The sequence below is a fragment of the Nyctibius grandis genome, chromosome 7 (genome assembly GCF_013368605.1).
Source record: "Nyctibius grandis isolate bNycGra1 chromosome 7, bNycGra1.pri, whole genome shotgun sequence".
NCBI lineage: Eukaryota > Metazoa > Chordata > Aves > Nyctibiiformes > Nyctibiidae > Nyctibius > Nyctibius grandis.
In genome coordinates this window covers 42,179,332-42,250,853 of record NC_090664.1, presented here as the reverse complement: position 1 = coordinate 42,250,853, position 71,522 = coordinate 42,179,332, and the positions used below count along the sequence as shown (strand labels likewise).

The 71,522-nt window shown below is 43.8% G+C and overlaps 2 protein-coding genes and 1 long non-coding RNA gene across 3 annotated transcripts; 2 read left to right on the top strand and 1 right to left on the bottom strand.

Annotated features, from left to right (window-relative positions):
- Positions 1-14,267: 14,267 nt before the first annotated feature.
- MTPAP (mitochondrial poly(A) polymerase) lies at positions 14,268-33,827 on the bottom strand. Its single transcript, XM_068404457.1, is given in 10 exon segments — positions 14,268-15,522; positions 15,525-15,837; positions 17,595-17,668; positions 17,772-17,864; positions 19,722-19,948; positions 21,919-22,130; positions 29,232-29,456; positions 29,762-29,995; positions 30,531-30,703; positions 33,653-33,827. Coding segments are annotated over 10 exon segments (1,773 nt in total). The 3' UTR covers positions 14,268-15,475.
- A 43-nt stretch (positions 33,828-33,870) lies between these two features.
- Positions 33,871-35,867, top strand: LOC137665458 (uncharacterized). Its single transcript, XR_011048513.1, has 3 exons — positions 33,871-34,484; positions 34,686-34,795; positions 35,192-35,867. It is a non-coding gene; the product is annotated as an uncharacterized lncRNA (long non-coding RNA).
- A 470-nt stretch (positions 35,868-36,337) lies between these two features.
- MAP3K8 (mitogen-activated protein kinase kinase kinase 8) lies at positions 36,338-56,224 on the top strand. Its single transcript, XM_068404458.1, has 9 exons — positions 36,338-36,402; positions 39,469-39,593; positions 40,505-40,865; positions 43,641-43,805; positions 45,332-45,593; positions 48,302-48,408; positions 52,356-52,508; positions 53,140-53,386; positions 54,901-56,224. The coding sequence occupies exons 2-9, from the start codon at positions 39,550-39,552 to the stop codon at positions 55,032-55,034; spliced, it is 1,473 nt and encodes a 490-aa protein (XP_068260559.1). The 5' UTR covers positions 36,338-36,402; positions 39,469-39,549; the 3' UTR covers positions 55,035-56,224.
- The last annotated feature ends 15,298 nt before the right edge of the window (positions 56,225-71,522 follow it).

Genomic DNA, 71,522 nt, shown 5'->3' with positions numbered 1-71,522 from the left:
CCAATGTCCTTGCGAGGCCACTCTCTGTAATCTTTGGAAGGTCACGGCAATCAGGAGAGATTCCTGAAGACCAGAAGAAACCAGATGTTCCTCCTTCTTCAGAAAGGGCAAGAAAAAGATTTGGGGAACTTTGACAAAGAAGGCAAATGGTGTCCTGGGCTGCATTAGACAAAGTATTGCCAGGAGGTCGAGGGAGGTGATCATTCCCCTCTGCTCAGTGCTGGTGAGGCCACACCTGAAGTGCTGTGCCCAGTTCTGGGCTCCTTGGTACAAGAGAGACATGGATATACCGGAGAGAGTCCAAGGAAGGGTCATGAAGTTGATGAAGGGACTGGAGTATCTCTTACAGAAGGGGAAGCTGAGAAGCTGTGACTGTTCAGCCTGGAGAAGAGAAGGCTCAGGGAGGATCTCACCATTATGTATAAACACCTGATGGGAGGGTTTAGGGGAGATGGAGCCAAGCTCTTTTCAGTGGTGCCCAGTGACAGGACAAGAGGCAATGGGCACAAGCTGAAATGCAAGAAATTTTATTTAAACACAAAAAAACCCCTGCTATACTCTGAGGGTGGTCAAACACTGGAGCAGGTTGCCCAGAGAAGTGGTGGAGGCTCCGTCCTTGGAGACATTCAACATCAATTGGACACAGTCCTGAGCAACCTGCTCTAGCTGACCCTGCTTTGAGCAGGAGGTCGGAGTGGATGATCTCCAGAGGTGCCTGCCAACCTCATCCAGCCTTATCAGTCTGTGATTTCAATGTTACCCAGATTCAAATTGTTATGATTTTTATCTCTTCATTAAATCGTTGATAGAAAGACTTCTTTAGTGAATGACAAATGAGCTTTTTCTTGTTAAGAAGCATTTGATGTACCGGACTTTATCAGCTCTCAGCCCAAATAGAAAAGTCTATAGATCTTCACAGGGATTAAGAATGAAGCTACTACATGTACCTAACAGGGCTTGAAAGAATTACCCTGGAATAATGAGAATTATGTAGGAAAATGACACAGAACAAACAATATCATTATTCATGGTTACAAGAGTATGAACAAATCTTCTGGAAAGACTCTTTATCAAATTCGGTTTTAGAGAAATCTGTGGAGGGATGGGAAAGGTTTCCCAGCTTGCTTGGGACTTCAGCAATGCCCTTTCTAATCAATGGCCTCATGCTCCAGCCTTGGGACAGAAGGCCGGGCAGGTTGGTTCAGAGCTTGCAAGCAGTGCTTCGGTGCCTGTGACGCGTGCTCCTCCAGAAGCAGCTATTCCGTGTTTAAAATATGTATTTTTTGCACAGCAGCTCACAGCCTCAGACTGCGAGAAAGAAGCTGAGCCAAGGGAGGGAGGGCCGGCCGATGGCGCAATGTCTGTGGCAGGCAGAACAGATGCATTATTTCATCCTGAAAGAAATCACCTCCTTATAGGAGCTGCCTCTGTTATACCTCCCACCACTATTGGTGGCATTTGCCTTTCTGGAAAGTGAGCCCAGGGCACAGAAGTAATTTATCTTCTCTTTTTAGAGATGTTTTTGCTGACAGAGCCAGGCACCTTCTTTGCTTTTCGAAGTTTTCCAAGCACTGTGGTGGAACATTTCTAAACACACTCCAGTAAAGCCTGTCACGCAGCCATTGCTCGTCTAGGAGCGCAAACCCTGTTGGGGAGATGTGCTTGGCTTCGTCAGCCGCCTGCACCTCAGCTGGAGCACTGCTGTGTGGCCCGTCAGTGGGACAGCCTGCACCCCCCAGCGCCACGTGGAACTTCACGGAGCTGTGATGGGGAGGCTCGGCTGTGTTCAGCTAAGCAATAAATGTTTTTTGACAGGGAACAGCAGTGCGAAGTTTAGTCTTCTGTGCTGTGCTGGAGTCATCCAAAATTATGATCTACAGCATCTCCCCACCCACTGAGTTGCTACTCCTGGGAGCAGACCACCCAATCAGTCTTTCTCAACATATCGCAGGCTACTGCGAGGCCAAGTCCATGTTGTCGTCCCTACGTGCTACAGGATGGAGAGCTTTCCAACCCATTACCTTTGCCATCACCAAGGACTGGTTATGGTTAAACTCCATGCAGATAAAAGGGGTATTTTCCATTAATGCTGAGGATAAACTCAAAATCAAGAGAGGAAGTGCTGTTTTGCTGTCTTCTGACTGTCAGGATCTGCCTTTCTCCCACCTGTTGAACGTGCAGAAGAGGGACAACATATGCCCAGAACATGGACTTAATACCAAAAAGGTGTGAGTAATGCAGCAATCCAGCAATGAATAAGCTGGCAGGTGAGAGAGAAAGCAGACAGAGAGCAGGTATTATCTCAATAAAGAACCCACCCAGAGTTTTTCCCAGCACAAGGGAGAGAGGTTCAGAGGTAGGTGTGAGGCGGCCAGAGGAGGGGGGTACGGCACACAGACCACACCATGACTTGTGTGCTTTTACCATCATGAAAAGCATGAAGCAAAAGGCAGAGAAGCACCGGGGATCGCAGGGCAGTGCCTGCCCTGTGGTGCTGCCAGGCACCCAATTTCCAGGGAGGCCCCTTCTGCAGAGCCGCTCAGAGCGGGATGCTGTGGCCCCAACGGCAGAGGAAGCCAGGGCTGCACCCCACCACTCGGCACATCCCACCTCCCGGCCGTATGCATGCCGTGGCGCGGAGTTGCTCTCACCTGCTGACAGCGACCGTCCGCCTGCCTTTGCTCACTGGTTTTGAAATACAAATGAAATCTCTTCAAGCTGTGTAAATGCCTTAAAATGAAGAAAATAGAATTAGCACACTTTTCACGCCGCCTGCGTAGGAAGGGACTTCTCCCTCCAGTGTCACACCAAGAGAAAACACGCTCTGCGTTACACCCCTAACAGGGCTCAGCGGCACAGAAACAGTCTTATGGACTTTGCAGAGGAGACGGGCAAAGGAGGGAATCAGGCACTTTCCACGTTAACAGATTTATTCACTCCGTTGGGCCAGAATTTCCATTTCCAGGGAGAAATGGAGCACTTCAGCCCAGGCTTTCAGAATTGGAGCTAAACCTAGGAGCGTCACAGCAGTCAGAGTTTCCTCCCTCCCTCCCTCCCTCATTGGAAAGTTTGGAGTGATTTTTCTCTGCAAACAGACAGCAGAGCAGCCATCTCCCCCATCCCCAGGGACTTTGGATGATTTGGGGAATGCTGCTGCCCAGAGGGTCCCCCAGAAAGAGACAGTGGGGGGGAGGATGCTGAGAAGGTCTCTGTGAGACCCGGCACGTACCCTAAAACTTCCTGATAGAGTACAAGACATTTCAAAATTCCCCAAACAGAGCTGCAGCTTATTCAAGCATTGAAGCATAATTGCTCCCAGCTCCGAAGTCATGTTGGATGAGGACGGAGCTTTCCACCTTACCTCTTCTACAGCTAGAAAAGCGAAAGCAGAAAGGTCCACCCGATTGCACAAGAAGGGCTCACTTAAACAGGGGGATTTCCCAAGGAGGAGTGCAGCTGGCTGAGCCCAACGCTACGAGAAGCTCTCTGCGTCACGGGACACTGTGTGGGCACGAGGCATGGTACAGTGATGGTGGGGGCGGCTGCCTTGGGAATAAAGCCCGCGTCAGTCTTTTTCTGATTAAAACATAAAGAGAACGTAACTTATTAGAAACTTCTGATATTTACTGCTGGCAGGCTGCAAGAGCTCATAAAAGCAAAAAAACACCAAGCTTGTAGCTTCTTGTGCTCAATAAACAGAGGAGCAGTGGGACTGCGGGCTTTGGGGTCGCTTTTATGGACCCTCTTCCAGGGGTGATGGCCGCAGGGACATGCAAATGCATGTGCCCACACAAGAGGGCAATGCAGGAGCAGGAACAAGGGGAGGGCAGCTCCCCTGGTGGCACCTGCAGCTGAAAGGGTGTGCAAAACCCAGCTAATGGGTGTGCAAAACTCGGCTAAAGGGTGTGCAAAACGCAGCTAATGGGTGTGCAAAACTCAGCTAAAGGGTGTGCAAAACTCGGCTAATGGGTGTGCAAAACGCAGCTAACGGGTGTGCAAAGCTGCTGCCTTGGAGCAACTGCAGCAAGAACTCACTCAGGAAAGTGCTGCACAAGTTTCTTTCCCAAGACACGTGAAAATCTAACTTTCCATGGTTTTCTTGTCTCAGTCTGTGCTGAGCCACCAGAGCACACAGGTATTTTGCTGTTGACAAGTTTTCACGAGAGGTCAAAGCGGTGTAGCCACAGTCACTCCTTTGTATCACTAGAATTGCATGGGGGTTAGACTACTGAAGAATTCAACCAAAATATTTTTACTGTTAATGATTTAGGGTGAATTCCCCTACTCTCTTTCCATTGATTATGCCAAAAGAAGTGAGATTGAATTTGCCCTTTTTCAGCAAAGTAAATACACTAAAAAAAGGCTTTCAGTCGACTTACAGGACTATTGTCACAGTTGATCCACATTAATAGTTTAACAGCCTTGAGCTTGCTCTTGATTCAACATCTGACCTTGCTGGGGAGGAAAGCACTACACTCCCCCTGAGCTGTAACAGAGTGTTTTTGCAAATCCCAATGCATTTTCCTTGTTATAAACAGGAGCTTGTTTCTGACAATGGTACCAGTAGGATATGCTGTCACATCCCAATAAGAAGCTTTCACACAAATGTGTATAAAATGCCCTAGAACTGTGAGGGAGGAACAAGAAAACTTTCATGAATAACTAAGAAATCCAATCTTGAACTTGGGGCAGGGTTTTTAGCATCTTGTCAGCTGCATCCTTAGTGCCAATGGAGAAAATCGAGGGGGACCTCAGTTCTCTTAATTTTTATAGGAATCAGACCAAACCCAACACTTATAGGAAGTAGCTTTATTTAAATTAGTGCATTAAATAAATGCATATAAAAATAGCTTCATGCAATAGTAATTATTACAACATCCAAATCTAAATACAATCTTTAAGTCTGACAGTCAAAGTATGTGTGGTGAAGTCTTATCAGAAGATGTGTTTTCATTCTATCATGCTACTCGTTATTCTGGTTTTACAGATATATAAATGGGAAGATTAGAGTGTATCTCATGATCTATTCTCCTTTTTTTTTTTCCGCTTCTTTCAGCAACAAACAGTAGTGGCAAACAAGGTTATAAAATCTTGTTTAATTAAAAACATCACCGTTATTCGAACATTTGAAACAGTCGGCTCTGCTTTTATCACAGCATCAATTGAGCTATTTGTTGGATCAGTTGGATCAAGTTTCCAGATGACTTCCCATTCTTCCAGATATACACTGGCTCATTTACAGAAAGAAAGACCAGACTGGAAGGGACCACTGGCTCACCAGACCTACTGGCCCTTCACCACAGCATGATGCTTCAACAGAAGACACGCTCCATTTCTTCTTCACAGCATAAACTGCTGTATAATTGATTTTTCAGTGATATATCCCAAAGTAGGGATATTCTTTAGGAAGATATGTCAACAAACGGCTCACTAACAGTGAATGTGTAATGGCAGTAAGAAATAAGTGTGGGGTTTTTTTAATTTCCTAATCGTGCTATGATCCCATATTGTTTGTAACTTTCTTAGCTAAATCTAATAATATGAATGTTTATAGGAAATTGATTTCAGGACTATAACGATGATTTATTTAATGAAGAAAATACATTTGATGAAACTTAACATGGGTTGTAAATTAGACTTGTTTCAAAAAGAAATGGATTTCCTTTATGCAGTTATGCAAATTAAAAAAAACCAACACAGAGCAACAATGTCATATTACTTAGGAGACCAGTAACAGAAAAATCAGCTGAAAACTTTCTGTGAATAGATTACAGATAAATCATGTGTTGATGTTTGTTTAATATATAATTGATTTTTCAGTGATTTTTTCAAAGATGCTGAAAAGATTTGGGATTCAACATTGGAGCCCTTTGAAAATTCAAGTTGCGTTTACATACAGATGCTTCTCTGTGTCAGAACATGGTGTTCTGCTCTGTGTTTGCATGCATTTCACATAAGCGCGCAGTAGCAGAAACCAAAATCCCCTTCCTTTATTATTCTTTATGCCTTTATTCATGATCAAGAACAATCAAGATCCTCAGCTAGTGACTTCTGTTGAAAGCCATTAAGCTACAGATATAGACACAAACACTAGGTAGGGCTTCAGCCCTGCTGGAAGAGAAATCTGACCTTTAGGCAGGCAGACAGAATTTCCCTGGCTTTTTTTAAATTAAGCCTCACCAGCAATAAAAAAAAATAGATGAAATCAAATTCTCATGGTGAGGCTCAAATAAAACTATCAATCAGAGTTACCACCCACTTCCCTTCTGAATTTTGTTGCAACTTAAAATCTTTGATCGCACATATCGTTATTTCAAATTTATTATCACCTGACTTGGTATCTTTCCTGTGTGAGACAGATTTTCATAAGATAATTAACTGAACCCTGGAGAAAAGAATTGCTATAAATGGTTAGGATTGATAGAGGGAGGAGAACAGTCTTACAAAAGTCCACATTGTGCTAACAAACATGCCAAGAAAAAGTATGATCATTAGACAACATCATGTCCAGCCATCAGGATTTATTTCCTTCTTTCTAGAGGGAAAAAAAAGGGTACATGATCTGATCTTGGAACACTGCCTCCAACCACTTCAAAAATCTGTTCAGCTCTCATGGCACAGAGAGAGTATTTTTTTTCTTTGAATGAGTGTGATGCAGAACCTAAAGAAGTGTGGGTTTGGCTGTGATGTTTGCCATAATATATATTCGACTGATGCAGTAGGCCATTGCACCTTTCTCCCACCGGTACGAGAAGCAGCTGACAGTCAGTTTCAAGGAGGTTCATCATTTGGGAAAGAGTTATTCTCCCCAAAATAGGAAGGCACAATATGTGCCTCAGCTTCTCCCAGCTACAGAGCAGTATTAGCTGTAGTGCTGTTGTAGACAATGGTAGCGGAGGACCAGGGGGACAAACCTGGAAACTAGAGCTTGAGGTGCTTGCACGGGCACATGCAGAGACACACCATGCTCCAAAGAGTGTATTATACCATCCAAACCCACCAAACAAAAGCAGTCCCTGGTCCCTCCCTTGGAGCACTCAGATAGGGAAAGAGAATAAAGCTTGGTTCTTCATCTTCAACAACCAGGGGCTTTGCTGGAAGGAAGAGACATAAGGGGAGAGCTGGTAGACTCCCACAAGAAGACATGTCATCATGATGTGCAATGGGGTGTCCAATAAAATGTTGTAATATGTTACACAAAATTATGTCCCCAAGAATTTAATCTCCTGCCAATTTGCAAAGCCCATGTTGACTGAAGAGGCAAAACCCAAACTGACAGGTGAAGAAGTTTCTAAAGCACTATTATAGATGTTAAAAGGCACAAGGCTGCAAGAAATGTCCTGAGCTAACCAAGTTACCTGCCAATTTCCCCTGACTCTTAAGTACATGAAATATCTACATGAACATAAACTGCTGTCGGGAACTCATGCTGGAACATGAGTATTTCTAAGGGCCTTCTCCTTGACACAGATCCAGGCTTTAATCGCAGAGCTCGGGTAAAGAGTAAACGAGCTGTTTAATCTGAAAAATTAAACCACCTCATATACAGTCAATGTCCAGCTATGCCAGCAAGTATTTGACAGCAAGCTGTTTATAGCCTACCTCTGCCAGGGGAACAATTTAAGTAGTATCAGAACAGGGTTTTTCCTGTCATGCTTCCCATTCCCAGACTTTTTTGTAAAGTCTGCAAACAGAGATGCCAATATACCCCATTCTGACCTACATAGCGAACAATTGGACTTGTGTTCCTGCTGCGCTATCACCAAAATGAATCATTGTCGCGTCTCCTCAACGGCCTGGCAAGATGGAGAGTTTTCTGCTGGGAAGCATCAGTTGAATCCTGCACCTACTCTCTCGTGACACCAACTGCATATTTTGTGTTTATCGCAGAAAAGAAAAACACCCACCAGAAAAAGGCTCAGCTTTAAATTTTGCTCTTTGCCAGGACAAACATGGGAGCAAGTGAAGCACAATTCTGAAAGCTCTAGATTATTAAACTCCAGGGGGACAAAAAAATCATTTCATCAATCTTTTTTGAAAAATAGAATAAAGATGCTAGATAAAAATGTCCGTCCCCCCCAACAACATAAATTGCACAAATCTGAGGAACAGAAATGGCCACGCTATAACATCATTGCCCACTCTTTCTGTATCTGAGAAGAATTTTAGGGTTGTATCCTGCTGTTATTGGAGTCAGGAGGAAAAAAAACTTGCCAGGAATGGGGCATGGGGATGACAAACCGTTCTTTGCCTTCTCAGGCTTCAGAAGTCCCTGGGTCGACTTGGCAATGAAAGGTCCCCACTGAATCAGACAGATTAACTTCAGGGGAAGGCATCCCTACTGGGAGCGAGCAGCTGGCAGTAGTTAATATTTATAGTCTTCTGCTGCAATGGTGGATGGGGTCTAAAAAAGTGTGGGAGATCTGGACGAGGAGTCTTTGAATCAAGTCCGCATTAACCTATGTGATCTGAAGCTTCTCTCTTACCAGCATTTGGAGCATAAAATCCTATCACTTATGCCTAACTGCCACACACTTGTAACCCTATACATGTGGGATAAAATTAAATCAAGACAAACTGAGACGCCCGTATTTCCTCTTTATCATTTATAAGGATACAGGGCAAGTTTTTTGCCAGGGCAGGGTTCAGGAACTTTAGGTATCCTGCCAGAAAAAAAATTCTTCTCTCCCCATTAAGAGATATCTTTCAGAGTTTGTCAGACATCCAAAATATTCTTTCTGTTCTCTTCTTTAGAAACCATGTTTTGTAAGTGAGAGAGACTTACTCTTCACAGACCACCATTTACTTAAACAAATTATTAATCACAAAGTGATGCTGGAATGCAAGAAATGCTGTATCTCCAACCATGACTCAACAGCAGTTGCTTTGACCTTTGTTTTGTTTGGAAAATCCCCAAAGTTAAAAATCTCTGTTGGGTGAACTAAAGCTGGCTGACAATCAGGTTGGCTTTCTCGGGGTTTTGTTTTCTTTAGACATAAAGTGCTTTCCCTGGTCACTGAGGGGTTCAGAGATCAACACTTTGAAACCAATGCTTTATGAAATGCATCCTCGTTTCAGTACGCAACAAACCCCTGCCCACATCTGAGGAAGGAAAATGCCAGATATTCTATTCTTTATCTCATCAAAGATTTCAACAGCACAATGGAACAGCAACTTACTGAACAAATACAGAGGAGATCTTTTACATTATTATTTATCTCCTAAAAGAAATATAAAGTTAATTGCTGCAAAGCATTTCAAAGATTGACAATATTGTCTACAGTAAAAAGGGGAATTAAAATCATACAGGCTAAGTGGGAGAAGCGTGGAAGTCTGTTGCTATCTGTAAGCATTTGCATTTTTAGGATAACTGAAAATTATAATATTCCACATTCCTAAGCCAACTGCAATGCAAACCCTCTTAAACGTGGATTTTAGTGCAGAACTGTAATAGCTAAGCTCTTTAGTGTCTCAACAACATAGATCACAGTCATTTCAAATGAGATATTACTTTGCAAGATCAGGTATCAAGCAATTATAGCAAACCCACTTTTGATAGATGTCCAAAGATAATTTTCAAAAGGAAGAAGTATGAATCACCTCAAGATCCACAGAACAATTCTCTATATTGTATTTTTGGAGTCATAAAATCTCTGAATCTCATTTCACGATGGAGTCAGTAATGCTTCTTTTTTATTTACTGCAGTGGCTAAATACTCACCCTCCCGTGTATTGGATATTGTAATTTCCATCCAGTGTGCTCCCCAGATCCTATCCTTTTATAAAAGTAGTGCACCACTGGGAGGACTACAGAAAATTAAGAGAGGAAAATTGGTTCAAAGAGACAAGGCAGTGTTCCTTCTGATTGCTGGATTGTTACATGTATTACTTTCCACTATATAATTATTTTTGATAATTAATCTAATAGTAATTACCATTTATCTAATTACTTGAAATATGAAGCCTTTATGTAGTCTCCTAGCTCTTTCTCTCATCCTGAAAATCCCTAGCCATAGCTGCTAGAGAAGGACTTCAGAAAACCACTTAAAATGTAAATATTCAGAAAGAATTTAAATAATACTGCTTTTCAACCTAACATTCCAATTTCTAACATATGTACCTTTTCGCTGAAGGAAAGCAGAGTTTTGCCTGTGTCCAACATGAGAAAAAGCAACACAGAGTTACGGGAATTGTTCCATTCTGTGGAGTCAGCAACATCAATGAGAGGCTATGCCTTAGTAATTTGTGGGGCTTTTACCTCCCCCGTCGGGCTGTGAGGAGAATACCTAGAAGACATATTCTGGGAGTTGTTCCATGCAAGATTCCTGTGCAGGGCTGCACTGTTTACATTGACTACAAATCTGTATGCACAAGAGAGCTCCGCATGGGAAGAAAAACCTCTCTCTGAAGTCTTTCTGTGAAACAAATTGAACAGTTTTCCTCATAACAAAAGGGGAAAACAGAAATATTTTTGAAGGGCAAAGACTGTCTCAAAAAATTTGCAGGAAACTTCTGCTTCCTAATGCTAGACTGTGTTAAACAAGTCTCTTAAATGAACAGACTTCCTAAAAATACATGCTCATACAGGTAAGGCCCATCAAGTCCAGCTGATTGATCCCTCTATGACCCATGGAAAAGGCAGTATGGAGACTCAATCTACACAAGAAATTAAGCAGTCGAAGAAAGTTACATTGCAGTGTGAGAGCCATGTTTTAAAAACTACCCGTTTCTTGAACACAGCTGCATTCACTATTGCTCCACAAAATACTATGGGCCAAATGAAATACTGTTTTTTACAGATCAGATCAGATGAGATATGATGAAAAGACAATGGGGAGGGAGAAAAGAATCAGGAAGGTCCTGGAAAAGCAAGCAAAACTACCCTCTACTTAAAGTATGAGAAACAGGTCTGCAAAAGCAGTGGATCAAGACTTTCAACTGAGAGGATTTATGGAGGAAGAGATTTTATCTCCAGGCACAGGTTAGCCCCGTATAAATCCTAACCCTTGCTTTAAACAAAATGACCCCAAATTATCCATGATGTTTAGAAGAATTTTGTAGTAGAAGAGAACCTGGATGGTAATTTTGCGATAAGCAAGATGAAGCATGTGGAAGAGAGAGCCTTCCAGTGAACAGGATGATTTCACTTTGAAAAACTTCCTAGTTGTTGATTCATCAGATCTCCAAAGCAGCCCAGGCTGGAAACCTAAACTTGCTTCAGCTGAACTTGGCACAGACCTTTAACTAGTCTGTTGGCAAAATTATTTAAATAAAGGTTCTTTGTCTATCTATCTTTCCTTTTTCCAAAGGTACAAAATTGTGTCAAGTAAAAACATAGCCCTTATCTCCCAAAGAGTATAAATGAAATAGAAATAAATTTGCAAGAACGAAGACATGCTGTTGTAAGAATGTGTTTCCTCAATGACCATGGACTCAGCATGAGCACAGACTACATCTATGTTGCAGTTGAGAGCCTGACTGCTCTGGACTCAGAACAGAGCATCAGCAATGTGCCATATCCAAGCTGACAAGCTTTGCTGGGCAGCGAAGTCCTCTTCCACACCTGCACAAGTGTCTCTGCATGATATTATGTTATGTGACCTCAAGAACAATAAAAAAGGATGAACAGATACCCACCTAAAATGTACAGATACAAATGTGTGGTAGCCTGGGGAACAAGCAGGAGGAACTAGAGCTCCTTGTGCTGTTCCTACAGCACTGTTGGAATAACAGACATGGTGGGAGCACTGTGATGGATGGATACAAGTTCCTCAGCAAAGACACAGAAGGAAAAAGCGAAGACTGGGGGAGCTCTTTACATGAAGGAGCAGCTTGAACATTTGTGATGGATAGTAGTCTGATGGAGAGCGTGGGTCAGGACCAGAAAAGAAGCCAGTAAGTGACAAGGATGTGGCAGTATATTACAGACCAGCCCATCAGAGTGATGAAGACAGTCAAGCACTGGAACAGGTTGTCCAGACAGGTTGTGCAGCCTTCATCCTTGGAGATTTTCAAGACCTGACTACATAAAGCCTTGAGGAACCTGGTCTAATCTTACTTGAGCAGAAGGCTTGACTAGGTCCAAAGGTCTCTCCTAACCTGAATTATACTGTGATCCAAAGTCTGAAGGACAGAATCCCAGGCAGGAACTGTAGTTTTGAAATTGAGACAGAGGAATAGAGCATCTGCTACCAGCCAAGAAGCCTCAATTTTGTGACTGTGTCTTAGCCATGAGTGTCATGCACAGATGCTCATCCAGCAGCTAACTGGAGACCATGGCCACAGATTCCCAGGAAACTACAGAGCAATGATGAAGCAGTTGCAAAACTCATTCCTGCAACTCTTGTGAGCATCAAACATCTAGAAAAACAAAAAAAAAAATCCCTGGCAACACATGCTAACTTGAAGTTAAATGTCCCAAAGAGCACTTTCCCAGGGCAAGGAATTTCTAAATGTTTTCAGTTTCCCTAACCAGTTAAGAGACACAGAATGTGAGACTGCACTAAAAAGTATTCCCAGCGAGAGGAAGGGGCAGAGGGGCAAAAATGTGTTTAATTCACTGATGTTCCTTACATGTGACCTCCCCAACAGTCCCACCCCACAATATAGCGTATCAGTGCCAAGTTTGAGAAGTAACTAAAACTTACTGCCTCACTCTTACTGAGACATTGTTTACATGGTTTTGGACCATAAGAACAAACTCTCAAATCCAGACTGTCACCATAGTCCTTTCTTGACAAAAATCCAGCCCTTGTTTTTACTGACAGAACCATATTGATGGTTTCTAACCATCTTCAACGGGATAAGGCTGCTGCCCTCAGGAAATTATAATCAGACCACCTCTCTCGATTTACTAAATACACCCCCTCAAACCTTGGTCCTCCTCTTCTCTGCCTGGTTCTCTTCCCACAGGTGGCTTCAGTTACACCAGTGTCATGCAGTTCTTCTCCCAGACAAAGTTCATGCTCTAGGGAAGCTTATGGTCAGCTCTCCGCCCCAGCCAGCAGTCTCCTCTATGAAAGTTGCCAGTCGGGCTTATCTATATCATCAACAATAGCTGCTCCTCAAGTCTCTAGGCTTCGCTCAGCAGCTGGCCTCCAGCTCCCTGGACCTGCAGACATCTGAAACAATCACCTGTGCATTTCCATTGCTATGACACTGCTTTTGGCTTCTTTTCTTTTCAGAAATTGGCCTGCAGCCATGACAAGGGCTCAGAACTATTCCCAAAAGGGACAGGCAGTCTAAACAGAAAAGTGATACTGAAAGGCGCTGCATGTACAGTAACCATGTTCTGCCCTGCCTTTTAAGGAATACTAAGCAGTTTGAATGTCTATACACATTTACAAATAAAGCACATGCTTCAGTGTGGCTCAACTGTATAACCAAATTACAAAGTTTATTGGCATTTGACTGCAAGTGTTCTGTGTCAAAATTCTTATAAAATCTTTCCTACCTATGTCAGAGTGAACCACTGTCAGTATAAAGCAAGTAGGTATACACTGCCACAGTTCTGCTGTATGTTTCTGCCCCTAATAAGCCATTTTCTTATTGCACTGCAGTATTACCCACTTTGCTTAGCTGGAAAAAAGAAAACTCACAAGTACTCAAGTACTGCCCCCCTAATCTTCAAAAAGCTTCAAAGTCTACTGCTGGGGAAACAGCAGAAAATGTACCTTTAGGTTCCATAAAGATTAAAGTAGCAACAGACTCCTTACAGCATCAGTGCCCAGCTTGCTATCAAAGGCTTTGGGCTAGCACCAATAACAAGTTACAATAAACTTCATACCAGCCTCTAAAAAGAAGTTCACAAGCTAGCACCAGGATTTAGGTAGACAACTAAGTTTGAAATTCAAGGCTCAATCTTGAAAAAGTTAATATGAGAATTAATGCCTGTGACCCAGATAGTGACTATGTGAGTCATTATTCAAGAAAACATTCATGAATCAGAAATAGACACATATAAATATTATTTTAAACTCCAAATAAACTAATATGGACTTGATATGTAAGAGGGTCTTCCTGCCATTCAAGGTCTAACCCTTTGGTCTGACAACTGCTGGAAAGTACTTTTCCTCACCCAGTTTTTACAAGTACTTTCGCAACATGCGTTACTGGCCACAGTATTTCCAACAAATAAAAGAATCTAAAAATACTGAAAATGAAACAGTAATCATAAACATCAATGTTGCATCTGTATGATAATCTCTGAGTTACCGTAATTTCTTGTACAGAATTTCTGTTAAGAATAAAGACAACAGTCTGTAGAGTTGTTACCACCATTGCCATTTAGTTTTAATGCACAAGTGGCTCTCAAACTGAACAGGTAGAATACTCACAAATGTACCTGGAAAATCTATCTGACATTTGCCTCCCTTCATTTCCCTTTATGACTGACTTCCTTCCCTCTTCCCTCCTCTCCTTCTTCCTCTGAAAACACTCTTGTGGCAGATGGACAGAGAACTCAATGCTTTAAGTCAACAAGAAGCATTGACTCTCGCTGGCCCAACTGATCTGGAAGGGGGATAGTCACCATTCTGCTGAATATTGGAAAAACAGGGCAAGAATGGGAACAGAACTCCAGTGTGACACATGATTCCTTATGGAACTCTGCAAGGAAAAGATCCCTCTGCAAGGGATAGCGAGAGGAAGGCTTTGGTGTCACCTAGTAGGCAGCAACTTTGAGGAGAGTTATGAGACAAGACGGGCATGCAAAAGCCACTGCCTGAACCTGAAATACAGGTTTAAAGTGAAGTTGAAGGCAAAATGAGAAACATGAATGTATATACAACTGTGGGTGGGAACCAGTCCTATGGGTACAGAAAACAAGAGAGTTGACTGAAGAAATCTGAGATCGGGTGGCGAACAGAACAGCAAAACCACTTTTCCAACACAGAACAGTTGCACTACCCTTGGAGAGCAATGCTTTATGAAACTGCAAACCTTACTATCTAATTCCATTCTCTTTATTTTGTCTCAGCACTATCTACATGAATGGAAAACAATTGCAAAGACAGATACACGCACTTTGGTTTTACTGGCTTCCAGAACATGACCGGAATGGAAGCAATGGTTCTAATACATTCATCTTCTTTCAAACTGTGGTTTCACTGAAAGGTGGCTGTTTCTTGAGCTTTTACTTAGCGTATTATTTGTATGTTAGCCAACAGAAATCCCAAAGGCTTTTTCCCATGCTGCTCCTGTCAGTCTTTTTCTTTTTATTTGAAGAGCGCCCAACTGAAGGCTACTTCCAAAATGTATCTGTAAAACTTGCATTTGAATGCTCTTCATTCATAAAACAGATGGAAAAGTGAAGAGTAAGGAGGAGAAAAATGTGCAGAAAGAAAGCAGACCTGTACAAAAAGCATCACAACGGAAAACAGAGGTCATTTGACTCTCCATTTCACCATAATAGAAATATTAAAAGTAACGTTCTTCGGACTGTGTGTCACATTCAATTCCTAAAACAGAATATCAGCTACTGTGTTTCTGTGCTAAAAGTCACTTTCCCACTGCTTTTTGTAGACTGTTTGCATTATTTAACTTTAAAGAGTCCAAGAGGCTTCTGATTGTTTCACTTCCCATACCTTTCACCCTATTCTTCATCTTGTTGGGATTACTTTTTCCAAATGGTATCAGTAGGGCTGCCAGTCCCCAAGGCTCTTTATTGATCGTTCGCTGAGTTTTATCTTCCTTCTGTAAAATCCAGGCACTTTCTCTGGCCATAGCTACAAATTTCTCCAGCTGTGGCTGATTAACATTCTTGCTGATATTAAGGTCTTGTTCAAAGGGATTCCAGATATAAAGAGGAGACGACTCAGGTTTATTTACTTCCTTTCCCTGCAGAGAGTGTAAAGAAAAAGCCAAAGTTGCATATATGCATTATAGGCTGAGCAAATAACAAATCACTTGAGTTATTACATTAGCATTAAAAGTATTTTGACCTAGTAGAGACCTTTTTGCAAACAAAAGTCATTATTAATCAAGTTAATTTCCTGTCAACCTGACTGTATGACTCCTGTTCTCTGAATCCTCGTAGTGGTGGTTTTCCTTGACACATTCAGCTTAGATTTCCTTCAAGGCAAATAACACACAACTACAGCTTAGCCTGTCTTTTCGGCATTTCTCCCATTTGCTTTTCCACAAACCTCAGACCTCACTCATTGCAACCTCCTACTCCTATCTCCATTTGTGTATGGGCAGCATGAGTGTGTCATATTAACCTGCATAGCCCAGTTGATAAACTACTATAAACACTTAAGCTGTTCAAACCATTCCTCTCACAGTGCTCATTAAGAGCTAGTATGACAAGATTACTGCCTTGGCTGAAATTCCTCCCAGTTCAGTCTGTCTTTTAAGTACAGAGCTATTCAGGCCATGGTCCACTTTTGGGCGCTTGGTATAGTACAATGCAAGTTACTGACAACTATGTAGTTTGCTATTTAAATGCACTTCCATCTCAGTGCTTATCAGTGGTACTTAGTTGACCTGCTCTGTATTACAGAACCTCTTCAAGCCTTCCAGTGCAAGCTCTAGCAGGAATCTACCAGCTACTGCTAAGTCCAGGAAGTGCCCATGTACATGCTACATACTCTTGCCTCAGGGCCAAGAGGACTGACTAGTTAAACAGAAAAGCATCAGCAGCACAGACGTTTGCCCTGACTAGCTCAGGCTCCAACATGTGTATGTTTTTGCTTGCATTTTTTAAGGCTTAATGGCAAACAAAAGTTCTCCAGTTTAATGAATCAGTTTCTAGGATCAACTTGCAGCAGCAAAAAGAGCTCTTATGCCAGTAATCCAAAGTGCCCAAGTAGGAAACAGAACACAGAGTGTCCACACAGCAACATGGCACTGAAACTGCCCATCCTGTAAGCAGCCCAGCAGGAACAGGTGCAAGTTAAGGTAGTTACATTCATGTATATTTCTATTACACTTGCATGCACACACACACACATTATCAACAAATAGCATGACTTAAACATATACAGTAAACCAAAGTGATAGTTCAGACCTCCTGGCAAGCACAAAAGGATCGTGTTATCCATCATGCTTACTGAGTCGTAAGCACGCTTACTGTAGGCTGATGCAAACTGCAGTAGGAAACTCAAGTACCAAAAGCAAGTTTTAGAACCCAGTTGTAAGTTTTAAGGCAGACACTGTTTGGGTCTGGACTCACAACTTTAAATGCAAAGCCTCTTGGCGTACAGGGTTTGTCACAGACTTTTGCTGTGACATACATCATGGCATTTTAAAAGTTTTCCTCTCACAGAAGCAAAATAGTTTCTGCTTTTTAGAACTGCCACTTTTATTACAGGGTCGTCAAGAAAAATCATACAGGCTTAGCATCACAGTTTGTGCTCTCCAACATCTCCAAGTAATGACACTGTAACGTTCTTAATGATGCTGTAAGTGATTAGGCTCCGAGAAGAAAACTCTCTTGCTTCACAGAAAGGACTCAGTTTCTGGATACAACCAATTTAAATGTACTTTGTATATACAATTAAAAATGACAGAAATTGTTGCTTAGCATATGCAGTTTGTCAAACGGCAGACAGAGAAATTCAATTGATAATCATGAGAGGTTAGAATTCCTTTACCTTTCGAAGATTTATGGAATTCTTTCTGAAATCAAAGTTTCCAAAATATTCAAAAAAGTCACCCAACAATACATCTAAGGGAAAGAAAAACAATAGCCATCAGTAACATTAAGGAAAAGTTTATTTTCAATATGCTCATAAAAATAAAAAAGAAAAAGTTGATGAAGATTTACCTACCAAGTGTTTCTGTATTTTTTGTAAGTTTAATCTTGCTTAAATCACTAACAAATGAGCAATCACATCCTCCAATTACATGCTTGTCTTTTTCATCTGAAACACAAATTGCAGGCATATTTTGAAGTGATAAACAATAAAATGCCATTGTATTTAATAAAATTCAGTTAACAGACAGAATCACAGAATCACAGAATGTTAGGGATTGGAAGGGACCTCGAAAGATCATCTAGTCCAATCCCCCTGCCGGAGCACGATTGCCTAGACCATATCACACAGGAACACATCCAGGCGGGTTTTGAATGTCTCCAGAGAAGGAGACTCCACAACCTCTCTGGGCAGCCTGTTCCAGTGTTCGGTCACCCTCACCGTAAAGAAGTTTTTCCTCATATTTATGTGGAACCTCCTGTGTTCCAGCTTGCACCCATTGCCCCTTGTCCTGTCAAGGGATGTCACTGAGAAGAGCCTGGCTCCATCCTCATGACACTTGCCCTTTACATATTTATAAACATTAATGAGGTCACCCCTCAGTCTCCTCTTCTCTAAGCTAAAGAGACCCAGCTCCCTCAGCCTCTCCTCATAAGGGAGATCTTCCACTCCCTTAATCATCTTTGTGGCTCTGCGCTGGACTCTCTCTAGCAGTTCCCTGTCCTTTTTGAACTGAGGGGCCCAGAACTGGACACAATATTCCAGATGCGGCCTCACCAGGGCAGAGTAGAGGGGGAGGAGAACCTCTCTTGACCTGCTAACCACACCCCTTCTAATACACCCCAAGATGCCATTGGCCTTCTTGGCCACAAGGGCACACTGCTGGCTCATGGTCATCCTGCTGTCCACATGCCTGAATTCAATGAATGCAATCATATTAAGTAAATCAAGAGTTTACAAGTGAACTTTCAGGTTAAGATTCAACTTAAGTGGTTAAAGATTTAAAAGAAAAAAGTCTATGGACAGGCAAAGGAAAAGCAGCATGAGTAAATGGCTTATTTTCAAACGACTACAGGAATAAGGTGTAGGATGACTTTGTATCTCTGAAGTTACTTCTGTTAACAAACCTGCTATCTCTGACTACAGAGCTTTATTATATACTAAACAGCACAAATCTCTGAGGTTAATACCTATACAAGGGTTTCAAAAAAATCAGACCCAAAGTATCCACCATATTTTTCTGAAAAACTTAAAGAGAATTAGGAATATTCTTTTAAAATTTCAGGACAGGTGTTTTGGTTTATGTTTAAAAACTCTCTAGAATTCTGATGGAAATGCTTAAACTGATTTTAAAGCAATTGAACACAGACCTTTTTCTCCACTCCAAGCACTCAAGGCTTCCATGGAAGCATGTCAATAAGCAGAAGGCATGAGTGAGGAATCAGGAACTTGGGGTGTCATTCTCTATGCTTTCGTTAGATTTACTGAAGATAATACACCCTAAAAGCTCTGTATGAAACAGCCAGAACAGCTTGTTTGCGAAGATATAAGAATTATTTGCAGATGGCCTGAACAGTCTCAAGGATATTACAAATTGTGAGGAAAAAATATAGCCTTTCTTTTAAACATTTGGTTTCTATAAAACAATATGCATCATATCAATCTGCACAAAATCCTTAACAACTGCAGAGACATCTGAGACCTTACAAGTCTTCTAAAAACCAAAACACAAAATAAACAAAAAACAGGCAGCACGGAAACATTGAGCAAATAAATGACTTTTAATTATCTCTAAGTAGAATTTAGCATTGCATTGAAAATTGATTTATTTTGCCTTTAAAAATGCATTATTTTCAGAAAAAAAAAAAAAGATACAAGTAAAACTTGCATATTGCCTCAAACTTAAGGCACACATAATATACACTAGTATTTGAGAGCATAAAGAAATTGCTTGGGTTTATTCATCACTTTAGAGAAAACAAATGTGAAAGTCACTTCAATGAACACATGAACAGCTGTCCTTACCTGACAGTTCTTTAAGTTGGTCTAGTGTTGGAATGATAGGTGGTGATCTCCTTTGCAGAAAAAACATGACCATCATGGTCAGAGAGAAGTTTGTAATCCAGGTACCAGGAACACTACTTGTAAGTCCATGAACACGGGCCCAACATCGTACACTGAACACCAGCGCTCTTACACGGGAATCAAGACAGCCATAGATATACAAGAGTTCTGAACTTTTTATAGCAATGCTGAAGAAGAGATGAAGAGACATGTAAATAATGAGAGAATTGTGAAATACCAGATGCAGTGTTCGTTTTTCAGCCCTAGAGCATCAGTTATAAGGGAAAAGGGTATCCAGAAAAAAAACATTTAACTTTTATGCATTTAAAAAAATAGAAGAGAATGCCTGAAATTGTCCAGGATGAAATACCTGGTAGTGTTCCATAGTAAGAAGGATACAGTTATGAGTAAATAATAATACAGCATTTGCACCCTTTCCTGTTTCTTTGTTCCACATCACAGTGGGAGAAAAAAAAAAAACAACAAACCAAAACCAAAGCCAAAACCCACCATCAAGTACTCAGGAGTGAAACTATGCAGAATCAAGGCACAAAACACTGTTTAGTCACAATTGCCTTTGAGGTACATTAGATAATACCTCTATCCTAATATATAATAAAATACAACTAGAACTTCTTTTACAACTTTAATCTAAAAAGTAATAAAATAATGCACTGAAAAATACATGAAGTGCAGAGACACAATGAAATCTGCAAAACAAGTCAATTTGGTAATTTTCAAATTACTAACATTTGGTCCTGCTGAAAAAACAACTGATCTGGAAGGATAAAGGTTTTCAGATGGATCAGTTTTTGATCTGCTTCATCATATGGTTGTACAAACATTCACGTAGTGTACAAATGGGAGGGCAAGAAAAAGCAGAGAAAAATGGAAGCACAGTGTGAGAACAAAACTTACTTTGGGGTCAGTTTTAGTCTAAAGTGCTTGTTGAACTACAGTTGCAGGAGTTTTTACTCTCAGTCTTGCACTGAATTTTCCTAAAAATCCACCATGGCATTTTGGGGAAGTTTATCATGTCAAAGTTTTGTAACAGCTGGACTTCTAAAATTTCAACTGTGAAGTGCCTCCTTGTGTCCACAGAGGTTTCTTATTACTCCAAATGATAACTAGACAAGGCACACAGTCCCAATCAGCCAAACCATCAGCAGAGAATTAGAAGGAAGTTTGCACAGAACTGCATGCTGTCTTTCATTGTGGCTGCATATACAAAAGTAATTTTATTGTACGACATTTGCTGCCTTAACAACTCCTGCATATTCTGAAACAGAACCTTGGGTAATTCAGAAAATTCAGTCTAGGATCTGATTGTATCTGATGTAGACAAATCACAAAATCTGCACTGAAATTCATATCAAAAGTATTCTGAAAGATAGTCACTCATATTTTACTATTCCCTAACAACAATGAAAAGGGTTAGTAAATTATTTTCCACTATGTACCCTTATGTCAGGGCGATGGACAGATGCTGGATTAAGGTGGGTATTTCTTAATAAAATAAGTGACAGCGAAACAAATTATAGGCTTTACTATCAACCAAATGAGAGCAAGCTGGAAAAGGAAAAACGGTTGCAGAGAGAGGTATTTCTAAGAAGCCTGCTCCCTCTATTGGGCACTGCTGTGAAAGGTCCTAAATGACAGTAACACTTTAGACTCAGTTTTCTGATGCAGTGTGTTAATTTAGCATTCAAGACACCTTGCCAGCAAACAGGTGTATGCAGGCCCTTACGCAGAAAAAAAGGACAACTAACTAGAAGCTCAATCACTGAAAATTAACACAATGGAGCTGCTTAATCTGAAAAGCAATGGAAAGAAGGCTGTGAATGTACCCGTATACGTGAAGGGAAGTAATGACTAACGAACACTGCCTTCTTTCAATTCCTTACAAGCCAACCTTATTGTATAGAGTGGTTTTCAAGTCTTCAGTTTCAGCTAGCAAGTACTTCCTATGCTGGAGAAAGATATCTCAAGCACATTAAAACCTCAGCTCTAAAAGTCAAAAATATCCTTTTTACTTTCAGAGCCAACATTCACATTTGTTAAGAACACAGAAAGGAGTAGACTAAACAGTTTTCATTACAGGTTTTCTAAACATAAACTCATTAGTATTCTTCCTAAACTTTTTAAAACCAGGTCTCACCTGTTGCTCACTGACAGATCACACTGGAATCCTGTGGGTTGATGTGAAAATTTCACCAGCGGGCAGCGAGCATTGAGTATCTTCTGTACGCTCACACATCCAGGACCAAAGTTATCAAGGCAATCACCAATCACAGAAAGGATTTTCTGAGTTGCTAATCTTTCAGATGGTAATCTTTTCATCTGATACTCCATTTCAAAGGGACCTTTTTTCTAACACAAAATTTTAAAAATAAACTGTTAGTTCTGGAACCAGGGAGACATTTAAGAATACTTCTGAAAGACTACACCAATTTGCAAAGGAGTCTGTACAATGAGAGGCAGAAAGACAAGAATTATTCAAAGCAGCCCACAGAACTTTAAAAAGGTAAAACCATATTGCTTTCTCTGTTCTTTTTCAGTGATTCAATTTTTCTAGGTTAATAGCGATCGTTACTGTAAAGTTACTTGTTCAGATGAGGGTAAAATACTACTGCATCTCACTATTGCCTAAAACAAGTAATTCTGGAATTCCCGAGAGAGCAGATATGCTCTGACTGGAAAGAGAAGCACACAATTAAATTAAAAAGTAAGAGGGGCAAACCACAACCAAACCACTGTTACTTTCAAACCACCAGTAATTCCATTTCAAATCCTCAAAGAACCATGTGTTGTTAGTGAATCAAGTAGCAGTGTAAAGGAAAATGTCTTTTTCATTTAAAAAAATTAAAAAATTTTAGCATGCATATTACTTAATCCTTCAAAATGAAGGTAAATTTCTGTAAGACTTAATCACATCAGACAGTTTTTCTGAAAACTAAAAAAAAAGCGTGGAGATCTATTTTGACAACATCAGACATGAATTTTCCTGTTGGTCTTTGTATTTTGAACTGTCGTATTTGTAGCTTATACCTCAATAAAATAACTTCATACCTATGAAATCTCTGTTCTCTTTATAGTCTATGTTTTTAAGCCTCAGTTAATTTTGCTGGTTAATCCAGTACTTGACACTGACTTCTCCCCCTTGGAACACGTCATGGGTGAATGCATGCTATACAAACAGCATTACACAGCGACTTAACTAGTCCTCTGAGACACAGAGGAGGCTACTTTTGTTGTCACCGAGTTAGTGCAAAGAAAACACGCACTCACAGACAGGCGAAACAATTCACAAGTTATGGACCTTGCAACCTCTCCCACAAACTCACTTTCGGTGCTGAATTTCTGAGTCACTCTGGCGACTGAGGTGACTGTTCCTACTCTTCTCTTGCCAACAGTTCTCCAGCCAGCACGTGTGTTTTAACATAGCAGGACAAATGTCCCTAATCCCATCTGGCTGTGTAGCTGCATGCTACAGCAGGGCTGGCTCAAAGTGAAAGGAGTCTATAATTTTCAACACTGAGGTAGGTAACAGGAAAGAAAAAGACAGGGACTCGGCTGACATGTGGGTGTGCTGGTGTTCGGACCTTTATGTTTGTGACAAAAATCACAATGTGCCTTCCCAGACAGCAGCTCAGTATCTCTCAAAAGCTGGATGAAGACTTTTTTGTAATGATAAAGCAGACACTTAATAATTGATAGGACCTTCATACATAGCTTTGGTGCCAGCTGGGAGGGATGAAGTACTAATACACTTGCCCCAACCCTGTGGTTCTCCCCCTATTCTTGCCATGTTGCTCAAAACAGCAAATGTAGACAAAGTAAACTATTATGTTGGGGTAAATCAGTGTAGTACCCTCAGCAAGAAGCATAGCTGTTTTAACACAAAAACACTTACTCTAAAAATATCACACAACTCTGTTTTAAGTAATTCATTGATTTCACAAACTTCCTGCCTGTTAAAAACACCACACCTGTGGTCAAACACGGTACTGATAATCCACTCTTGGTAAAGAATGCTCCCACTTTTGCTGCTTTCACAATCAGTAATCAGTTTGCCATAAGACTCAGAAAATGTTATTTAATGTAAATAGGTGCTGAAATGCCTGGTCCTCCTCCATTGCCGGTACCTCCTGAAAGGCTGAAATAGCGCAGAAATCAGGAGATACCCTTTCCAGTGCTGCTACATCATCTTATAAGTAAAGCTACCTCCCCTTGTCTCCAGTCGTTCTAAGACAGTCAACTTATGTAGGGAGAGAATATCATTATCCCTATAAATCAAACTGCCAACTATATGAGACTTTTGCCTTCCTCTGAAGTATTGTCTGTTGCCTATTACAGGAAATACACCCAACATCTTATTTTCCTACTGTATTGGGTTTAAGTGGCAAGGTTTTGGTAGTGGGGGGGCTGCAGGGGTGGCTTCTGTAAGAAGACACCAGGAGCTGCTCCTCACGTTGGACAGAGACAGCTCCAGCCAGCTCAAGACGAACCCACCGCTGGCCAAAGCTGAGCCCATAAGCGATGCTAATGGTGCCTCTGTGCTAACATCTTTAAGAAAAGGTAAAAACCACTGCGCAGCAGCTAGGAGAGAGGAGTGAGAGAAATAGCCCTGCAGACACCAAGGTCAGTGAAGAAGGAGGGGGAGGAGGTGCTCCAGGCACCGGAACAGAGATTCCCTAGAAGACCATGGTGACGGAGGTTGTCCTCCTGCAGCCCATGGAGGTCCATGGTAGAGCAGATACCCACCCTGCAGCCTGTGGAGGACCCCATACCAGAGCAGGTGCATATGCCCTGAAGGAAGCTGCAGCATGTGGAGAGCCCATGCAGGAGCAGGCTCCTGGCAGGAGCTGCAGGCCATGCAGAGGAGCCCATGCTGGAGCAGGTTTTCTGGCAGAACCTGTGACCCTGTGGGGAACCCATGCTGAAGCAGTCCGTTCCTGAAGGATTGTACCCATGGGAAGGACCTGTGCTGGAGCAGTTCCTGAAGAGCTGCAGCCCGTGGGATGGACCCCACGCTGGAGCAGGGGAACAGCATGGGGAGGAAGCAGCAGCAGAGACAAAGTGTTATGAACTGACCACAACTCCCATTCCCCATCCCCCTGTGCCACTTGTGGGAAGGAGGTAGAAGTGTTGGGAGTGAAGTTGAGCCTGGGAAGAAGGGGGGTGGTGGGAAGGTGTTTTTAATTTTGCTTTTTTATTTCTAACTATCCTACTCTGTTATTAACTGGCAATAAATTGAGTCTGTTTTGCCCGTGATGGTAACTGGTAAGGGATCTCCCTGTCCTCATCTTGACCCATGAGTCCTGCATCTGGGCAAGAACAACCCCATGTACCAGTACAAGTTGGGGGCAGACCTGTTGGAGAGCAGCGTAGGGGAAAGGGACCTGGGGGTCCTAGTGGACAGCAGGATGTCCACGAGCCAGCAGTGTGCCCTTGTGGCCAAGAAGGCCAATGGCATCCTGGGGTGTATTAGAAGGGGTGTGGTTAGCAGGTCAAGAGAGGTTCTCCTCCCCCTCTACTCTGCCCTGGTGAGGCCGCATCTGGAATATTGTGTCCAGTTCTGGGCCCCTCAGTTCAAGGACAGGGAACTGCTAGAGAGACTCCAGCGCAGAGCCACGAAGATGATTAAGGGGGTGGAACGTCTCCCTTATGAGGAGAGGCTGAGGGAGCTGGGTCTCTTTAGCTTAGAGAAGAGGAGACTGAGGGGTGACCTCATTAATGTTTATAAATATCTAAAGGGCAAGTGTCATGAGGATGGAGCCAGGCTCTTCTCAGTGACATCCCTTGACAGGACAAGGGGCAATGGGTGCAAGCTGGAACACAGGAGGTTCCACATAAATATGAGGAAAAACTTCTTTACGGTGAGGGTGACCGAACACTGGAACAGGCTGCCCAGAGAGGTTGTGGAGTCTCCTTCTCTGGAGACATTCAAAACCCGCCTGGATGCGTTCCTGTGTGATATGGTCTAGGCAATCGTGCTCCGGCAGGGGGATTGGACTAGATGATCTTTCGAGGTCACTTCCAATCCCTAACATTCTGTGATTCTGTGATTTTCTCTCCCCATCCTGCTGAGGAGGTGGGAGTGAGAGTGCAACTGGGTGGGCAGCTGGAGTCCAGCCAGGGTTAACCCACCACGTCCACAAAGTTCTCTATGTGCTGGCACCTTAGTCTCCCCTTTTGGCTATGCTTAAATCAAGACACAAGAGTTGCACTAATGATTTTTATGCTCCTTTACAGGACAATGTTCTAATGTACCTTATTTTTGTACATACTTTCACATTGATGCAGCAAATCTGTCCACATTTTAGTGCTCCAAAATTTCAACAAAACCAACAAGATCATCATCTTTAGTGCATAAGACTGTGCTTGCACACAAGACAGAAGCCTCACTGCACCACAGAGTATAAGTGACGAGTGGTGTCCCTCAGGGGTCCGTACTGGAACCAGTACTGTTTAATATCTTCATCAGTGACATAGACAGTGGGATCGAGTGCACCCCCAGCAAGTTTGCAGATGACACCAAGCTGAGTGGTGAGTTGACACACCTGAAGAACAGGATGGCATCCAGAGGGACCTGGACAAGCTCGAGAACTGGGCCAATGTGAACATCATGAGGTTCAACAAGGCCAAGTGCAAGGTCCTGCAGGTGGGTCAAGGCAACCCCCCAGTATCAGCACAGGCTGGGGGATGAAGGGATTGAGAGCACCCCTGCGGAGAAGGACTTGAGGGTATGGGTGGATGAAAAGCTTGACATGGCTCGGCAATACGCGCTCACAGCCCGAAAGGCCAACCGCATCCTGGTCTGCATCAAAAGAAGAGTGGCCACCAGGTCGAGGGAGGTGATTCTGCCCCTCTACTCTGCTCTGGTGAGACCCCCACCTGCAGTACTGCGTCCAGCTCTGGAGTCCTCAGCACAGGAAAGACATGGACCTGTTGCAGCAAGTCCACAGGAGGGCCACAAAAATGATCAGCAGGATGGTACACCTCTCCTATGAAGAAAGGCTGAGACAGTTGAGGTTGTTCAGCCTGAAGAGAAGGCTCTGGGGAGACCTTATTGCAGCCTTTCAAGACTTAAAGGGGGCTTATAAGAAAGATGAGGACAGACTTTTTTAGTAGGGCCTGTAGTGATAGGACAAGGGGGTAATGGGTTTAAACTAAAAGAGGGTAGATTCAGACTAGATATAAGGAAGAAATTTTTTACAATGAGGGTGGTGAAACACTGAACAGGTTGCCCAGAGAGGTGGTAGATGCCCCATCCCTGTAAACATTCAAGGTCAGGTTGGATGGGGCTCTGAGCAACCTGATCTAGTTGAATATGTCCCTGCTCATTGCAGGGGGTTGGACTAGATGACCTTTAAAGGTCCCTTCCAACCCAAAGTATTCTATGATTCTGTGATTCTATGTGTGCCACACAGCCTATTAACCTGTCATGTAACTTAAAGACATAGGCTCAGATAGTACGCCTGCTGGCTTTTGCTGCAGCATGCCCATATTAGTAAGTCTGTCAATCCTCCACAAGCAATCGCAACTGCTAGTAAACCCGTCCATCATCGAATAACTCTAAAGTTCACAACAGAACTTCTATTTCTACAGAGGATGAATACTAAAGAAAACAGCTAGTTACAAAACATGCTTTGAAAATAGACATTTTATACTTGAAAGATTTTTCCCTCAAAATTTAAGAGATAATTTTACTGTTCAAATGTAAAGGGTTCCTAGATTTTAACACTTCCTACACATGCATGATGATCCTACTCTTCAGCTGACATATTTGCTTTCATTGTTTGATCACTGCAATAATACTAAAAACTGTATACATTTGAAGGGATAATTCTTTAAAAATAAAGTACATGGCAATATACAAATTGTACAGAAAAGCTGAGTGAATTTCCCATCTTCAAAAGCTTAAGCCCATTGTAATTTTTTTTTTAAGGAAAGACAAAGCTAGTTTTCCCCAAACTATCTGTCACCATACAAATGAAAAGTTTTCAAAACACCAGAATCACTTACTTAATTACCCATTCAGAATCACAACTTCTCCACAGGGCATTTCTGATCCAACTTTCCCTTCTTCCTATCCCAGTTTCCATCTCTTTCATATTTTGTTCACCAATCCAAAAGGACATTTACACTGTCCACAGTCAAAAAAACAGCAGCAAGAGGTAGGAGCCTTCCAAAAATGCCTTGTCTAGTCCTTTCCCATTCTTTATGCCTACACGCACAAGGACTGAGACATAACCTACTCTAAATAACCATTATGATTTGAAGCTGCTCAAATACCAACGCTAAACATGTGAACTTGGTTACATAGTGCAGATTTCCAAATCGTAGTATGGGTTAAGACATGATTAAGATTAAATTTAATATGTGCATTGAAAAAGGCAATACTGTTGACTGAATATTGCTTACTGGAAGTCTTGTAACCCTCCAACTTCTTGAGGTATTAATGCAATTTCTGTACTTTGGTCAGCGTATTCAGTTGAGTGTATTTCAGTTTCAAGCCTCTACACTTGCTTAGTAATCACCGCTTATCTTGGTGCTTACTGTTGTATTATCAATGAGGCATTCAAACAACTATGAAGTATCTTACAGAAAGTCTGACAACTGAAATATCTGCATTATTGATCTGGCTCAGTTCCTGTTCTGCTCCTGGGACCTGGTCCCCAAAACATCTACAGTTCACATATACCAGCTTATCCTCAGATTCCTTTCAGGACTACGTCAATTCCCTTCACAATGAAAATCAGGTGCTGTTAACATGATAATTTTCCCTGGACAGACAACAACATTACCATGTGTGCCACCTGCAACTATTCACCAATACTACTATCCCAGGTCTTAAACTTTCACACCTCCACACACTTTTATTTGTGTGTGTATATATGCACCCCAGTACATAATTCAGTAACCTCTCTGTAGCATGAAGTCAATTCTTTAAGCTAAGGAAACTTAGTTTAAACAACTCTTTAAACTAAAGGAAAAGAACCTGACAACCCTCCCAAAATGCACATGCACACACACGCACAAAACTATTATGCTTTAGAACATGGGAGGACCCTAAAAATCAAAGCCAAGCTTTTAAATAGCACGGATGAAGCCCAGCAGCTCCAGAGAAGAAAACACAACAGTAGGATGAGGATGCGAAGGTCTGACACTGCCAAATCAGCTTCAGAGGATGAGGGGTTTTTTTCCATAGTGAAGTTCACCTTGACAGTACAAAGTCTATGTAAACACCAAATAATTTTCTTCCTATTGCAAGGAAGATCTCTTTCATGTTACATCCAGCTTTTGAAAGTCTTCAAGTCCAAACATTCAAATAAACTTGTTCACAATCTATAGTACGAACTTATGTAAAACCTAAGTATAAATAAACTGATTCCTGTGTGTGAAACAGCAAATGAGCTGTTCTGTTGAAGAAATCCAAAAGACTGAAGATGCACTGCATAATCTTACCATTTTTGTAGCATGCTTTCGTGTATCATGGAAGTCCAGAAACATGTCCACATCACATCCCAATTTGCCAAAGGTGTTGACTGAAGAGCCAAATGGCTTTACCGTGCTGTCTGGAAAATATGCACGTGCAAAATCCCGAACCAGAGAACAGGCCAGAAATCGGAGCTTGATATTTTCTTCCGTAAGCTGATATTCATTCAGTAGAACGTACATTTGACTGCTTATCTAGTTAAGAAAACAAACATTGTAAAAATACAATGACCAATCCTCTATCTATTAATATATATTTTAATCTACTTAATATCAATGTAATAGTTTATTTCATAGAGAAGAAATTATTTTGACAATTAAAACAACTGATTTCGTCTATTTGTTTCAATGTAGGAGAACCATTCACACAAAATTCTAACGGGCTACTTTTTTGTTATTGCATTAGAAATAAATTGCTTTTTAAGTTGCACATGACTACTTGCAAATCTAAAATGGATGTGCTTCATTTTTAACAGAGAGATCTAGAAACCTATACTTACATTGTCTGCATGACAAAGCTTTTGAATAAGCTCTTTCACTGGAATGTGAGACTGAGGAGAGAGGTGAACTGGTGTCTCTTCAGTAGCTTGACTCACTGGGATTTTCAGCGTGAAAGTAAAAAGTCGAGATTTAAATGGGACAACATGATGCTCTGCAGCACTTGGAATTCCAATAGCATCCTGCAATGAGGCTATACTGTCCTTTTCAGAAAATTCTATTAAAGCATGGATACCCTAAAACATTAAGAATGGAAACAGACCGGGTTAGATAAATGCATACAAACCTTGAACTGATTGTACTGATATTATTCAGACGTTTCTGGGAGTATTGAGACAGTTTAATACAACAGTCCTGAAGCTGAACGCTAGGTTCTGTACCTCAACACTTTTTAGACAGTTTTTCACAAAAGGTCAAAAATATTTAAGACATGCTATTCTTGGCAGTAAGCAGTAAATATAAAAGTTGTAAAATCTACTTATCTTCAGAACTGTAATGCTCAAGAAACACATAATGAACAGTACTATGTAAAAGTTTCAAAGATTTAGTGCAAACCAGGTAGCTAGCTATCCCTTTGAGGAGGTGTTGCTTAGCTGACTTATGAATAAAAATCTGTTGCTCAGCAACTTGTAAACATTAACAAAGATAACAGCTAATTTAATATACTAATTATATATAATTTGCTTAACTTGCATGTATGAAGCCTTGACCAAATGCTAGTATTTCTTTTTGTCTAAGTCTAGATTTCAGTTCACATTGTTAATTACTTACACGATTTTCAAAAAAGAAATGACTCTTAATGTTTCCATGACTGGATAAATACTGCAATAATTTTTTTTCATTAAGTTTTGGTGGGCACTTAATTAAAACAGTTCGTTCTGCTTGCTCCGATCGTTCTGTTTGAACCTCAGTGAATGTCTTCTTTCTGGTATTGACTTCAGCATCTGTGAGAAGAAATGAGCATTAAGGCTTTTTTATATAAACTGGAAGATTTAAAACCGATTTTAGTACACTTAATCTCTTCCTCTGGATTGAACAACTGAACAAAGGTTTGTCCTGGCTCTCTAAGAGGGTTACAGCAAAAGAGAAAACAATCAAGAATGAATGAAAGACACAAACATAAGTGTATTTCCCTCAAAAATGCATACATCTGTAAGAATAGGGAATAGGAAATGTAGGAAGAAAACAATATTGACTTCCTTCAATGCCACAGGAAGCTTCATGATACAAGGAATCTTTGCTCTTCTTTGACTTGCTGTTCACCATCAAAAAACTCAGCATACACAGTTGGACTCTACATACCACTCTGGAAATACCAAGCTGCACTGAAAAGATCATCTCTCTCAGCTACCACAAAACCAGCTGTCCTGGTTTTGGCCAAGATAGAGTTAATTTTCTTCCTAGTAGCTGGTATAGTGCTGTGGTTTGGATTTAGGATGAGAATAATGTTGGTAACACATGGATGTTTTAGTTATGGCTGAGCAGTGCTACACTAAGTCAAGGACTTTTCAGCTTCTCATCCTGCCCTGCCAGCGAGGAGGCTGGGGGTGCACAAGAAGCTGGGAGGGGACACAGTGGGACGGCTGACCCAAACTGGCCAAAGGGGTATCCCACACCATATGATGCCATGCTGAACATGCTGAACAATAAAACTGGGAGGGAGTTGGTCAGGGGGCGGCAGTGGCTGCTTGGGACTGGCTGGGCATCGGTCAGCAGGTGGTGAGCAATTGCATTGTGCATCACTTGTTTTGTATATTCTTTTATCATTATTATTTCTTCTTTTTCTGTCCTATTAAACTGTCTTTATCTCAACCCACAAGTTTTACCTTTTTTCTGATTCTCTCCTCCATCTCACTGCAGGGCGAGCGAGCGAACAGCTGTGTGGTGTTCAGCTGCCTGCCGGGTTAAACCACAACACCAGCACTTTCACCCTTGGAACAATTCAAGACTTGCTTACTTTTACAACTCATCACCTTCTTTTATAGTAAACTCCTACTCAAAATTTTCGTTTAATACTATACTTTCATCTACTCTACCACAATAAACCTACAGATCAGTCATATCTCACCACATTACCAGCAATCTATATTGCTGCTGACAGCTTACAGAATTAACATGGAAATGAGAAATGTTGGAACATCCAGAAACACAGAAACTTTTTTCTTGTTTGCATACAGGCAAAGAGGCCATTTGAAATCATAGTCACTTCCCCACATAACTCTCAAACTAATCCATTGACCACATCACATTACTGGAGCCTGCGAAGCTGCTCCTGATAATACTGCCATTTGTCGTTCAGACTGGGAAGCTGGAGAACATGCAGTTATTCCCCTGCAGCAACTAGCTGCTACAGAAAGATTCAACGGAGAGCTCTTTATTCTAGGTTTTTGATTTTGAGGAACCCATGGGATATTGTGGCCTCAAGAAAATCTTAACCATCATCTAATGACACTTGTTAGCATTTATTAATATTTCTAAAAAATCTTTTATTTTACAAGTTTATTGTGCTCTCACACAGGCTTGTAAGTAATAAATAGCCAAAGCAGTTGTTTCAATAGCTTAGTTTTATATAGCATTTTTCATCAGAACACCACAGAAGCACTTTATGAAGATGCTAAATACCCTATTTTCTGTGGGGGCAGAGTAGCATGAAGTGACTGAGACACAGAAAGGACGAGTCCCATGGACAAGTGATACAATCAGGAAATGAACCCAGATCTTCTCACTCCCACAGCTCTCTGCAGTAGACTGGAGTGGCTATGTGATTCCTGCCTGATTTACTACCTGTACATGCTTAGTTACTATAGCAGAAGATGTGCTTTGACATCTCTTCCCAGCTCTGCTGTCATTTGCACAGTCTGAGCATAGCACAGATGCAGATGACCACATCCAAACGGTGGTTGTAAGCATTTTAAATGCATGAGAGGCAGTCCACTTCGCTTTCTTCCCCTGTTCCATACATTTCCAGTTAGTGCCAGAGAGTTTCACAATCATTTTAAACAGGTATACACCAACACTGCTGCTGGAAGAAAGAGCCCCATCCTCCACTTGGTGCTCGTATATATTCTAATGCTGCCCTCAGCATGCTGATGCTCATGTAAGCATTCACATAGTCATGTAGCAAAGCAGGTGGGACTAATGATCAAATTTATACACCAAAACACAAATGATTAACTGAAATCTGGAATTGTTCTTTAATCGAGTTTGTTGCATATCTGTTAGTACAAGGATATGAACGGCAAAAGATTGTTGGTTTTGTGAAACTGTGATAATACAGCCTGATCTTCTCCTCTCTTCAAATAAATGTTGCTACCTGATGTTTTTCAAGCTCTGAAACGTGAACATAAGTAGAAGCACAGGCCTCATGCTCACAAAGGCATTAACTGTAAGTTACACGGTACACCCAAGTTACAGCACATCAGCAATGGCCAGGCCTCACTAGTTCTTGGCTTGTACTGAAGACACGGCAACAACCAAACGTTTCCCATGTCTTTTTAAGGGTGTCCCTCAGGAATAACCACTGTCACTTCATACACCTCTAGCTGATGTCTACGTTTAATAAACCAAGCCCTAAACAATGGCAGCGGATTCTGGCCTCCTGGACCGCACCCTGGCGCTACGGCCGGGAAAGCACAGACCAACCTCACTGCCGCCGGGCTCCCCCCGGGCAGGGGCTGCCCGGGCCCTGAGAAGCACATGACGCCCGGGACGCCGCTAGAGCCCGGGAGCCTCTCCTGGAGCCGAACCGCCCGCCACAACCACGACAGGCAGTCACTCCGCTCCCCATGCCCTCGCCTGGCCTCATCGCCCCCCGGGACAAACAGCCGCGCCGCCCCGGCCCCACACGGCAGCCAGGCCCTGAGGGGAACGCGGCGCGGCCCGGCGACCCCTACCTTCACCTGCCCCCTCGGCGCCGGCTGCCTGCGGCGCCCTCTGCACCGCGGCGCCGGAGGAGCTGGGGCGGGCCTGCCCGCGGCCCGCGCAGCCGCCGGCCGCCGCCGCGGGGCCAGGGAGGCGCAGGCGGCCCCGCAGCAGGGACAGCGCCCGCCCGCCCGCGCGGTGCGCCATTACCGGGCAGCACGGCGCCGGCAGCAGCCTCTGCGCAGGCGCCGGCTGCCGCGTTCGACGGCGGCCGGCGAGGCTCAGGCTTCCTCCGTCTGGCGCGGAGCGGCGCCCCGGTGCACTGGGCAGGTTCTGGGTTACGGGCACGACGTTTCCCGGGCCGGGAAGGGCTGTCGGTGCCGCCGAGGCGTGTGAGAGCGGGTAGCTGCCTGCTCTGGCGTGAGGGAGCAAGCCTATCCGGCCGGCCCGGGCCAGGCCTATGGCGTGTGTGTGCGGGCAGCTGCCTGCGTCAGGCGGAGGGAGCAAGCTGAGCTGCGCAGGCCAGGCCCATGGCATGCGGGTACAGGCAGCTGCCTGCCCGACGGGAGGAAGCACACCGCGGCCTGGGCCTCCTGCGTGCCCGGCTGCCAGAGCCTGCGGTCACCACTCGCACGAGCCCCTCCAGCCGAGGGCAGGAGGATAAAGGTGGGCATGGAGATGAACCTGAAGGGGAAATAAAACGCCTCGTCCCATACCCGGGGTGCAAAAGCGGGCTTACTGCAGAGGCGGCAGTGCGCTCGTTCTGAGGGATCGGAAAGGCAGTGGTTGGGGCGCAGAGCTGCAGGGCGCCCAGGAAGTTGTCGTTGGCCTGCGGTGTGGTTCCTTGGATGTGGAATGGAGAAGGTATTGTTTTCTTTAGTGTTTAAAAACAGTAATTTATGTAAATTACTGATGTGGGTACATCTGTAGAGTATGTTAGGGGCCATGTGATTACTTTGTGTGTTAGCAGGTCTTCACTGATGAGCTACAGTCTTGGTAGCCTCTGGCTAAGCCAGGATCTGTACGTAATTGCTATATTCTTATTGTCTTTATTTTGTATCCCAGGATGATCCAGAAGACAGAGAGTAGATTGCTTTTAAAATACTACATTTCAATTTGTATCCTATGTACACATGCCACTGAGCAGAAGCTTGTGTTTCCTCCATCTCTCCATGGTAAGTACGCAAGTTTCCTCTGGAATTCTATGACTTGTCCTTCCTAAATTCATTATGTGGAGACAGAGAAACTCCTCCTCTTTTTGCCTTTGAAGCTGGTCTGAAAAAGGAAAATAGTTTAATTAAAATTAATTACAGGTTTAGGAAAACTAATAACCCAAGCAAGTTCCTGAAAGAGGATAGCTAAGGTTTCCTAGCGTGAGAGCTGCTACATGTTAAGGATGTGTTACTCAGCCTTAACCCCCCACTTTCAAGGTGCTGCCAATTCTGCCCTCTTCTAGGCCTGGCCTCTCTCCTTTTCACCTCTCCTGTACCTTGTTCCTAATTCCCCTTTATTTCCTTCCTCTGTTTTTTTCTTCCTTTAATCATCTTCAACTTTCTTGCATTTTTTCACAGATAGTGCTTAGCAAATGCACAGAATAGTGCAATTGAACAAGATAAAACTCAACGAAGAAGATACGTAATCCTTTATGGAGGTTTGCCAATGTATTTAGCATCGGTATGTTTTGGAGGAGAAGCCATGTGTGAGCAGAGGTTAACCCTGCTACAGTGTTCCACATACTAAGTTGTGATGCTAAGGAAAACAAACTCAGGTAGTGAGTCGGAATCCCTGCACATTTCAGAATGTCATTTGTGCCATACTTTGGGCAATTTTGAACAACATTGGAGAGGTAGCAAACGTGTAACCTTTAAACGAAGGAGTCTGTGTGTCTGGATAATATAAACAGAAAAGGACTTGTACGTACTGATAATAAGCACTGAAGCCTAAGGTGAGCATTTGTCCTGAAACTTTATAATGAAAGTTTTGCCATTGACTTCAAGAAGCAAATAGTCATTATAGTGCAGATAATAAACAGAAAATACAGCTCGTGTCTCATGAGATCTGGAGACAGGTTCAACTTATCAGCTCCTAGTGCTGCGACAACTGGTCTTGGTGATCAAGGGGTGCCACTTCTCTCCTTAAAAACTAATTCACTGAAGAGGAGCTGTTCGGCAGCACAGTCCTACAAGAGTTACTGCCTTTTGGATGAGAAATAAAATGTAGTTCTGCCCAATTTTAGCATTTACCAAACTCATGCTACTGTCTCCTGGAGTATTTTAATCCTCTGCTGCTAACAAATCCTTCGCATTGTTGTCCTAAATTCCACCAGAGTGTCAGCTGAAGTTTCATTCAGAAAACGCTTAAACGGACTGTGTGTGGGAAGCTGCTGGGATCCCCTCTAGATGTGCACGGGAACGTCAGGGGCCGTAGGAAAGGGGTTCACCCATGCCACCGGCCGGTGACAGGCAGCTGCCGTCGAGCAATGCCACCTCCAGGGACACGCAGGGGGACGACCAGAGCGCTGGCCGGGGTCACGGCAGAGCCGGGCCCCGCTTCGTCCCGGCCCCCCCGCCCCGGGGCAGGGCGGCACTCGCTCCCGCCTTCCAGGAAACCGAAATAGAAACCCCGTCCGGAGCCGCTGTGGTCCCCCGCCCTCGGCCAGGGGCGGGCGGTGCTACCTGCGCCCTTCTCCGCCCCGGGAGTTCCCCGCGGGAGCCGGCCGAGCCGCCCCGGCGCAGGCTGCGTGCGGACGGGCGGTGCGGCCTCTCCGGCGCCTCTCCCGCGGGTAAGCGGGGCCGGGCGGCGGGGCTGGGGACAGCGCGGTGTCCCGGCGGGGCGGGAGGGCAGGGGGGAGGCGTCGGGAGAGCCCCGCGGGGACGGAGCGGGGCTGCGGGGGCGGCTGGGCGGCCCCTCGGCTCGCCCGGGGTCCGGAGATGCCGGGGCCGTAGGTGAGCGGGTCCCCGGCTGCCCTCAGCCCCTCGACCAGCCTCGCCTGTGCGCTGGGGGCGTTTGGGCTGCAGCAGCTGTGCTGGCCCCGGGGGGCTGCAGGGCAGGAGGGGGGCACTGGAACCCCCTCCCTCCTGGAGGTGAGGTTTTTGCTGCCGTCAGGGCTTGGAGGTTTTGTTTTCTTTTTCCCAAGTGAAATATCTGAAATGATGTAAAAATTGAAATTGTTGATATTTCGTGTCCTTTAACAGCAGAACTTTTTTCTGAAGGGATTGTGTTTTTCAAGGTTTGTCGATAACTTTTCTTAAAAGCAAATAAGGACTTTTTTTCATCACTGGTAGACAATTTCTTGCCACTTAGACCAGGAAATTATTCCCTAAAAGCAGCACAAGAAATCTTTATTATGGGGTTCCATCTAAATATAAGAAAAAGCTTCTTTACTCTGAGGGTGACAGAGCACTGGAACAGGCTGCCCAGGGAGGCTGTGGAGTCTCCTTCTCTGGAGGTACTAAAAGCCCGCCTGCACGTGACCCTGTGCAACGTGCTCTAGGGGAACCTGCTTTGGCAGGGGGTTGGACTAGGTGATCTCCAGAGGCCCCTTCCAACCCCAACCATTATGTGATTCTGTGTGTGATTGTGTTGAGCCATTCTGTGCAGTTTTTTGGTTAGTTTTTTGTTTGTTATTTTTTTAAAAAAAATTTTTATTGTGGTTTGGGTTTGGGTTTTTGTTTTGTTGATCCTTGACACACAAAAATCCCACAGGGGCTCAGAAGTCTGGTATCCAGTTACTCTTGTTTTAATATGGTGGATATAAGGATGGTCTCAAGCAGCACACTTCTTAGGAAAAGGGGTTTAAGGAAAAGCTACTCGTGATAAATAGAGAAATAAACTCTTGGCTTGCAAATTACTCGTGACGATGTTGAAATAGTGGCAGAACTGGAGAAAGAGTCTTGTGCTTTAGCAACTGACTTAAGTGCTTACATTTAGTTTTACTTTTCCATTGTAGGTAACCAGTTTTTAAACTGAGAACCTAAGTAAAACATACATAGTGATTTAATTTCTTCATTTAACTGGATTGTATGGAATGGTTTAGAACATTATGTAGGTGCCCACCACAGATACTACTACAGGATTTTAAGGAAAACAGGGAGAAGAAATTCCCTTTTGGTAACTGGCCACGTTTTTTGGCAGTGGTGGAAATATAATATATAATTTGCTGCATAATTTTTAAAAAAACAGCTTTACAGAGTCTAGACATTGCTTTAGTGAACATTTGGTGTTCAGAATTTGCTAGATATAGGGGAAAAAATGAAGGGTCTGCAGCTTTTCTCAGGCACAGAACTGAGAATATGCAGGTTATAGTCACTTTTTCTTGTTATTCAGAGGTTTTTGGGTAGTAGTGAAACTGTTGAGGATATTAGTATTGTGCTGTAGTTTGGGAACATTTTGAGGAACAGAGCAGAGCTGGCACTTATGGAAATCTGCATTTGGTCTAAACTGTACAGATGCCTTATGCATGAAAACGTTATCAGAGAGTGAATTAGTTTAATCGTGGTATGTACTTGGCTCTATCCACAAAAGACTAGAGCATCTGGAGGCTCGTGTTTTTCTTCAGAAAGTCCCTCAGGACTAGTTTCTAATTTTACCTGACTTTTCACATGCAGTCTCTCAGTTCCTTTTATGACTGGACTGTTTCTTTTCTCTCCACCTCCATTAATTCAGCACCAGAAAAAGCAATGAATAAAAGTCTTGCTGTGGGGAAAAACAGAAATTTCCTTTATAATAAAGAGTAAACAATTTCAGGCTTTCTTAAGAGCCTTTAGCTTGAGCATAGAGCAGGAAGGTGGGATGGTAGGGGTTAGGAAACACCCCTAGCATCTTTTATTTCTTGTGTAGGTTGGAAAAACCTGACCTTTCTCAGCACCCCAGATACAAAGCCTGGGTGCTCCCCGCTCGAGTAGTGCTACTGACTGCAAGGTTTCCTCCCCGGCTGCCCTAACGCTAGGGGTGCTGTCAGGTTGACTTGAGGCTGGGTGAGCTGGTGTAGAGTGCTGCTGAAAGTCGCTGTGTCCGTCTTGGGGGAACAGGGGGACACAGTGCTGCTCTGCCACTGTCACCACAGGAGTTTGAAAAGGAGAAAAAAAAAAACCCGTGCCTTTTCGTGTGCTGCGTCTGCTGAGCTGTCCTGTCCTGTCCTGCCTTTCGAACTTGCAGCACGTGGTCCGAGTTTCTTTGCCAAGTCAGCCGCGTCATTTTACTTGGTTTTCTGCAACGTTAGAGCTGACGTAAATACCCTAAACCATGAGAAATATGTGCCACAAAGCTTCCACGTCCTTGTGGGGAGGGTAAGAAAGATAATGATCATAACCAGAAACTGTACCTGGGTAAACGGCATTGCTTCATGGCCTCAGGGGACCGAGTCTGCTGCTTGTCCTTGAGATAAATAGTTTGTACTTGCTGCTTTTCTTTTTTCTTTTTAAAGTATCTTTTTTTCTGGTTGTTATCTTTTGCCCAAAATAGGTGGTTGATGTGGATTATGAAAAAGGGAAATGAGAGCTCTCTAAATAGGGCATGCTCTACGCAGTTCTGCTAGAGGAAAAGAAGATCCTTCTCTTCTTTGCTATTAGCAAGCATGCAGCAGAGAGAATAAAATTCAGGACCTAACCATCGAAAACTTATTTTTCACTACTACTTGGAAATATGGATGATCATACAGTAGCTTGATTCTTTTTTGAGCTGTTGTGGTTTTTTCCTTTCTGCAAAAAAATCCCCTGTTATCTCAGCCTTGTGATTACTAGTTTTTCTTTCCGTGAAGTCTGTGAAGCAAATGATCATATGAGTATAAACCAGTCCTTCTGCTTGAGCTGGTCTGCCATGGCTTTATTTGTTTTGCTTTATTTAATAGACTGCTACAGAGCGCTGTGAAATTATCATCAGTGGTAAATACGGGTTCAAGAAACATGACGACTTTAGGGATTATATTGAGATGTTTTTGATGGTTTTGTGTGATGTAACCAGGATAAATACAAGGTAAGTGCTCCTAGACGTTTATGTGTTGAAAACTACTTGTGTAAGTATTGTAATGACTGAGCATGCATATGTTTTTAACTTGAATAGAGTAACTCTCTCTGGCTTAAGGTAGGAACCTGGGATGGGAAGGGACTTCTCATGATCTTGAGCCCAGTTTCATGTAGTGAAAGTCTGCTTCAAAAAAATGGTCAAGATTTATCTTAAGTTATTGTTAGGACTAGTAAGGACAGAACAAACTGCTGGAAATGCTTCAAAAGCTCATTGCTTTTATAATAACTCAATTTTTTACTTTCTTCTGAAACTGGTGAAAATTTCAGTTCAAGTCAAGTTCTGGTCAGTTATTTGTAAAAAAGACGGGTTGCATACCTTATGTGGTGACTGACTTGTGCTTTATGCAACAATACTAAGAGATGCTTATTACTACTGGAATGATCTTGCTCTATGACCTTCTCTTTCTGGGCACGTCACATAAGTTGCTCATTAAAACTTGGGGATAAACTAACTGAGTATGTTTATATCTCTCTTTGTCATTAATTTGCAAATAACAAGTTACTTCTTCTGTATTGAGAGTGCTTCTTCATTTTTGCATATCCAGCAAAATATAACTAGTTTTTGCTTCCTTACTGTGCCACTTCCTCTAACAAAAAGCTTTATCAAAGTAAATTCCAAGAATGAATGACAGGGGAGGTTCACTAATAACTCCAAACAAAATTTCACTAGCTAAGACTTTTTCTCCATTTCCTCTTTATCCAGTCTACTCAGTATGGTTTTTTTCATAATACAAATTAATAATTTTAAATCTGTGTAATGATAAGCTGTCTGTCACCCTGATCGCTTCTTTTCTTTTTCTTTGCTAAAACAAATGTAGGTGACAAGTGTTTTCAGGTTGGTTTGTTTCTTTTTTTTTTCAGGAGTGGTTTTGCAAAGTGGACAGTAATGGAGTATATGAGCACGGATAGTGATAGCAAAGAGGAGATTGACTTGTTGCTAACTAATTTAAATATGTCTGAGGTGATAGACATCATGGAAAACCTTTATCCAGGTGGAGACCTTGCAGTCTATGAAGACAGCTTAATTACAATGTGTGAAGAGGCAAATCAAAATGAAGAACGTGCGGAATCTTTACTGTTTTGTGAAAGGGATGTTTCTTTGATGTCTTCTGTCAAATACGGGACTGTGGAAGACCTGCTGGCTTTTGCAAATCAGGTGTCTAACACTGCAAAACAATTTAAAGGATGCAGACAGCAAGAATCTGGAATCCTCTTGAATATGGTATGTCTCTCTATTTTTACTTGAAAATGAGTAGGCCTTAGGAGTTAGAAGTTATTAATGAATCTAAATAATGATCACCCTCAGTCCTAGGAGTAACAGTCAGGCTGTTGTTCCTTGTGCAGACCTGGGACTGGAGGGGATCTCTGAGGTCCTTAAGTCTAGCCCCTGCAGGCTCAGGCAGCTATGGAGAAAGGTCTTTTGTTTGGAAAGATACACTTTATGTTGCCTCTTAGTATCTCTGGAGATTAGAAAGCATTTCCGAACATTGAATGCGAACTTGAGACATACAGTAAAAAAGCAAAAGCCACAATTATGATGGCTTACAGGTTTGGGAGACGGTAAGGGTTTTCCAATGCCTTGTGTAAAAAAGTGTTCATTATGCAAAACTCCCAAATAAAAGTCTAGGATCTATTTTGGTACGGTTACTGAATTCACTTTGCACAAAATGTAAAACATAGTAATGTGAGGAGAAAAAGCATTTAGTATCAACTGTGACTTTCAGAATTACAATATTATGTAATATCACACTCTGCTAATTGCAAGTATAGATGCGTTATTTTGAGATATATTCATTTTTTCCCTAAAATGATTTGTGTTCTTCAAGCATCTGTAGATATTACTGTCATTGGACTTGTATTTGAAATCAGTTGCTCTGGAAGCAATCAGCCATGAAATGGAAGTTTATTCATATATGTTTGTGCTGCTGCTTTATTTTCTTAAGATGCACTATATCTACGATCTTAAATATCTTTCATGTAACATGTTTTATATGTGAACACTGGTTGCTTGAGGCTTACTGGTTACTCAGATGTGAAATAGCACAGGGTATTGCTTTATTCTGATTTGGAGGGAGCATTGTAGTATTGCAAAACAGTCACTTTTTAAACTCTGTAGCATTGAAATGACACTTACTAATATTAAATGTTTCCTATAGTTAGGATAGACACTGTTCTATATACTCGTGGTTGTTTTGCTTGCATATTATTTCTATGGATGCATACAATTGGTATGAACCAAGTACTATTACGTGCACGTGATCCCATTAAGCAACTGAGGATTGGAGGCAGGGCATTACCTGTACATGCGTTTCAGCAGGTACATCTACACTGTAAATATCTACAGCATTTTCCTTAGGATCAGGAGTGTTTCTGATTGTCTGGTGACCCCCACTGACTGCACCGTGGCTTGCGGTCTTGGAGGGTCTTGGAGTGCGTAAGCTGGATTTCTTCGAGTTGAAACTAAACTGGAGGATGCATTACAAACACAAATGAGCATTTACTCTGTAGGACCAGGCTAGGAACTAGTCCTGAAAACCTCCTGAAAATGTGAATCGTGTGGTGGTCGTTGCTCTCTTGCTTTACAAATCCATTCCACTTGGTCTGTGTTACTTTCCAGGGTAGGTGTAACCCACGTGGATTAGCTAGTCTCAACCCCTTGAAATGCAGAAGCAAGCAGGCGAGATGTACGGATTGCTAGAGTCTTTACCTTGGCTCTGATAAGTAGAGGGGAGGCTCATTCTGCATATCCTAAGCAAAATACTTTTTATTAAAAGACACACACTCCCCAGCCATTAAGAACTTATCCTCTCCAAAACTGAGAACTTCTAAGCTTCTAAGAATTAACTTACTTCGTGTGGATACTAGTCACAAACGACAGTTTAGCAGTCAAGAAGATACTTTCCTAATTGAAAAACAAGAAGGTAGTTAAAGCACGGAAAGATGATGTGTGTTACATCTTAAAAAGAAATCTAAGCCAAATAATCTTTCTGATATGGTGTTACCTTAAAAAGAGTAGTTGAAGAGCTGAGTATGTGAGACCATGTGACAGACATGAAGCGTTAAATATCCCTGATCTGCTTTTACGTATCTTCAAGATTCTTGATAAAGTAGCAGTATACGTCTTAATAATATTCCAGATACTGACAATACTGTATATCCCTGAGGCGTATTCACAGGAAACATTACTAATTCTTTAGCTGAGAGAATTTTAAGAGACTGAAGAAATAACATGAAACCTCAAGCAGTACTCACATGGCTGTAGGTAGGAGTTTGGTCTCTTTCTGTCATGTGCAGAGGGAGGGAGCTATTTTGGAGGAAGATTTAGAGCAAGATACTGACTTAGATGCTCTGAATTGCTTCCTGGAGGAGCTCTCCTCACCTTGTTGATGGTGTAGAGAACCAAAGCTCCCAACGTTACCCACCTAAAACAGACAGTGCGACTCCTGCTCTTTTTTTTGAACTACAGTATAAAACGAGAACGTGGTGGCTGGTAAAATCACGGCAGACTTCTTTGACCTTTTAATAGGCAGCAGAAACTCTGATACAAGATAGAAAATTAAAATGTGTTCCCCTAGCAGTACATGTGATATTAGGAAATGCTGAAACTCTTGCTCACATCATAAAAGATAGCCTGTGAGTAACAGGTATGTGGCATAACAAGTTAGCAGATTACAGGAAGGACAAACGTGCAGGTAAATCTAATAACAAGAGGTGGGTAATTTCATTAACCCAGCTGCTGTTGTTGTTTCAAGACAATTAATTGCAACTTACACTTTGTAAGTTAGTCACTGGAGAGAAACGTGGATGCCTGGGCTGTGAATGAGTGCCACACCTCACATGCTGTTCCCATTTGGTGTTTCTAAATAAAGACTGCTGAACAGATTGCATGCATCGTGCACATGTATGTGATATATTTTTTTTTCCACTACATGTATAAAATTAATTAGGCTTGAAGTAGCTTTAACTTCATTGTGACTTTTTTTTTTTAACTCCACAGATCACGCCCAAGAATGGACGCTATCAGATTGACTCAGATGTGCTCCTGTTTCCGTGGAAGCTGACTTACAGGAACATTGGCTCTGATTTTATTCCTCGGGGAGCTTTTGGGAAGGTGTACTTAGCCCAAGATAGAGAAACCAAGAAACGAATGGCATGCAAACTGGTATGTTAGTTCAGTAGTTTTATCTCTGAGCAAATATTGTACAACATAGTACATACAGTATATTTTCAAATATGTCAGCATCAGCTTCCACTGTTAGGCTGATGATCATCTCTGTTTTGTTGGCCTACACAAGGTAGGAAAAATGCACATTTTTAACTGTCAACTTTTTTTAATGTTCTGGCTCTGAGATTGCAAAAGTTTCAACATTTTGAAAGTATGTGAAAGTATGTGTAACTGCCACGTGGGCAGGCCTGCTGCGGTGTGGGGGTAGAAGAATTTCTACTTGTCCTGCTGTCTTCATGGTGGTAAAATATCAGCATGAGATCACATCCCAGCTGAAGGTGATAGCAAAACCCTGTTGCTACAGATGACTGTAGGATCTAATCCTTTAACTGGGGTCTTCAGACATAAGTTTTCTTTACTCCAGTGCCATTAATGTCCCTGAGAGCTTAGCTTACGTGCAGCTTTCACTGTGTTTTGGGCACTGACTGAGTGTAAGGTTGTGAGATGTCTCAAGAAAACTGCTGAGCACCCCCCTATTTTTATGCAAGCCAAGGTTTTCTTTCAGCTTTACCTTTCAACATACTATTCTGAATTGAGCAGTAGATATTTAGGGCCAGTAAAAGCTCAGCTGGGACACTGCTCTATATCCTCCCACTCATGAATAAGTACCTCTATTACTTCTGTGTGTGAAAGAGTTGGGGAGACGGTTTTATGTCCTTTCCTTGCAGCCAGTGTATCCACGTGGGGACAGATTTAGTTTACCACTCCTGCATAACCCACTGTAGAATTAAAGTGTCCTAATGTTTCTGAAAATACAAACAGTGTTTCTCATTGCAATAAAAAATATTAGCCTCTTACTTGGTTCACAGCCACAAGTCTGAGGGAAGGAAAATAAAAAGAGCAGTAGTAGCGTTTTCGTGTGTAAGCAAACACTGCTTTTACTTGTCTTAGCAATCTGCCATCAGTACTTTTAAAATAAATATAGTGCTGCCGGGTGCTCTCTTTAAAGCAGGTTTCATTTCTTGTAAGCCATAAACCAGCGCTGATAAGGGTTGAATTGAGGTCGCTAATGGTCCTGAGCATGGTTAGTCTGTAGACTGTGCTGAGCACTGCAAGCACTGATCCACGTGTCGGATGGGTGTATAGTGCTGGTAGAGCAGATGAGACTGCACAAAGCTAATGGAAAAAGCAGTGGGATTTTTATCTCCTTCACCAGGAAGTTTGCATAGAGCGTTTGCGTAACCACTGGATTTTGACGGGAATAACTCTTGCTACATTGCTTTTTCTGAAAGATTGCACTTTTTATTTGGGCATGATTCCAAAAACTCTCTCAACTTTAAACAGGATGTATCTTAACTGGAAAGGAAGAACAAGTCACAAGATCAAAATAAAGCTCTGTATTTTAACAAGTGTATAGGAGTGCTTTGCTTCCTTCTTCCATTTTAATCTGTAGGATAACTAGCGTTAGTATGGGTAACTTGTTTTCTGAGCTGATTTTCTGTGGTTTTGTTTCAATGCCCTAGGTTCCAGTGGAACAGTTCAAACCATCGGATGTTGAAATACAGGCATGTTTCCGTCACGAAAACATTGCTGAATTATATGGTGCTATTTTGTGGGATGAAACAATCCATCTCTTTATGGAAGCTGGAGAGGGAGGATCTGTCATGGAAAAGCTGGAGAGTTGTGGTCCTATGAGAGAATTTGAAATCATTTGGGTGACAAAGCATATCCTGAAAGGACTTGACTTTCTCCACTCCAAGAGGATTATCCACCACGACATCAAACGTATGTGTGTGTGATTTCCTTGGGGTGCTTTCTGGTCCAGGCTGGGCTGGGGCTTGGGACTGAGCTGGGGCACATAAGCATTGCACCACTGGGAGGGAGGGATGGATAATGCTCAACAAATGACAAGGTCAGGTTCTGGAGATAATAGTTATTTACACTATTAATTCACTTCAGTGGAGAGCATGATTCGAAAGTCATAGTTCCTTTACCTTTCTTGGGCAACTCAATATGAAGTAAAAACCTAAAGAATATGAGTGAAATTATCAGGCTGTTAAGCCAGAAGCTTCCCTCTTCTGATGTAAATTCATCTTGAACACTTCCATTCCCACCTCCCACTTGCACCTTCTTTTAGGTTTTGTGTTTCTACGTGGCTGTTCCTCAGTTTGAGCCACTTTGGAACTAAATACATAATTTGTACTTTTTTTCTCCTTCTACAATTACTGCAAATTCTAGTATATATTTGCTTTTAAAAAGCTCTGGGTATTAACATGTGTAAATAATCAAAACATTGATATTAAAACTAGATTTAATACGTTAATATTAAATTGCTTTAAAATCTAATTTTAATGCATTACATTTAATATTAAATGGTGTTTTTCCTAGCACCTCCTCCCCCCCCCGCAGACAGATAAATTCTGCCTTTCTAGTAACAGTGCTTCTGATGAAGACCTTTATCTTCTATGAGTTAATTTTTACTAAACTTGTGGAGTTTAAAATAGAAATATTCAAACTGAAGTATTACAATAAATAGCTGACAGAAGACGATTATCAGGAATTGCTACATTTTGATCTCGGTTTTGCTTTTTTTTTTTTTTTTTTTAGTTAATGTGGGTCAGTAGTTTATATGCAAGTCTTAGAGATTCTGACAACTATAAAACTGCTTATTTTTCCCTTAGTTGTGCTTTCTTGCTTGTGGTAAGTCTTTCCGATGGGTTTATTCTAATTGGCAGTAACAATGGCATTAAATAAAAGGTTTAAAATCCAAACCAGCCAAAACCCAACCTACTGCATCTAGATAGTGGATAGGAGAACCAGCCCGTTGTGGTGAATGTGGTGGATGTGAGTGCATTTTGCTTTTCCCAGCCTTTTTCTGCGTTACTGGAAGCAGGGAAGAAGCTGAGGCAAAGGCTGCCTGGGGCTGACGGCCGTCACGTCTGGAGGTGCCCGGCTGGGCTGACGGCCATCACATCTGGAGGTGCCTAGGTGCAAACCCTGGCCATGCTTCTGCCTGCAGGGAGCTGTTTTGTTCCAGGGGCTGAGCCGGGAAACCCGGGCCCTTAATGGCAGCTGTTCCCACCGCCTGGCGAGGTGGCCTTCACTCAAGGGAGCCAAGGCATGTGTTTTTGCTTGCCAGGCAGAATGGATAGGAAAGGCTGTTACCCAACATCTCTGATTTCTTCCTGGCCATGTCTGCTCCCGTTGAGTCTCTGCCCTGCTGACACAGGGGGAGATGGGGATTTTAGTGAGAGAAAGACTCCCCTGAGCCAGGAAGGGGAGGAGGACTTTCTGTTGGATCTTAGGAACTGCTCAGTGCTGCCACTCATTTTAACCCTTGGCTGGAATGCAGTTAAATCTGAGGTTATTTGGTGGGGGGGAGCTTTAGTCCAAAACCAGATGAAGCTGAGGCTGGGTGCAGTCCCAAACAGGGCAGCAGAGCTTGTTGCACTGTGGCCCTCTGCACCGTCCTTTATGTGGTGTTTAAAATGCATATCTTCGAAGGTATCCCTAAAATTACAGATGCATTTACGTAGTTTTGTAGCACTGGTAAGGAGGCAAATGTGTGAAGGATTGCTTCAGGAACCGGTACTACTGAAATCAAAGCCTGTATCTTTCTTTCCATTGGATGGTCACAGTGGGCACTATCAAGATGGAAAATGACCCACAGTTTCCTCTGGGAGAAAATGTGTTTCTGTTGTATAACTTGGAGACTTCATTTGTCCGCATCTTCTGAAAGAGCAAACAAGAATTTGTCAAGGCTTATACAGAGCACTACCTTCATAAATATTTGATCAGAAATACAACTGCAAAAAAAGCCTCTGAGTACAAAGTTGTGCCTTAGGCAGAGTTTTTTGAAGGAAAGTGAATTAAGTTCCCTAGATATTGCTGCAATTCAGTGGGAGTTTGGAACTCTCCATCTTTTATTACTTTGCAGCCATAGTCTCTCCTCTGTCATCGTGCTGAGCTGCCCTCACTGACCAGTGCAGGAGACTAGTGTGGCTGCTGTGGAGTGGCCTCGGTTCCTCTCTGCTTCTATCTTCATTTAAATCGCTAGTGTAAAGAAACCTCTTGGTGACCAACAGTTATGTTGTTTATAGCCAGACCTGCACAGCATGGTCTCCACCTTGGAGACCATTAAACATCTTCAGAGCAAGCCTCGCTGTGCTGAGGTGCCTACCAGTCCTCCCACCTTCTTCCCTTACCCTTAGCCGTTTTCTCTCTCTCTCTTTATTTTTTAAGCTGGGAAAATGACCAAGTGTTGATTCTTCTTTTATATAAACCAATCCAGTTTGATTTTTAAGATATGATTTAAAATCGGACCAAATCACTAACAGACACATTTTGGCTAGGAGAAGGACCGTGTCAGCTATAGAGACTGGTTGTGCTAATCTCCCTTTTCAGGCTAACATCCAAATGAAACAGACATGTTATAAAATAAATGCCCAACCTGCTAGAAACTTAAATGTTGACATTTTTGGTTTTTCTTTTAGCAAGCAACATTGTCTTTATGTCAACTAAAGCTGTTTTGGTGGATTTTGGCCTAAGTGTTCAAATGACTGAAGACATTTACTATCCCAAAGACCTTAGAGGAACAGAGGTAAGAAGCTGGAGGGACAAAAGCCCTTGTGTTGTATTACTCCCATGGTTGTGATGCTTAGGCTCAAATTTGGAGCTAGAGGGTAGAAGCTTGGGCAGAAGAGTTTTATAATGTTACAAAAAAGTTACAAGCAAGCATTAATATAATCTCAATCATATTTTTATTTTCAACTTGCTGAATGGAGAATCAGGTATTACACTTCGAAAGCCATGTCACCTTCTCTGCAGTCCCATTTGTTAGCCATTATTAAATCTGAAGTCAAAGAGAAATCGGGGTTCACTGAAGTCAAAGGAACAGTACTGTGAGGAGGGTTGTTTGCAGTGAATCAGCTGACGGTCAGAGATGCTTCAGACAGGAATTTGTTCTTTGCTCTAGCAAAGATTTCTTCTGAGATACCAACTATGGATTGGGGTGACCTGCTCAACACAGTAGTTTGACTCCTCCTTTGAAACTGCAGAAATTATAGACCTTTGAGTTGTGTCCTTCTGCATTTCTAAGCTCGGTTCCCCATCTACATGTAACCCTCTTGTCCTTTGGGAGTTATGTATGGCATGGTTGATAATTACCTGGTAAACTGCTTAGGCATTACAGTGGTAGAGATGAGTGCCTTTTAAATGTTCACAGTGACTGACTCTGAAAGTGCACAGAGGTCCTGCATGCCACTTGGGCTACCCTCATGCCAAAGTGTTTCCAGGAGTGGACCTTTAGCAAACAACCAAGCAGCAACAATTAGCTTGGATACCTGCTGCAAAAGTAGCTTTGCATGCTCTCTGTTGCCAGAGGAGGTTGTTTACAGGAAATGCTTCAGCTGAAATGTTGGTGCTTACTATTCCATAGTCTTCCACAGTATAGGCATGTGTTTGGAGGAGATACTTGTATAGCTGACAAAGAGCATTTCAGTTCTTGGAAGGGTAGGATAAAGCAAGACTTCACATAACATCAGGCTCATTTGTTTATTTGTTTTCAAGATATTTGTGAAAATACTTGAACGGTTGTTTTCACTGTCTTTCTAGTAAGGGAAGTTAAGAGCTTAAAATGCTTACTGTACTGGAAGCAACGTGCTTTCTGGCATTTAATGTACGTGTTTTGTGGGTTTTTTATTTTGGTTTGGTTGGCTTGTTTGTTTGATTGGGGGGTTTTTGTGTACTGTTAATGAGAATAAGAAAAATGGTGTGAATGAGTCGGAAACCCTGGTAGGGTATTTCCAAAGGATGGAGATGTGTGTAAACAGGAAATTTCCAGGTTTATGGAGTGGACTGGTGATGATCTGCTCCTGGCTGTTGGAGGACAGGCCAAGTTCAAGCTGGTAAGAACAACTGCAAAAAACACTTAGTTCTTCATTTAGTAGGAAGAAAGTTATTCTGCACTGTTGAGCACTTGCAGTTATGTCCCAAGAAAGCAGATAATCTGCACAACCCTGCAACATGGTGGTGCTTGGTCTTTGCTGTCTCAGGGGAGAGATAGCCTGTCCGCGGAGCCAGCAATCCTGCTGTTCTGCTGCAGCACTGCAGGCCAGAAGTAAGGTTGCAAAGAGAACGCTGGGAAAGGAGATTTTCAAACACCAGTCAAAGACTTGTAGGAACATCACGAATGCTAGTCTATAGGTTTTTCTGCTCACAGTCTTCCTCCTAGGCATCTTCCTCTCCTCAGTGCCTATGTTCAGCCTTGTGGGGGGGCCTAATCTTGTCACCCACAAATGCCCTCTGTAGTCTTTGACAGCACTGGCTTTCTTGATTTTTTCAAAGTAAGATCTTGACTCTCCAAAGTCCTCCTGAGTTTTGCACCCTCTATTATACAGAAGTGGTGCAGTTGTCCAGGAGTGCTGTTTCTGCACATAGTTGTGCAACCCCTTGTTAGGGCTCTATTACTGCCTTGCAGCATCGTACTTGTGAACTGAGTGGTTTCTTTTACGCCTGGTATTGGCAGGGACTGATGTCCATGAAGGAAGTGGCAGCTGCAGTTATCTTTCTTCTGTGCATGTTGTCTGGGAGTTTAGGGTTTCTGTTTGCTTCCATAGCACAGAAAGTCTGAATGTAGTGAATCTTCTTTGTGTTTATGAAAATGGATTGTTGCAATTCTGGGCAGAATGATTGAAGGGTTGTTAAATTTTATTTAGTTGATGTAGCATGAAAAACCTGGGTTTTCTGAACAGTGTGTACAACACATGCAGCACAGTATACCATGGTTGTGATGAAACTGCTCTGCAGAAAATACTTTTTCTAGGCATTTGCTGCACTTTCTGTTATACTTATGTCACTTTGTTGAAATATGTAAGCTTCAGTTACAACCATTTGATGGGAGGAAAAAGTTGTCTGCTAAGGTTTATTGAATGTGGAAGGTGTGATTCATTTGCAGGAATGCTAAACTAAAACTAGCACAGCACAAAGAAAAGGACTGGTTTTTAGCTGGGTTGTGTCTCCGGTCTGACTGGCAGACAAGTGCCAGCCTAGCAGTAGGAAGGAGTGGGAATGGGAAGGTACCTGGGGCTTGGGCTACCTGCTTTGGTGGCAACAGACTCTTAGGCCAGCTGAAATAACAGCTTTGCTGCACATCTCAGTTTTGCTTTTTGTCCATGTGCAGTCAAGGTGCATCTTGACCATTTTCACACTTTGACTATAACTGCAGACAGGTTCTTGTTCCAGCATCCTTTTTTCCTCCAGAAGGCAGCTGCTTTTTGTTTATATAGCTTTCACTCAAGTTGCACTATATTTGCTAATGACTTATTTTTTTTTTTTTTACAAAATAGAAATTCTGTTCTTTGCTCCTTATGAGACTTAAAGGTGGGGGGTGCAGACACACTTGTTCTATCTTAGCCCCAAGGAAAGCAGTGGGTAGGAGTAAGTAGCAGCTGTAGATGCCTGATGAACCTTTGCACACGCTTCCAATCTGAAGCTCTGTTTGCAGATATGGTATGTGATTTACTGGGAAATGTTCCTTGGAATTTGTATGAGCCCTACAGGCGCTCTCAGTCTGTGATAACAAGTAGTCAAACCATGTGGTGATGACTTAACTTCCTGCTCTTGTGTCAGTTAATGGCTTTTAATGTGATTCTTTGTGGCAGGATGACTTGAACTAATTGAAGTTCTGTTTGGTTCCTTTAGAGGGAGACTGGGTGAGGGAAAAGTAGAAACCAGAAGCAAATAGGGTGGCTTGCTAACCTAGTGTGCTGTGGGCTGTGCCCACGTTGTGTTGAAACCTACTCCATCTGCCAGTGGTGGTGGCAGAGCTGTGCGGGCAGCTCCTGCCAGCCGCGGGGTGTGCCTCCTGTGTCCTGCTCCTCTGGTTCTCCTCCAGTTGCACTCCCAGCTGCCTGGAGCTGGCAGGAGCTTCCCACCGGATCCTCTTCAGGGTCTTGAAAAATCCAAACGTTTCAGTGAAATGTTTGGATGGAAACTGTATTTTGGTTTAGACAAGATTGGAATTTTTGGTTTAAAAAAAAAAGCTAGAAGAGGGATGCTTGCCTTAATAGATGCTCTGGGGGTAACCTGGTGGAAAGGGCATGCAGCAGGACTTAAGAGACCTGGCTTTTAATTTATGCATTGCCTTAGACCTAGCTTGTTCTTTACTATCCCATTTCTTTGGATAATGCCCCAACATGCAAGTTACTGGCTAAGGCAGGGAGAGGAGAAGAGTAAGTAAGGCAGGAAGGTGTATATATGTCAGTTCTGTCCGCAGGAGTCGTGTAGTATCCAGTGTTAACAGGGATTTGACGAATGGACTCCTATTCCCAGCTGGGTGGTTAGCAGCAGGGTCATCCCCTCTCTTTAGCCTAGTACATGCCCATGTTGTTCAAGCAGAATGGAGCAGTCCCAGCAGTACCCCACAAAACAAACTGGCAGTGGGATGCACCCCATCAGAGGGCGTTTCCCAGATCACAAAATGTCACAGTTCGTCTTTGCTTGTTGCTTTTCCCTATTGATTAATCTTTTTTTGGCTATTCTTCACAGATTTACATGAGCCCTGAAGTTATCCTGTGCAGAGGCCACACAACAAAAGCAGACATCTACAGCATGGGAGCTACTATTATTCATATGCAAACTGGCATCCCGCCCTGGGTGAACAGATATCCTCGTTCTGCATATCCATCCTACCTCTATATTGTAAGTGTCCTTAGCAAAGCTGTAGCTCCGTTTCAGTTGAGGTGTTTCTTGTACTCTCGCTCGGAAAGCTCCAGTCATATAAAAACTATCAAAATATTTGTCAGAGAGATGATATCATCCTTTTTGCTTCAGGGGAGGGAGGGAAGGAAGAAGTGGGTTTTGATCATTTAGGGGAAGACAGAGGCTGGCCTGGAGCCATCTCTGTGGTTTGCGTTACAATTTACAGGCCTTGGGTTTACTGCAAGGACAGGGTTAGAACAGTGTGAAACTTGATTGAAACAAGCCAATCTGTATTCTAGTTGTCTTAGAAGTTGCAGATAAAAACTGGAGCCTGGCAAATTTGGTTCTCTGGTTCTTCCAGTGTGGTACAGAAATCTGGTGAATTTGCATTGCACCAGATTTTAGGCTTGCTTGAAGTTGCTTTGAGTTTTTAAATTGATGTTAAAATCTGATTTTAAAAAAGGTGGATTTTGTGTAATTACATGTTCTGTTCTAACTGATCAGCCCAGCTCAGGGAGACTTACGAGTTGTAAGTGGGGAATTCCCAGACCACTCATGTGGTCATCTGTGACTTCCTCTTCCATTGTTTTTGGAATAACTGTTTCAATGGACTTTTTTTTTCTTCCAACAGATACACAAGCAAGCTCCCCCCTTAGAGGACATTGCTGAAGACTGCAGCACTTCCATGAGAGAGTTGCTAGAAGCAGCTCTAGAAAGGAATCCTAATCATAGACTGTCTGCAGCAGACTTACTGAAACACGAAGCTTTACACCCACCCCCAGAAGAGCAACCGCGGTGCCAGAGTCTGGACTCGGCATTGTTTGAAAGGAAAAGGCTACTCGCAAGGAAGGAGCTGCAGTTGCCAGAAAACATTACAGGTAATGATGTCAGGCTTACCTACGTTGCACTTTGCAGATTTCACTTTGTGTCAAAACTTGATGTGAGTGTTTAGAGACAAACGAAACTCAGAAAGCTTCTGGAAAGAGACCAGTAAAAATCCCAGTCAGATGAGATCAGACCAGAGCTCATTAAGTGTTATGTAAAACGCCCATTGACTTCAACTGGGGAAGAACTTAGCCTGAATTCTGCAGCTCCGGAAGGGCTGGCTCATGACAAAGCCCTGGCAGTCGTTCAGGGCACTTCTTCACGAAGTATAGACTACTCTCCCAAATTGCCTTAATTTGCCACAGTAGCAGAGGTGTTTTATTGATACTAGTGATTTGTTTGTTAACAAAAAAAAAAAAGTCCCAATAACCATCACCAAAACCAACAATTTTTGCTTCCTTAAAGACATGCATAAAACCATAACTGTAATGTTGCTGTCAGCAGTACAAGCCCTTTGTTTAAAAACAAAAATGACTGTAGGATAGAACACTGTTCCCTTGTGCATTAATAAGTGCTTTATGAAGGATAATACATGAACCAGTTAGAAAACTCAGTGTGTCCTCAGGTAATATCAAGACCAAGGGAGATTTTGTGCCAGCAGCCTGCTAAACAGGCTTCAAAATGCTTTTCTTCTACTTCTAAAATATGTTTGGAAGGTCTTGACAAAAAATTATTTAAAAACTTACCCCAGACAAGTGGTTTATTTGATTGTGATAAGCATTGAAAAGATACCTGTGCAAAGTTCTGGGTGCTGTAATGCCTAATTGTCACGAATCCACTTAACATTTAGATCAATCGCAGCCTTTGCATCTGGAATGGCATTGCTCCCTCTGGGTTTTGCCTTGTGGGTGCATAATCGTTTGACCAGCTCATGCCATCTGCATCAATTCTGAAAATGAAAAAATATTTAACCATTAAACTGAACTTCAGTTTAGGTGCTTGAGATTCCAAGGCACCTGTTGCACAAGTATTCAGGGGAGTTCTGCCATTGCAAAGGTTTCTTCAGACCTTGATTTAAAAGAAAAAAAAATTGAGACTGATGGTCCCATATTTGTTCTGTATTGTCACACCCAGCCACACAAAGAGGATGTCATCTGTTTAGATGAAAATTCCCCTGTAATGAAGGGGAATTCTCAACTGGCAGGAAGCTAGCAGAGTTTTTTCTTGCACCAAACTCTCCTTTTGCACTATGGCTCAGAGGATGAGGAAGCTCTGCCTAGCTGGCCCAGCTGATGGAGATTTTTTTGAAATAGTTGAATACAGTTGCTGTTTTCAGTGGCAAACTGCTTACATCTCTTTGCCCTAGAGTTTTGTGTCGATTTCGTTATTTTTCATCTTGTTTTATATGAGGTTTATGTTATATTGTCCTTAAAAATGAAACTTTCTAAACCACAGATAAATAAAAGAAAATATTAGGCCGATTATTCCAGTAATGTCTGTGACCATGGAACTGAACTAATGTAGCTATTTGTGCAATAAGGACATGCTTTGTCTCTTTCCTTTTTAGATTCCTCATTGTGTACCGGGAGCATGGAAGAGTCAGACCTGCTAAAGAGGCAAAGGTCACTCTACATAGATCTTGGAGCTTTAGCTGGTTACTTCAATATTGTTAGGGGACCACCAGCCTTAGAATACGACTGACTCAGTAACGTTGTATGTCGACAGGTCAGAAATGGACCTCTACCTCTTAAAACTTGATTTTAAGACTTGATCTTCAAATTTGTACATAAGAAAGTTGCCATTGTAGGCTGTAAAATGTGAATAGTGTTTAATTGCACAGATGATTAAGCTAAACCCTTAGGGACTCTGATAAGCTGATCCCAAGCAACAATGTTTGTGCGTCTGCCAGTTGACTGACAAGAAGACAGCAAAAAGAACACTGCTGGGAATGTCTTAATCCAGGATATCTTCCTGTGCTGGGCCTTGAACTTTTATAAAACCTGTAATATATGCTTGCAAACACTGCCATCAAAAAAAAAAAAAAAGGAGCATGTGGGCTGTAAGATTCAGTCTATCTGAGCTGTCCTTAGAGAAAACCTTCCAAAAAAAAGTCCTTGATTTAACTAAAGACTGGTTCAGTTTTGTTCTGTCTTTGAGACTTGGCCAGCCTCTGGTCATTCTTAATGGAAATTGGGGCCTCCCTTAAGCTGAGCTAATTTCTATCAGCTATCTCTGGAGCCAGAGCATCACTTTGTTACAGATGTGTTTTAACTTTGCATCTTCCCTGACCTGTCAGCACTGAGCAGGGTGCTGTTCCCCTTCTCTGTGGGTGTAGGGAATCCTTCCCTGGCTATATCAGTTAGCTTTGGGAACAGCACAGCAAGCTGGCCCTGACAAAGCACAGCAGTGACTGTACCTGCTTCCTGTTACAACTGCTGCAAGGGTATCTTGGGTAGTTTTCCAGGGTAGAGCAAATGTTATTCCCTATTGGTAACAGTGGGCAGGCTCCAGACTCTTGCTTTTTAATACTTTAAAATTGTACATGTGTATAATTGCCGTGAGTGCTATGGATTGGAAAGCGTGTCATTAGTGACAAGCTGTGTTCATGTTCCTATGGAAATGGAATTATATTGTTCTTGCTGTGCCTCACACATTTGAAACATGATGTTTTGGATGATAGTAAAACTATGTAAACTGCATAGTTCTGTACATCCCATAGGATGAGAACGTAAACTTTTATAAACTCTGATGCTTAGGATGACTCTTTGTAAGCATTTGTGTTAAAATGGCATACTATGTATGTTATACCCTGAATCTTTTCTGAAGCATGGTCTCTTTTTCATATGTCTGTTATTTAATGCTGCTCCTTTCTAACACGTGATCTTAGGTGATTTCTAGTTTGATACTATTATGGTCAAATGAATAAATCCAGCTCAGTGCCTTGAGATGTAGTTGCTCTGTTCTTTCATCTTTGAAAACAGTGTGGGACTGTGACCCTATTTGAGCCAACTTCCCCTACGATGGCTGAGGTACACTACATGCATCGTTCTACTTATTGGGGAGCTGGGTGAAGGTCATTGTTGGTGGATTTTGGACTCTGGTAACAGGCGATGAGTGTTTCTGACAAAATCTCGTTCTCAGACCCCAACACTTCTTCTCAACTGCGTGGATGTTGCACAGTGGTTGTGTACAACATGCAGTGCTTCAGTCCTGATGTTAATTGCTGCAAAAAATCCTGCTGGGAATAACCAACCCACCTGCTCCAGTACTTTGTGCAAAATCTCTAGATGACTAGCTGCTTTGAGGAGACCTGTGCAGGGCACCGCTCTTCATATTTATCCTGGCTGTATCAGGATCAGGATATGTAGGGATCAGACTTTCAGTGTAGCTGACTTAAAGAAAACACGACCTAATGGTTTGGATACTTGCTTTTGTCTTGAGAGACCTGGGTTCAATTTTCTGGTCGTTTGCTGATGGCTTTTGATCTTTAATGAGATTCACAGAATTAGTAGGAAGGAACTTTTCGGGTAGCTGGAAGTGGGCTTAAAATCTCTTCCCCAGTTTCCCTTCTATAAAATTAAGGTGTTTATCCCCACCAAATAGTGGCTAGATGTTACGCAAATTCTTATCAAGTGCCTAGATACTTCAACAATGAGGTCCATGTAGGAATTACAGGCTGCTAGGTACTTTTACCATTGCTTGGAAAATGCTACACTGATTTTTCTTCTTTTTTTCTTTAATGCTGTTTTCCTCTCCCCCACCCAGTTAAATGATTTAGCATGGAAATCTGCATATGGGGACAGGCTCACTATTTAATATTTGTTCTTAGTATTATATATCTTCACACTATGCAAGTAATAAGTGACCAGGTTACCCAAAGTAGTTACAGTTTATGTATTGCCAGACATAGGTGATAAGGTTTGGCTGAGAGAACCAATAGCTCTTTATAGGCACATCCACAGGTCTAAACACTATGAGGCTTCATGACAAATAGCACTTGAGAGGACTGGTACACAGTCAACAAATTAGGTGTTAGGTGTTAGGGTTCACCAAACACCAAGCATTGCTACCAGCTCTCTGAGCTTTCTAGTAGCTGAGGACTATTTTTCAGGCGAGCCTCAGGCTGCAGCTAAGCAGGGATTTCTCTCTGGCGCAATACATCACATCCCAAGAATATCACATCCCTCAAGTGTATCCCACAGTGGTTGATCCCTGCATTGCGTAGGTTCACCTGTTTGTGCCACCACCTGGGGAATGAGGTCAGGGAAATAAACTGGGCTAGAACTAACCTGGGAGGGGGAAGATTGTTCCTCTAATCTGGTTGCCTGAGCAGCTGTGTACTTGGCACAATCAAGGCTGGAGATGAGGGGTAGGGAATGAAAAGTGATGGTGGGAAAATCCTGCCAGCACAAGCCCCAGGGGGATGGCTGGTCTGCACTGAGCTGTGGGGGTTTTGCAAATGGTTTGCTTCTGTTTGTGTTGATTTCTGGTGTGTGGTTTCATTTTCTCTTGGGGGAATACTGAGAGTCATGCTAACTGCCAAGGAAAGTGTGTGAAGAAACCCACTGCTCGCAGTAACTGATGAAATTGGAGAGCCAGAGGTGCCTTTTCTCCTCCTGGGATTAGCAGGTTTCTTGTACTCAGATCAGCCTGTGACCCTGAGACTGAGCCCACCACCATGCTCTTCCGCAGGACTTCATAGTGTGAGCAGCCTACAGTGGAGGTGGAGGTCGTTTGAAGACATGTTCATGAAGGAAGATCAGGTTTAGGTCATGCTTTAAAAAAACATCGCGGGACAGAGAAGTCAAAGCCCCTTTTCTCTCGTTTTCTTGTAGCTGCTGCTTCTTTGCACCTGCTGCCCCCCCTGCTGTCTCCCGTGCCTCCTGCAAGCGAGAGGGTTTCGTTCACTGCCTGGTTTCTGCAGGTGTCATAACTCCTCCTAAATTCAGGCCCTTGTTTTTCTAATCCTGCAAAAATGTCAGTGGACAGAAGAGACTGAGAGGAGCAATTGAAAGAAGTAGAAATAAGGGGTTTCTTGCCTGGAGGTTAAATGAGCTTCCCTGTTAACCTGAACTGAAGTTTGCGAGAAGCTGCAGTAGAAGTACAGAGCAGTTTGCCGGACTGTCCCCATGTGTGGTGGCCGGGAGGATGGGGAGGGAGGCCCTTGGCCAAGCGCTAGTCCCTTTGTTGGGACCTTGGGGAAAACAGTGTGTGACTCTTCTGGCTCCATGGCAGAAGCGAAGAGGCAGCTGGGGAAGGGACACTGGAGGTGTGACCTGTGCAGCAGCTGGGAAGACCAAATGGGTTGGTTGGGAAGGACTGGGGCATAGGGAGCTGCATGGTGCTGTGCGTGGATGGCTGGAAACAGCTTCCCTTGAGGCTGTACAAGCTGCTTCCACAGCAGGCTCAAAAACCAGGGTTGAGGACTTTGCTTCCTACACTTTGCTTTGCATCCCGTGCCCAGGGGGGGAGAATCGTAGAATCATAGAATCTTTCGCAAATTCCCAGTAAATGAGCACCAAAGCACTATTTGGAGCCCAAGCATTCTTTTCTTTTCCTTACAGGAAAGACCCAGCAAGGTCCATTTCTAAAACTGTCACCAACCAAAGCTAATCATTTGGGCACAGGGAAAACAAGTCCTGTATAAATGGTGCATGCTGGCCAAACCCAGCAACACCCAAAAAAATCCAGCTGGACCTTGGGTGTGGCTCATTACAGTCCCATGGGCACACTCGTACTGCTTCAGGCTGGCCACCAGAAATAGCCCTGACGACTGATACTGGGGCACGGTGACTCATGGGGAGGAGGTGAGCTGCCGTGACAGCCACGAGCCTTTGCTCACTGGTGCCCCCACCTCCTGCGCGAGGCAGCACCATGTGCCACCTGAGCAGTGGGGTGGCATGGCCACGGGGTCGGTCTGAGCAGTGCCTGGGAGAAGGTGGGTTTGTCCGGAGAGAGGCTGTCAGAGGGAGGAGAGCTGGGGATGAGCCAGGGATGCTCCAGAGTCAGGTGTGCAAGAGAAAATGGCTGTGCATAGCTGATGCTCATCAAAGTTACATGCAACAGCAACGTCACAGTCACACGTAAATTTGGTCTCAAGTGTGGACCTTGTTCCAGTAGGAGCCTGTTTCAGAGGAAGGATGCTGCCATGGTGTCCACGCCCAGTGGGGCAATACCCTGCTTTCAGGCTACAACACTAAGCATAGCTTTGCCAATAAGAAAAACTCAAATAAATGGTGATATTTGAAAAGTTTTAAATCCCTCCTGGTGCTGATAGCAAGCCACACGCTGAAGCAGCATGCAGCCAAAGGGTGAGGGATGGAACTGAGAGACAGGCTGGAAGGGACTTGGTGAGGTGTATGCGGAGCCCAAGAGTTGGAGGTGACAGGAAGGCATCCATCAAACCTCCATCAGAGTTGAAGCTCCACAGAGCCAGTGAGCAGCCTGGGGCCTGTTGAGGCTGCTGGCAGTGTGAAGGCTTGCTTTCTACTGTAACTCTCACTTACAGTAAGCCAAGGTCAACTTTTCTTCTTCCCCTGCCCCCTCCAAAAAAAGAAAAGAAGAACATGGTTTACCCAAAGAGGAAGTCTTCAAAACTGGTGTCTGAATTTCTGGTGTAGGTCTTTTCCCTTTGTCAGCTCATCTCTTGCCTGTCTAAACTGCAAGTGAGCAGGAGCTGCTGTGTATGGTCCTGGTACATGCAAGCTCACGGCAGAGCTGACCCTGAGCAGAGCCTGTGCCTGTACCACACTGTCACTGTGGATGCTGCTTCAGGAGCCTTTATCCATCAGCGGTGTAAAGATCCCCTCCAGCCACTGAGCTGTTGTGCCTTATTTGTGTGCATAATGATAGTATTTTCCAAGCCAAACTTGGTGTCCCCATCACCCGTGCCATCTTCCCTCCCATCCCGCAGCGTTCGGTCTCCCTGTGCAATGCTATCTGGTCCCCGCGAATCACACAGCACAGCACGTCTCGCAGTGCCAGCCAGCCTGGAGGCCCTCTGGCACAGGCGCAGAGGGATGCTAGGGGAGGCTGGCACCATGGCTCTGCCTCTGCGCTGGGTCACCAGCTGCTTGGAGATGACTTGACTGTCACTAGTGGCACAGGTGGAGCTGTTTGGTGACCCCCAGCTCCTTCGCCTACTGAGCTCCTTCTGCAGTGCCTGGAGGTGGTGTGTTTCAGCTGCTGTCCTGGGCATGGCTGGGAGCGTGGCCATGTCCTAGGGACCACAGCAGCCCAGTGGCACCGTGCTCCCATTCTCCAGATGCCGGTGGCCCAGGGACAACCTGGACACCCAGGAGCGTCTGCCGGGCAAGTCCCTGCCAGGGCACCAGGGCCGGGCACCGTGAGGGCCATGGCTGCACTTTCTGGCATACAGAGGTGGCAACATCAGGGCACCAGGGGTGCCAGAAAAGGCTCCCACGTTTGAAAAATGGTCTGAAAACCTCATGTAATGATGCATGGTCAAACTGGCTCCCTGCCTGCCCTGAAAACCTGCTGCGGAGCGACACGTATGCTGCACCCATGTGGGTTTGAGCGTGAGTGATTTTAATAGAATAGAAAACCAGGTTTCACTGTCTCAGGCAGAGTTAGCCAAATGCATTTTCATGTATGCACTGGGTTACTTTCAGGGAAAACGGAACCATTTTCTGTGTAAGAAAAGATCTCTTCAAGCAAGCAAGGAAGTACCTTTTGAAGTTAAGTTGGCTCTTCCACAGAAATATGAAAACGTCTTTGGCTGCAACACATCAATAATTTGTCTTGCCAAAAGAGCAACATTTCAGGGAAGGGAAATGACCCAAATAATGTTAAAAATGTCCAGGAAGGTCTGGCTCCCTTTCTGCACTGTTTCATGCAACTACTGCCCCAGTTAGGTTTTATTTCCCAGCCTTGAGGTAAGACTCTGGTATTAACTGCAACACCTTCTCTTAGCCTTCCCTGTAGTGTGTGTGAGTAAGGGCCAGTTTGATAAGAAGTCAGAAATAACCTGGAAGGATGAGGCCTCGAGGTGTGTCTCTGAGTGTGCATATCTTAAAGAGTGGCGTGGTATTTCCTTGTGCACCACATGAAATTTGTAAATGGGGCCAGAAGGGTTCCTTTTTCCATGATGAAGAGGGAGTGACTTCCAGTGCTGATTTATCAGGTCAGTGTTTGGGCAGCGTTGCACATTCAGACACCTGAAGCCAGAGCTAGCAGGTGTGCCCAGCATCCCTGCACGCCTCATGTTCTGGCGCGCCAGAGGACAGGAGGGACCACTCAGCAAACCCCTTCGTAAGCAGGTCCGTGGGCAAGAGCCCACTTGCATGCACACCTCCAGACCACTTGCTAGGACACATGAGAGTTGAAACCGGCACGGTAGGAAGGTCTGCTGGAGATGATCGGCAACAAAGGCCTGTCATCCCTCAGCTGTCTGGGGAAAGGAGGAGAATTCTGGATTTAGGCAAGGAAATGAGGTGCTCCTTGCAAACTTCAGCTCCCTTCAGCTGTTTTAAGCTGGAATTTGCTTTCTCTTAGACATGCGTGCTCAGCCTTCATATTTCAGTAGATACTGTTCTCCTAGATTTTGTAATAGTGATGATTACAGTACTTCATTTTGCCTTTTTAATCAGAAAAGGTCTTACTTATATTTAGGAAATGGTTTTAGTGAACTGGACAGTGATCTATGTGAAAAGTCATCATGGCAGAGTCAAGCTTCTTGCAGGAGCAATTAGTACCAGAAGCCATGAAGACAGATCATCTCATCTTCTCCAAAATGATATTGTTGGTGGTGTATTTGCAAATGTTGTCCCAAGCAACATCACCTCTGCCCCTGAAAGATTATGAAATGAGGCAGAGGTTACACACCAGGGAAACATGTCCAGCCATTAAATATTGGCCTGTTGAGGGTGACTCATCTTTGTCACACTCCCTGCTGGGTGCTCCTTTCCCAAGTCCTGTGAGGCTGTGACTATTAAGCTGAAGTCACGTACTCGCAGCAACATAACAGTTTCAGACCAGAGTTTTGAAAATACAAGCAACCAACAGAGTGCATGAGATTGCATGCACAATGTCAAGTTTAATTTATAAGGTTAGTTGCCTTAAGTTTGTAAGTTGGTATTTTTACAGACATGGGGACACATTTTCAAAGCTTGAATGGGACAACCCAAATAATCGAGTGTGACTTTGCAGTCCGCCCTGCACGGAGCAGGGGTTGGACTAGAGATACCTCCTGCTCCATGGGGACCTTAACCTTGAGGGGCATCAGGTGGCACGAGGAAGCTGAGCCACCCTGTGTCCCGTTGCCCACTGACCCACATTTTGGATGGAGAGCAGAGGCTGGTGCATGAAAAGGTAGTCAGAAAAAGGCAAACCTTGTCTCCCTTCAGCATCTGTCTGCACCCTCACCTCTGGCTGGTGTCCCAGAGCAATGGGACCCTTCCTCCTCCTCCACTTGCTTTCCTCATCTCCCTTCCTGGTCCTGCAAGGTCTTGGGAATGGCTTTTATAATTTCCATCTCCCCATGACACAGTGTATTTTACTCCCTGTCCCTGCAGCTCTCCCAGGCTATTCCTTGTCCTGGAGAAGCTGCAGAAGGAAGGCTTGTTTCCTCCATCCAGGCAACTTTTGATGTGCCGTGGGGCAGGGATGTGCCTGCCATCTGTAGGGCACTGTCCCCCATGCTTCCCCCCCTTGCTCGACTCAGTCATCTTCTGTCCCCTCTCCTCTAAGGTCACTGGGAGAGGGACTACCAGGACTCCAGTGCCTTTCTGAGCAGAAAAGTGCACCTAAGCACTAGCGCTGGGATATGAGCGTTACTATCCTCTCTCCTGCCAGCCCCTGTGAGGGAAGGTTTTTCTGGGAGAGGAGCCAAACAGAAAGCATGGAAGGGTACAAGCCTTTAGCAGAGGACGAGACTTGACATAGCTGCACTGTCACCAAAGCGTGCTGAAGAGCAGAGGTGGCCTGTACACTGCGCTTGCCCTGAGCCAGCGTGCTGGCAGTGCTGGGCTGGCTCAGGTGTCAGGTGCCTTGGGAAGCCGACCACTGTGGGAACGGATCCTGTGCTGCCCACCAGCCGGTGCTGAGCAGCCATGGCACCCAGCGCGTCTTCTGTGGGAACACCGGCGTATTGCTGTAATACAGAGAGGAAAGATTAAAGATTATTTCCACTTTCCCAGTGACGTCAGTGCCTCCATCTCGCCTCCTCTCAGGACATGAGACAGTAAAACCAAAGCTATTCCACTGTCAACTCGTGAGTCAAAGCCATAGGGTGATGCATGCGCCAAAAGGGCACCGGGGAGGCAGAAGCTGACCAGAGACATGGGACGTAGTCTGACCCTATTAGTTTGCCTAATGCATTTATCCATAACATGCACACAGGTTTCTCTTTTCTTTGGAATGTGTCTCTTCCAGGCCTTCATCTAGCCCATGCCAGCCTGTTTTGCAGGACACTAGCCAGCAGCTCTCTCTCTGCACCTCGCTGAGCAGGCTGGTGTTTCTGAGTTTAAATCCCTCCTCTAAGTAGAGGAACAGACTGCTTTGTGCCACCCTGCCCTCGGGTACCCTAAGACACTTGCAGCTTTGCTAGGCTGATGTTTTCATGCCCCTTGCCTTGTGTCTGCCCATGTCCCATGCAGTCATATGGAGCTCTCTAGCTAGCAAAACAGGCAAGCTGCCTGCACTCAGCAAGCCTGCTCCTGCCCCAGCCCCAGCCATGGCAGCTGAGCTGCCTCCTGTCACTCAGACACTTGAGCTACTCATTTATGGCAGAGCCCTTCTAATTATCTCCACCTCCTCCTCAGCATCCAGTAGCGTAGACCCAGGCGTGCACTTCAGAAACCCCATATGAAGCACGCTTGTCCTGCATTTGCTGGGACAACAGGCAGTCACATATATTTAAGGAGCTATGTTACTGCTAGCGATGAGCTTCGCATAGCTTTCCATCCCAGGGTGGTGCACGCAGGGTTATTCACAACCTCCACAACTCCCACAGACTCACTCCTAGCACGCAGCTGACTCCTGGTGTCACACCACCACTGCACGGGCGTACTGTCAGGGACAGAATATCTTCCTGCATTTGTCCTGGTTAGTAAATGGTTTCTCAGCCATCTGCGCTGGAGCCCTCAGCTTATTTCCTTGCTGTTGAGAGCCAAGCATGGTATAATGTTTACTTATTCGTTCCTGAAACTTGTCTCACCTTTCACAGGGTGTGGGAAGGAAAGGCTTATGTCCGGAGAGCAGTGTGACTGCGTGCCCCGTGCGAGGCAGAGCTCACAGCCTGCCTCACTCCTGGAGATGAAAGCCATGGCCCACCAGGACCGCAGGAGGGAATGCAGCTCCCCCCAGTTCAGGCTGGGCATTTTGGCAACAGCATGCTCTTTGTTTTGTGCCTTCCTCTGCTCTGGTTCCCTGGCCCTCAAGGTACTTTCCACAGCAGAGGTTTTGTGGAGTCCCTGTGGGAACGGTGGAGATGCCCCAGGGCATCAGACCTTGCTGCAGACCGTCTCAGGCAGAAGGGAAAGCTCTGGTGTGGGGCAACCAAGCAAGCGTGTGAGATATAGAAAGAGGAAATGGTTCAGAACCCTTAAAACTGAAAGGGGTAATTATCATCTTGTCTAACTCTTTGCATAACACAAGCTAAAGGACACCTTGCAGAAACTCCCCCCGCTCCTGTGCCCTGCCCTGCTCCCTGGAGCAGGAGGGATGGTGAGCGGTGGTTGAAGTACTTCAGAAATACGAGAAGACCCAAATGCCACGGCTGAGTGATACCAGCTGCGAAAACTGGCCTCATGGACGTGAGCTATGTGGATTTCTGCTGCAAGCAGAGCAGTGCAGCAGGACTGCTGAGCGGGGCTGGGCAGCGTGGGCTCTGTGAGCACCCCTGGGCTGGGGCACCTGCAGCAGAGGGTCCTCTTCTGTCTCTGCTGGTGGCAGTGGGAAGAGCTGTGTTGGAAGGACACAAGAGTTAGTTACTGTCTCTGGTCCATCCCATGCCGCCAGTGTGGTAGTAGCCACCCTAGGAGCCACATCTCTGCCTGTGCCTTCATCTGCCTTATCCAGTGTCTTCATGTCTTTGCAATCCCAGACCCACTCCGCTCTCATCTTTCTCCTGCACACACCAAGGAGCCCCAGGTTTTGCCCCCTTCCCTCCCAGGCTGCCGCTTGGTGCCCCGATGGTTTTTGGTGGCCTCCTGGCAGCTGGACGGTGCTGCAAGTGCTCGCTGCCGGGAGAGTGACTCCATGAGCACCCGTGGGCACAGAGGTGTTGGTATTCCCCTGCCCACCTTCCCCATGACTCACCTGCCTGGGTCCCCAACCCTCCTCGGGCACCACAAGCCAGTGTGAAGGCAGGGAAACGGAGGTGACCGCTCAGCAGGGGGCTCCTTCCATTTTTCTCCCCCTTAACAACTTTATTGGCAAAGTCTGTCTGAGGCTGATGTTTTCTTATGCACAAGATCAGTGCAGAAATGAGCTGGCAGTGGGGAAAGTTTACTTTAAAAAACACTTTCAGACTTCACCTGAATGCAGAGAAAAGCTCTTTTTCTGTTATATTTTCAGGTACTTTTCTATACTCTGGTAAATCTAAGCTAGTTTTATTTTCAGCCCTTCTAGCTTGGGGATTTCCTGAGAGCTTAAAGGAGGAAGGTGTCTGGAGCCAGATCCTAAAAAGGACATAGGACCTGAAGTCCAGCAGCTGATCAGCTGATGCCAGCCCTTGATCATGTCTAAAGGCTCTCTATTTATTTTTCTCTGTATGCCCAGACTTCCCTAGAAACTGGAGGAAAACTAGAACTAAGGAGAAACTAAGAGTAAAAATACCGTCAGGGAAAATGTCTGCACAATCGTGCTGGTTTTCAAAACACCCGGGGCACTGCTGCATCACGCAGCAGACCTTGCACAAAAGAGGAAGGGTTCCTGTGGTGAGTTCTTTCTCCACTTCATTTAACCCATACTTTGCTGTTTGTTTTGATGTCCTTTGACTGATTTGGCTTGCCTCATGACCGCTCTCACTTTCCCCTTGGACTCTGAGACGTCCAAGGCATGACCTTGGCTGTTCAGTCCCTTTTACCAGCCTCTGTAAGCTCCTGTTTACACCTGAAACCCTTACTCAGCTACTAACTCATCCCATTAGGGATGGAGCCTTTCCATACCTTCTTCTTTCTCTTGAGAGGTGTTTCTCCTAGCAGCTTCTGCATCGTCTGCTTGGTAGAGGTTTAGATAACACATAGCCCATAAGCTTGTCAACACTTCGTCCTGCACAGGGAATTGCTCTGCTAGCCTGCGGCCCATTCCCTGCCGCTCTGGCTACCAAGGGCTCTGTGTTTCTTCTCTCTTATGTGGCCTGTGTGCACCTGTCATGCAACCAAACAGAGACCTCTTGGGCATACGACAGCTGCCCATCCATACACCTGGAAGACATGGGCAAGTGCGTCGCGGTGATGTGGCTGGCACATGTCTGGTTCTGTGGCACGGAGGGACGTCACACACTGGCCCTGCACCTTGGTGCATCAAGTCCATGAGGTAAAAAACTGCTGGCCTCCAAAACTGTCATTGTTACACTTTCTTTAATAATATTTGGAGAGTGCTATCACAATGAAAATTTGACTTTAAGGAATTTACAACAGATTCCTAAAACTACCGGCTAGCACTTCTTTATGACCTGTTCAACAAATTGATCTTTACACAGATCAAAACTGTTTTCTTTCCCATTCCTGAACCAAAGAAAGCTTTCCATCACCTCCCCTGGTTCTATTCTCTTTCCTGCTCGCTATCGACCCTACAAACCCGGGTGACATTCCTGCTTCTGTTATCTCTGTGCTGGCTGATTTCATGTCTTTCACCGGTATATCAAGCTACTCCTCCATTTTATTACCAGGGCTGCCTGCATTTACATACGATCCTCTTGTTTTCCTGGTTTTTTGTTCTTTCTTTCTGTCTGACATCACCATATTTCTTAGCGGAAACAGGCACAGTTCTCTCATTTACTGTAATGTTTCCTTAATAACTGTCCTTATCAGCATGACTACTTCCTTTCTCCTTGATGCACATTCTCCTGCCCTCTAGACTTCTTGTATCTCCTACTCTATCTTACTTTTCTCTTCCTGTCTAGTAAGACTAGACATAACAAGAAAATTTTTTTCAACTGTTGAAACTCAGAGCTGAATGGGAAGTTGCTCTGACAATAGGTCATAGGCTGCAAGAACAATTCCTTACCCACATCTAAGTTCCAAAGATTTTGGTTGTTTTTTTTTTTTTAACTTAAGTATTGACTAGGATCAGCTGGGCCAGATGCAGCCCTCAAAGCTCTTAGTCTTTCAGCTACATAGATTTAATGCTGTGAATGTCTCCCTAAGATCTCACATCCCAAATTGTCCTTATAGCACGAAGTCTTGAAACATCTCTTTGTTTTCACTGTGCAGCCAGGACTTTGCACTCCTTTTCTGTGGCCAGAAAACTCCACTGGGCATCACCTAAAACTTCTTCACTTTAAGCATCTTCCATCGCCTGCTGTAGCTGTGCTGACCTATGCCAGTATGAATTGCTCACAGTCATTTGGTCTAACAAAGAAAAACCCACAGGCTTTCACTGCTCCCAGACGATCTTTGCGGTTTCAAATGTTCACTTGGTGTCATTGCTCTTGGCAAACATGTTTGCTCTGCAGAGAAACTTGTCATCCTCCCTCATAAGAAGTGTACAGGTAGATAAAAAAGATCTGGATCTTATCTTTCCATCCTGACCAGATATTTTGTCTGAGACTGCTTCATTCTTCTTTGGTTTCTGGGTCCAGGCCATCTCCATTACACAGCAGCATTGTACATATTCAGTGCTGTTTAAAAGCAACAACAAGAATCAGAGCCTTTCTCTTGGCTTTTATTCCAACGCTTCTCATGGTATCTGAGTGACTGAAGAAATCAGTGGCCCTAGCAAGATCTGATCCTCCCCATGCATCCTTGGTCTATGTTAGGAGGACAGCTGGGAAAGGCAGGTGAACTGCTGAAGCATGGCTGCACCTTGGGTTAAGGGATTCCAGCATCATTCTCAGCTCTGCTGCTGCCTCTCTGGGTGGCTAACACCAAATCTGTATACAAGAGTGACTACAATAAAGAGACAGTTACAACCCATATCAAAATATGGCCACTTGCTGAAGGAAAATGTGAAGAAATATTACCTGCTTAAGGAAACAGGATAGCTGGGCTCTATCCCAGAAACAGAGCATAAGCTTGGACAAGTAAGGTAAGGCCTCATGTTCAGAAAATCTGTTCTTTCTCAGCTCTTCCTTTGGCAAAATTAAAATTTTGCAGTTATTTTGAGACCCTCAGACAGGAATTCTGACTGAATACTCACAAACGTTTTCTGCTAGGCAAAACTGGAATTGAGCTGCGGATGCTGATACAAAGTGCGTGTTTCAGAAGGAGGAGAAAGTATGTGACTGGTTCACAGGTATAGGCAAGTGTCAAAATTTGGTTTTCCTTTAGCTAAGCACAAACTAAACTATCTCATCATGTCCCTGTTCTGTTTCCAAAACTTCCTGACTTTGCTTGAACCTAAAATACCCTGAGAACAGCTTTTGTTGCTGCCTTTCGCTTCTGCTTTCAGTGGCAACTGGAAACCAGAAGCTCCAGCACACACAAAACCGGTGGTGACACGAGAAACAGAATTACATGTACTCCTTTGAACTACCAATGGAAAAAAAAAGCTAAAACTTCCCAGATCGGTCTGAGCTTTCAGTGGATCCTGAAGGGAGGAGGCTGGTGTGACTGCAGTTATTTCTGCTAGGGCATGGGGTAAGGGCCAGGTTATGTGCCTCCAGCTTTGGAGCTTGTGGGAATTTCCTTTTCCCTTTTTTCCAGGTACACATGTCCTTCAGGGAGGAATTCCCAGGGAAATCCCCCCACCAGGACCTTGCCTTGGCTGCAGAGAGGGGGCATTTGATCCCAAGCCCCTTGTTTTGGCAGAAAACTTGCTAGCTCAGCCTGAGGCCTGTCAGGGTAAGCAGGGGTTTATGAGCAGTTTCCACTGGTAGGAGAAGCACGTGGTGCAATCCCAACCTTCCCTCAAACAACCATCTGCAACCACAGGGAGTGCCCAGCAGCACCCTTGGCCCTGGCAGGAGCCAAGCCCAGCCGGCAGGTGAATTTTCGGTGCACAAGCTCCTGCCTTCTGAGGTAGCCCTCTGCCCTTGCAGCCACACCAGATTTGCCCCAAGGGCTTTGCCCTCCATCTCCTCAATGTTCCCCCCACCAATGGCTCCTGTCCCACACACAGCCCTCGTGCTGCCTGTCCATGCCTCTTCCTGCTCCATTCCCAGGTTGCTCCTGCCTTTCTGCTCCCATTACCAGTCTAAGCACTGTGTCGGGAAGGACGCAATGTGGTTTCATCCTCTTTCCATAACACCACTTTAGAAACACACAAATGTGCTTTAAATGGCTTCTGTGGTGTTCCAGGATTTCCAACACTTAACCACGTCAGTTAGATGCTTGGTGGGTGCTAACACACTTGGATTGCCAAGAGGAATGAGAAACAGTACCAGAAAAACCCATAAAATTCTCTCAAATAGTCCAACAGCATGTTTCTGAAAGACATCTGGCTTATGAACAGTGACGGAGGGTAGGAGGGGTATGTGGTTTGGGTTTCCACTTCTGGGGAAAAACAGAGCAACTATTGGGGCTGTCACCTGTGAGCACTAGCCTTACCCAAAGCTGTGCTGATACCAACCTCGCAATAACGGCACATGCAAGGCTGTCTGCCCTGGCACAGCAGATGCTCATGGATGCATTTCCCCAAGGTGCTGCAGGGTAGTGTCCTGCCTACTGAGCATTGCAGGGGTTAAGCATTGTTTGCAGGGGCAACAAATCTTCTCTGCTCTCAGCTCCACCAAGAGACTCTTTTTTTCCTGAAAATGACCCAACCGTGACTGAAAGGGTGGCTCAGTGGCTGGGGTAGGGGTGCAGCCCTGGTGCAACTTCCTCCTCTGCTTCAGGCTCCCAGGACACTGGCAGGTTGCTCGTGCTCCTGATGCCTCAGTGACCATCTGCACATTCCCTCCTCACAAAGCCCTTGAGAAGATGAGAACTTGGAAGGCTGTGCAGGTAGACCCTCTGCCCTCTGGCTGAGAGTTAGTAGTTAGAAAACAAAAGACTGTCATCTAGACCATGACCTCTTCTTTCTATCTATCTCACAGGGTTCAATTTCATCCAGACCCTCACCGTGTGATGTAGGGCTGCAGGATATATAAAAAAAAGATGGCATTTAGAGGGTGGTACGAGAATGTGAAGCCCATGGCAAAGTATTTTTGCCTTTGGTTTCACCCTGGCCCTGAGAGGACTCAATTTAATTCTGCAAAGAGGCCACCAGACCCTGCCTGTGCCTACGTTCATCCTTGACTCCCAGGAGGAGACAACCTGCCCTTACCGAGGTGTGTCCTTACCTGAGTCATTGGGGAAATCTGGGGTGTGGGAACATGTAAAGGCCATCAAAATATGTCTCTGCAAGCCCATGAAGATGAGGCTGAAGATGACATGCTATGGGGACTGGAGGAGCAGGGGACAAGTTTCAATGACCCAACAGGTCCTGCTGTCCCTGCTGTGAGGCAGAGGGACGCCATCACTTTTGGGATGCCACGTCTGCTCCCCTAGTAGAGCAGAGCAAGCAGCAGCAGAGCAGAGAACAAACAGAAACACGTGAGAAACAGACATTCTTGGCCTTGGAAACTTCAGTAATACTCCAAAGTCGTTTTGATAATTAACCCTTTTGTGACTACAGTTTTGTATCCTGGGCCAGAAAACACCAACAATTTGCTCAACTCCTTTTTTAAATTCAGCTGGAACTGAAACTCTGTGCAGATTGCCTGACACAATGAATCATAGCCGTCATTTATACAGAAAAACAAGTTAATCATGTTTGCAGCATATTATAAGGAAATATACCTCCCACAGCTTCCCCAGGGTGACTGCCTTGCAGAAGACTTTTATTCTATATAAAGATAAATTTAATTTTTCTTGGCGTCTCCTCTTTTTTTTTTCTCCCCCTTTTTGCATAGAATTAAATTAAACCTAAGCCTGAGCACAGGATGGAGATCTGCCAGGGCAGTGCTGTGGGGATGGCTGACTGGTGAGCAGGCAGCTGCCTGGGAGTGAGCCCAAACACTTTTATTCCTGAATGACATGGCAAACACCTCTCTGGGCACCTCCGTGTTATTGTTCTGGTCCA

Bases quoted from the DNA above. Each gene is read 5' to 3' on its own strand.
- MAP3K8 (XM_068404458.1), top strand. From the start codon at position 39,550: ATGTTTTTGATGGTTTTGTGTGATGTAACCAGGATAAATACAAG. The intron at 43,806-45,331 runs GTATGTTAGTTC...TCAATGCCCTAG, and splicing joins AACGAATGGCATGCAAACTG to GTTCCAGTGGAACAGTTCAA. The intron at 48,409-52,355 runs GTAAGAAGCTGG...TATTCTTCACAG, and splicing joins AAGACCTTAGAGGAACAGAG to ATTTACATGAGCCCTGAAGT.